Here is a 72,089-nt window from a genome sequence, read left to right on the forward strand (position 1 = left end):
CGACATCACAATCTGAGTCCGGAGAAGTGTTTCTGGGTTAACATTGCCCCCGGAATGGGTACAGTACTGGGTTAACAGTGTCCCCAGATGTACCGGTTAAAAGATTATATAAACAATAATTGTATAATAACGATCGTAGGGATCATATTACAGATTGGACGTGTTAATTGATAATGATTGTTGTTACCTGCTTGCATGTGCTAAGGTGAGTTTCACGAGCCCCTTTTTCTGAATTGTTTTCAAATATTTTCCCGGGGCGGAAGCATGTTACTACTGAAATGTTTAAGTACATACTGAACGCATGGATTTGCGTGGATTTATATATATTTTATTGTACGGGAATCGTACGGAAATGTACTAAGATGGTAATTGTCTGAGTTGCTAACATTCTAAGGCCCCGGAACACGAGTGATTAACTGAAAGCCGGTAGAGTGTGGATAGTACTATTGGTCCGACAAACCCAACTGGTCCGGCATGGATTTGCTGATGTTTCCCATCCAGTTGCACATGTCTATTTTGGGTGTTATATATATTTTGCTATGTAATGTTAGACATAGCGGTTTGGGGCAGGTTCGTGGGCGGAGTATGCCACGGGGTTGTGTGTGGATAGTCAGAGGTTTCACTTGTGGGCTCAGCATAATTACATCGAAAATATTATATTTTGATAATGATTTATCATGGTTTACTCGAATTGTGAAACTCACCAACTATTCGTAGTTGACCCGTTTTCTCACATGCTTTTCAGGTACAACTAAGATGAAGTGATTGCTTACGTGCTAAGTGCTTGATGTGTGTAAGATTTGCGTGCTGGATGTTAGGATACTTTATAATAAATAGAATTATGTATCGTATTGTATGATGTGTGTATCACCTAGACGGTAATGAAATACAAGAAAATGTAATTTGAAGTATATTAATGCATTCAGTTTTCTTTATAAACAATGTGGTTGATATCAGAGGTGTCTGTTGCATCCCGTTTACGTTTCCGCTGCGGTTACGGGGTGTTACAGAACTTGGTATCAGAGCCATTGGTTATAAAGATTTAGGATGTCTTTAAAAGATACATAAAATATAACCAGTAGCTCAAGTATTATAGGATCTGAATATCAACTAATAATTTATAGTGACGAGATCTGGATGAACTTGGATGGACAAGTGAGTTATTATGGTCCGGAACATAATAACAGACTTGTCCGCACGAGGGAATTCAGGGGAAGTCACGGGGTACATTAATAGGTAAAAATGGCAACATATGTGTAAAGTATATAATATTATTTATACGTGCAATGTGTATATATATATATGTACGTATCTTGTGGGTACATATATTGAGAAATAGGACCCGGATAAGGAACCGGGGGATGAAATAATAAAAGTACCAAGGATGCTGAAAGTTCTAGAGCATCGGTTGATGATAAGTCTGACTTATCGGGCCATAGTTATGATAGTACCAAGTTAGATCTCCCGTTTGACATTAACCAGAAATATCGAGTAACCGTCACTCCCAACCGAAGTTTATAAATCCCTTACCCTACCAGTACCGGTACCGTATATCCTAATAACCCCCAATGTTCACCCGAGCCGCCGACCCTCACGTACGGACGGATCTGTACCTGAACCCATTCCTATTCCATTAAGGTAAAATAAATAAATAAATAAATAAAATAAAATAAAATAATAATAATAATAATAATAAATTTGATAATAAATGAGCAGATAAAAATAATATATATAGAAATATATATGTGTATTTCTCACTCTCAAACCTATGAGACATACCACCTCCAGATCGAGAATTACCGATTTTAGCAAACCTAGAACACCTGAGGACATTGACTGAGCAAGTGATAGAGTTCCCCATAATAGTAATTGATAATATTTGAAGGCAACCCATGTTGCGCGATTACCTTGAACCTTGCAATTCCCTATGCTATCCTTACATCCGTTAGATGCCCATACCCATGTATACTCGAATAGAATGATTACCCATACACAAAGAGGTGTTGGAATCATTATAGCCTAGTTGGTTGTTCGTTCGTAGGTGGTATACCGTGTATGCCGGATATACGAATAGACACGGATATTATAACTCCGTGGTACGTAATCGTTTGGTGCTCACGGTGAGCATGTATTGGTTATGCTGACATGCAGAAGGATATTGAAATCAAGCATATTAAACATTAATCTTTGTTGAGAAAGATCTATATGTCAGTTAGTGACAAGGGTTATGAAACATATTTAAACGTTAACCGACGTCAGGTTAAGTCCATATGTTATTATATTTATGGGACACATATACTAGATACTGGTATGTGTAATTTGTATGATAATATTTGGTGTGTATGTGTACCTGCTGTTATGATTGAGCTGGTAACGAGTTATACGGTGAGATTAGTATTGATTACTGCGTACGGGATGAGTACGGCAGAATGACATAAAAAGAGAAAATCCAATGATGGAGATTGATATGATTCAGTCGATTGCTCAAAGATAGCAGATGATGATACCGAATGTCGTATCACAGATCACTGCTAGTGTTGATGCAAATGTGATCGCTGAATTATAGATCGAGCAATCACATGATTATGATTATTTCAATTCTTCGTGGTATTACTAAGAGTGATAATGTCCCATCGAATACTATTATGACTACAAGTATTAGTTATAAACTAAACATGAATAGTAGTCGTAATGAATTAGATCCGGTATGAAGGATATGTTTGTTGGTGGTATTGAGGAAATTATTAATAGTTTACTGGTGGTAAAGGGAGGAATAGAATAGCGAGTGGATAGAAAAGATCGAAATGGTTAAGGATTTTGGTAAGAGTCTAGAACATTGTGTAGTGAAATATGCTACAAATATGTTGGTAGATTATGTTGTATCGTGATGGAACACGATGGTACAAATTATAGTTAGAAAATTTTTACTCAGATGATATGGTCAGAACTTAAAATTCTTGTGCTAGAGCACTTTTATTCGAGTAATTAAGTCCAGAGATTGGAAACTGAGCTATGGAAGATAGAAATGTTGTGTGCTGATCACTTAGAACACGCTAATCGTTTGAAGAAATTGTCATGTTTGGTAACATGGCTAATTACTCCTGAAACTAAGCGAAGTAAGCGCTATATTGGGGACTAACTCCATCGATAAGGAGTATAGTCAATCCTGTAAAATATACAACCTTTGGAAGGGTTGTGACACAAGCCAGCATCGATATATTTGACTCTGTGGGAAGCGGAATGGACGGACGTTAGGTGAGACGTCGAGTGTTAAAGAAGAGAAATGATAAAGGTATAGGGCAAGATGGGTTATTGAATAAGTAGGTATGTCCTACCACCCAGAATTATACTAAGACTAGTTCTGGTGTGAAAACATGAACCGCATGAAGGGTCCTTCCCTAAATGTGGAATATATGGTTATCGGCAGGAAGAAGAATGTCGAGTGATAGTAGACCACAGGTGTGGTAAAGATGGACGTAATGCCCTAATTGTGGAACCAATTGAAGCCATGTGAACCGGCAATCCCAACCCATTCGTGTACAACCACTCCGAACCCAACAACTTCAATAACAATCCATCCAAAGAAACCAAATTATGCCAAACAGTTGTACTTGCTATGAATGTGGCAATACAGAACGTTTCAAGAGAAATTGCCCAAAGCTGAACCAAGGTGTCGTTGGAAGACGAACCTCATGACAAGCATCAACCTTTGATCAAGCAAGGAGCCGTGCTTTTGTGAGTAATTCGAATAAAGCACGTCATGATCCAAAGGTGGTATTAAGTATGTTGTAGTTTTAAATCAATAGGCTTCAGTGATATTTGTACGGTCGTCGATAGAGGTTAGTTCCTGTTAACCTCCTATCATTTGGAAAGATACCGATTAGTGAAACTATAGAACCCTATACTGTAGAATCGCTAACGGTAAATCCCTAATGGTTAACTAATTGTTCGGAATTGTCCTATTAATCTGAACGATTAACCTTTCCTTATTGACCTACGACCAGTAAAGTTAAGAAGTTTTGACGTAGTAGTTAACGTGGATTGGTTAACTCGACATGAAGCTGAAATCAAATATGAAAAGAAGATGATTAGAAGCTCTCGTTCGGACGATGAAGCAATTAGATACAGAGAAAAGTGTACGGTATTATGTTACCACTCTAATCTCATCTTGAGATGTTATAATATTTACGACAAGAAGACGTGGTGTATTTAACGAACGCGATTGCCAAAGTATTTAAAAGAAAACATATAGAAGATATCCTGATGGTACGCGAATTTTCAGAAGTTTTCCCAGAAGAACTTCCTGGATTACCGCCAACCCGACATGTCGGATTCAGAATTGATTTAATACCTCAAGCTGGCCCTGTTGCTAAAGCATCTTACCGACTTGCACTAACTGAAATGCAAGAATTATTGGATAAAGGTTTTATACGATCTAGTTAGTCACCATGGGGTGCACCAGTGTTAATTGGGAAATGAAGGACATAAGTGTTAGGATATGTATTGATTAGAGAGAATTGCATAAAGTGACGATCAAGAATAGGTATTCACTTCTTCGAAGTGAATGATCTGTTTAACCAACTGCAAGGGGCGATTTATTTTTAGAAAATTGATCTTAGATATAGTTATCACCAAATGAAGAAAATCCAAGATGAGGACGTTGCAACAACAGCGTTTCGGACTCGTTACGGCCATTATGAATTCTTATTTATGCCGTTCGGGCTAACAAATGCGCCGGCAGTGTTCATGGACCTCATGAACCGAGTCTGTAAACTTTATTTTGACAAATTTGTCATAACATTCATTGATGATATTTTGATATATTCGCAATGTAAAGAAGAGCACGAACGACGGTTAAGGAAAATTGTGGAAGTGTTAAAGCAAGAGGAGTTGTACGCGAAGTTTTCGAAATGTGATTTTGAATAAAGAAGGCATAATCCCTTGGTCATGTTGTAAAGCAACAAGGATTTCACATAGATCCAAATAAGATAGAAACCATTAAAATTGTGCCAAGCGCCGATTTTAAGTCTCCTCGATGGAGACGATGGTTTTGTCGCGTACTGTGACGCATCGCGAAGCGGGTTAGGATGCGTGTTGATGCAGAATAATAAGGTTATAGCCTATGCTTCCCGACAGTTAAAAGTACACGAGAAAAATTACACTACTCACGACTTAGAACTGGGAGCGGTTATCTTCGCACTTAAAATCTGGAGACTTTATCTCTACGGTACGAAGTGCACCATCTTCACCGATCATAAAAGTTTGCATCACATATTCGATCAGAAAGAACTGAATATGAGGCAACGAAGATGGGTCGAGTTGTTAAGTGATTATGACTGTGACATCCGTTATCACCCCGGCAAGGCTAACGTCGTAGCCGATGCCTTGAGTAGGAAAGATCGGATTAAGCCATTGCGAGTGCGAGCGCTGGGGATGATAGTCCAGTCGAACCTTTCGGACCTGATTCGAGTCGCTCAAAGTGAGGCGTTAAAAGAGGAACAATTGGAAAAGGAGGGACTTTACGGCAATGAGAAGAATGTCGAACAGCGCGTGGACGAAATTCTCTACTTCAAAAATCGGGTTTGGATCCCGACCCTCCATGAACTTCGTGAATTAATCATGGACGAAGCGCATAGATCGAAATATTCCATACATCCGGGATCGGATTAGACTATTGATGATACGAATATCTGAAAGGATTTTATTAATGGCCGAGTTTGGAGAAAGATATGGTTACGTATGTTGGTGAATATTTAAGTTATGCAAGAGATAAGGCTGCATACCAAAAACCCTTGGGAACGCCACAACGACAGAAAATTCGCCAATGATAGTCGGAATAAATTACAATGGATTTCGGGACGCAAATTCCCAAGATATATCAAAGGCATGAGGCAAATTGGGTAATCGCGGATCGATTAATCAATCCTCGCATTTCATCCCAATCCATGACGATTACCACAATGAATTCTCGCCCAAATTCATGATGGTGAAATGGTATCTCGTCGTGGAGTACCAGTTTCAATTATCTCAGATCGAAATAGTCATCCTACTTCCATTATTGGAAGGCGGGGAAGGAAGCATCGAGAGCTTGAAGCTTTCTATGGGTGAAGTAATTATCACCAATTTGTTGAATTGAAAATGGGCGCCAATCAAGCCATAAGATTTGAATTGATTCGAAAAACAACCAATCGGATTTATAATATTTAAGATAAGCTGAAAGAAGCGCGAGATTGGCAAAGGATTTATGCCAACATTCAAAGGAAACCATTGTCACCGGAAAGAGGTGACAAGGCATTTTTAAGGCATCACCTTAGAGAGGTGATATGAGGCTTGGCAAAACCGAAAATAGCTCCTTAATATATTGGACCTCATGAGACTATCTCCATGATTGGTCATTTAGTTTATCGATTAAAGTACTCCAGGGGCTAAGTACTATACATGATGTTTTGCCATGTATACGGATTGAAAAGTACCTAAGCGATGAGGCAACGAAAGTACTAGTAATGGAGGTGCTCATAGAAGTCATACTTGATATCATAAATAATTCCGTAGAGATAGTAGACGGGAAAACTAAACAGTTTGGACATACCAAGCTTTACTGATTAAGATTAAGTGGAATTCACAGCGAGGACCAGATTATACCTGGTAACGCGAGGGTGAATTCTGAAGAAAAACCCCCACCTTCCTCTCAGAAGGGGATAGTGGGCGTGTGAAATTTCGAGGACGAAATTTCTTAACGGGGGGAGAATGTAACGATTCCGACGAAACCCGGTATACCCTAACCGGTAGACAATAGTTACGTCATATTTAATGTCGGGTACTTGAGTTACCATAGTAATTATACGAGAATACATGGTTCACTGTATTGATTGTACGTGAATATATAATTCATCGTATTGAATATGCGATCAATCGATCGATAGTTATTGAAACCCGAACGAATCGAGGGTTCAATTATAGACGATATCTATAATATCTAGTGATTTTACGAAGCATTAATGCTTCGGGATAAGTAGAGTACGGCACAGAAAAAGAATTTCGATTTAATGGTACGTCGGTACATTAAACGAAATCTTTAATACCAAACCGAGCAAGAGACGATCGATCAAGCCGAAAAAGATGCGCAATAATTAATAATATGGTGTTTTAAGTTAATAAATGTCATGGTTTAAGTTTTTAAAGTTTTTTAAATCGGTTTTATATAAATTTCATTTTTAAGCCTAAAAACGACCGTTTTAGCCTCGTTTTAAGTTAAATTAAACATTTAACCGAAAAACGAACTGAACCAGATTATCCAAAACATTATCCGGATATCCGAAATCCAAACATGTGGCCTAGAATGGAGAGGTGGGTCCCACCCCACCCCCCTAAGAGTTCCGATCGGATTGGGTAAACCCCATTCATTTCATTTCTTTTTTTTTTCATCCAACAATTCAACAATCTTCACTCTCTCTCAAGATCATGAACTAAAAACCGAGTTTTGTAGCAAGAACAACGAGGTAAAGATCGAGTTATATTCGTTTTCATCTTCGTTTCTTGAGTTTGTTTGCAAGAAAATGAGGTTTCAAAGATGAAAACCGATTCTTGCATGATCAAGTGATGTATACGGGTTATACAAAGGATCTTGGTCCAAGAAAGGAGTTAAACGAACCAAAAACGAATTTTTACGGTTAAAACTTTAGTTTTGAAACAATAACCGAAACTATAGTGTAAGAGGCTTGATCGTGAGTGTAACTTGCTTGGTATTGTGGTATGTTGGTTGTAGGTTCTGTATTTAGTGGTAGATAAGGCGGAAAAACGAGTTTGTAGCTTGTAGTGGCCGAGATCGAAAGGTATATTCGGTTTATGTTCGGTTTTGGAGTTTTTGGACAGATTGTTGATGGTTTAAAGTTGGGTCATGAAATTTTACAGGGATGTTCTACACATGAAAATAAGAGTTCTGTGAAATTTTGGTAATTTTTGGACAAAGGATGAATATTTGGTGAATTTAATGCTCGGTTTTGGCCAAAAATGGTGAAAAATAGTTAAATATCATGAAAAATTCTGGAAAATTGCAGATAAGCTTTTTATAATATTTATAAGTCACACACAAAATTTGAGGTCAGTTGGAGAAGTCTAAGTAGGCTTTTCAGTTAAACGAGTTATAGGGTTTTCTAGCTCGGTTTTAGTGAAAATGGCATGTAAAAAGAGATTTTGGTTCTGGAAAAATTACAGGGGACTATGTGGATGGTAGGGGACATGCAGGAAAAATTTGGGATTTTTCTAAGATTGTTTGGTATTTACGACATATTTAGTGTTTAAATGGTGTTTAAAAATAGATAAATAAATTTTTAATATAAAAATTAATTCTGGAAATATTTTTATAAAATTCCCCACTGTCAAAAAGTGATTTGTGCAAAATTTCAAGATCCGAGACTAAACGGATAATTATTTGTGCTAAAAAGAAGATAAAAACAAACTTTTAAAGTCTAAAACGCATAAACCGGTAAAGTTCGTCTAAACGATCTGACTGGTGCATAAAAACCCTAAAAATGAACTATTTTCATATAATAGAGTTAATCAAGTAAAAATGAATAATCCGAAAATAATTCGGATGATTTGGGTATTTTTAACCGATTTAACAGTTTCCGGTACGCTAAAGACGGAAACGGGTCCCGCGGCCAATCGGGGCGTCTAAACCGAGCTATAATTTCACACCTTTAATTAAATTATCAGTCAACCACTATTTTCGGGTCGTGTGTGACCAAACTCATTTTTGAAACATAAAAACGGATAACCGTGCTAGGCACGCAAAACGGGGAAAACAAGCTATTAGAAAATTGACTGTTGAACTCTAAACGACATCACAATCTGAGTCCGGAGAAGTGTTTCTGGGTTAACATTGCCCCCGGAATGGGTACAGTACTGGGTTAACAGTGTCCCCAGATGTACCGGTTAAAAGATTATATAAACAATAATTGTATAATAACGATCGTAGGGATCATATTACAGATTGGACGTGTTAATTGATAATGATTGTTGTTACCTGCTTGCATGTGCTAAGGTGAGTTTCACGAGCCCCTTTTTCTGAATTGTTTTCAAATATTTTCCCGGGGCGGAAGCATGTTACTACTGAAATGTTTAAGTACATACTGAACGCATGGATTTGCGTGGATTTATATATATTTTATTGTACGGGAATCGTACGAAAATGTACTAAGATGGTAATTGTCTGAGTTGCTAACATTCTAAGGCCCCGGAACACGAGTGATTAACTGAAAGCCGGTAGAGTGTGGATAGTACTATTGGTCCGACAAACCCAACTGGTCCGGCATGGATTTGCTGATGTTTCCCATCCAGTTGCACATGTCTATTTTGGGTGTTATATATATTTTGCTATGTAATGTTAGACATAGCGGTTTGGGGCAGGTTCGTGGGCGGAGTATGCCACGGGGTTGTGTGTGGATAGTCAGAGGTTTCACTTGTGGGCTCAGCATAATTACATCGATAATATTATATTTTGATAATGATTTATCATGGTTTACTCGAATTGTGAAACTCACCAACTATTCGTAGTTGACCCGTTTTCTCACATGCTTTTCAGGTACAACTAAGATGAAGTGATTGCTTACGTGCTAAGTGCTTGATGTGTGTAAGATTTGCGTGCTGGATGTTAGGATACTTTATAATAAATAGAATTATGTATCGTATTGTATGATGTGTGTATCACCTAGACGGTAATGAAATACAAGATAATGTAATTTGAAGTATATTAATGTATTCAGTTTTCTTTATAAACAATGTGGTTGATATCAGAGGTGTCTGTTGCATCCCGTTTACGTTTCCGCTGCGGTTACGGGGTGTTACACGTAGTCACAATACACGGTTATGGCAAGTAATATCCTTATTGACTTAATCATAGCAACGGGCAAGAAAGTTTCATCATAGTAAATACCATGAGTTTGAGTGAAACCTTTTGCGACTAGCCATGCTTTATAGGTTTTGTACATTTCCCTGCATGTTGGTTTTTCTTTTGAAAATCCACTTGCTTCCTACTGCCCGACTTTCGGGGGGTAGCTCAACCAATTTCCAAACTTGATTGTCATGCATAATTGCATCTCGATGTTCATGGCTTCTTGCCATTTCTCAGATTCTGGATCTAAGACAACAGATGTGTAGTTAGTAGGTTCGTCATTTGACTCAGCTACTAATAGGACTCTGGGACCATCTAGATGCCATAGGTACTTAGAATTTGATACACGAGTCCTACTAATTCTGCGAACGCTCGTGTTTATGTCTAATGTATCAGCAACAACATCTTGTTGATCAGACACTCCAACTTCCTCAACGGTTGTTTGTGGTTTCAATATCGACAATATTATTTCCATTATTTTCAGTTCCTTGATCGATAATTTCTTTCTCGAGTAATTGGCCATTCCTTTTGATAGAAATCAAATTTGTATCATGGTTGAAGAAATAATATCCGCTTTGGTTATATTACCTAACAAAAACAACTTTTACGCTGCAGGGATCGAGTTTTTCATCTGAATCACTTGTGATATATGCATCGCATCCCCATACTCTAAGGAAAGACAAATTGGGTTTATGCCCACGCCATATCTCATATGGGGTTTTGTTTACCATTTTGGTTGGAGCCAGATTAACAATGCAGGCGGCAGTCATAAGGGCAAAGCTCCAAAGTAGTGAGGCAAGTTAGTTCTACATATCATTGATCAGACCATGTTTAGCAAGGTTCTATTTCTCCTCTCACTCACGCCGTTATGTTGGGTTGTGCAGGGTGGAGTGAGTTGTGAAACAATTCCTCGCTCTTTTAGATGATTGATAAACTTTGAGCTAAGATACTCTCCACCTCGATTTGATCAAAACATTTTAGTAGTTTTTCCGAGTTGGTTTTCCACTTCATTTTGAAACTCTTTGAACTTTTCAAAAGTTTCATGTTTGTGTTTCAAAAGATACACATAAGCATATCGACTATAATCGTCAATAAAATAAACGAAGTATCTTTCATGATTTCTAGACATAGTTTTGAAAGGGCCGCATACATCAATATGTATAAGTCCTAACAAATCCCTTACTCGTTCACTTTTACGAGTAAAGGAGTCCTTGGCGAGTTTGCCAGCTAAACAAGACTCACAATCGTCAAAAGAGTCTGGTCCTGTGGATTCAAGAATCCATTTGGATTGGAGTCTTTTAACCCGTGCCTTGCTTATGTGACCAAGTCGGCAATGCCATAGAAGCGTATCATTGATGCCAGATCTGATACGTTTAGAAAGATTAAAAACATTATTGTTAATTTGAACATCAATCTCATAAATACCGTTTCGAGGTTTAGCCTCAAAATAAAAGACATCATTCAAGTAGGCAGAAACAGTAATATAATAAAAAGCGTAATTAAATCCTTATTGAAAAAGTAAAGAAACTGAAATAATGTTTCTGGTCAAACTAGGTGCAATCAAACAGTTATTCTAAGTAACTACAAGGCCATACGGATAAGCAAAATATATGCCAGTTGCAAGAACTACGACTCTCTTCCCATCACAAACGATGAGTTTCATCCTGCCTTGTTTTAGTTTATTCTAGTTTTCAGGCTCCTGCAAGACATTAACGACGTGGTAACCACATCTGGTATAAAATACCCATGTGTTGTTATAAGCAGTAAAAGTTCAATAACGTAGATGGAAATACCTTTAGAGGATCCTTCACCATTGGCCCTCTTCTTTGGTAGCTCGGCTAGATGCTCAGGGCAGTTACGCATCCAGTGCCCCATCCGATTGCATTTGTAGCACTGGCGCTCCTCAGGAGGCGGCGGTGGTACCTTTGCAACACGTTTGTTAGTGTTGGTGGCATGCATGGCAGCAACGGTAACCTTCTTCTTGCATTTACTGTTATAACCCTGGTTCTTGGGTTTATGCTTCTTGACACCGGCCGTCTTGAGCATACCATGAACCTCCGTATTTGCTACGAATGTGGTAGTACGGAACATTTTCGGAAATACTGCCCCAAGATGAACTAGGGTGCAGTGAGAAGGCAGAACCAAGCACAAGCATCAACCTCCAATGCAGCTAGGGGATGCGCGTTTGTAATAGGATCGGGTGAAATGCGTCATGATCCGAACGTGGTAACAGGTACATTCCTAGTTTCCGGTCAGTATGCTTCAGTTTTGTTTGATACGGGCGCCGATAGAAGCTTTGTATCTGTTAACTTTTGACCTTTTGAAAATATGCTTGTTAGTGAGCTACCAAAACCGTACACCATAGAACTCGCTGACGGCAAGTCTATACTTGTTAACCGAATAGTCCAAAACTGTTCCCTTATCCTAAACGACCACCCGTTCCTTATTGATTTACTTCCCGTGGAATTAGGAAGTTTAAATGTTATAGTCGGTATAAACTGGCTGTCTAAGTTTAAAGCTGAAATTTTTTATAAGGATAAGACTGTTAGGATACCTCTTTCGAATGATGAGGCGATGATTGTTCAAGGTGAGAAATCTGGTACGGTACTGCCTCTCGTATCCCAACTTAAGGCTTTAAAGTATTTGCGCCAAGGTTGTACATTATACTTGGCGAGCGTAACAGTCAAAGACCCCGATGAAAAGCGAATAGAAGACATCCCAGTGGTACACGAGTATTCAGATGTATTTCCCGACGAGTTGCCTGGTTTAACACCGACCCGACAAGTTGAATTCCGTATTGACTTGATACCGGGAGCAGCACCCATTGCTAAGGCACCTCATCGACTTGCACCATCTGAAATGCAAGAACTGTCCAACCAGTTACAAGAATTACTGGACAAGGGTTTTATCCAACCTAGTTACTCGCCGTGGGGAGCACCAGTGTTATTTGTAAAGAAGAAAGATGGGAGTTTTCGAATGTGTATTGATTACCGGGAATTGAATAAAGTGACTATAAAGAATAGATACCCCTTACCTCGAATTGATGACTTGTTTGATCAGCTCCAGGGTGCGAAGTATTTTTCAAAAATTGATCTTAGATCTGGTTATCATCAAGTAAGAATTCAGGAAGAAGACGTACCAAAAACAGCTTTCCGAACTCGGTATGGTCACTATGAATTTTTGGTTATGCCGTTTGGGTTGACAAATGCACCTGAAGTGTTTATGGACCTCATGAACCGAGTTTGCAAACCTTACCTTGACAAGTTCGTGATAGTGTTTATCGATGACATTTTGATATATTCGAGAAGTAAGGAGGAACACGAACAACATTTGCGGGAAATCTTAGAATTATTGAGGCAAGAGAAGTTATACGCAAAGTTGTCCAAATGTGAATTTTGGCTACAAGAAGTACAGTTTTTGGGGCACATTGTGAACCATCAAGGGATCCAAGTAGACCCAAGTAAAATTGAGGCCATTAAAAATTGGCAAGTGCCTAAGTCACCAAGAGAAATTCGCCATTCTTAGGACTAGCCGGGTATTATAGAAGATTCATTGAAAACTTTTCAAGTATTGCCCAACCTCTAACCCTCCTAACTCAAAAAGATCGAGCGTATGAATGGGGAGAAGAACAAGAAATGGCCTTCCAAACGTTAAAACAGAAGTTATGTGAGGCTCCAATATTAAGCCTTCCAGATGGAACTAATGAATTGGTGGTATATTGTGACGCGTCTCGTAAAGGTTTAGGATGCGTACTGATGCAAGGAAAGAAAGTAATAGCATATGCCTCCCGACAATTAAAGATACACGAGAAGAACTATACAACCCACGATTTGGAATTGGGAGCGGTTATTTTTGCATTGAAGATCTGGAGACACTACTTGTACAACACAAAATGTACTATCTATACTGATTACAAAAGCCTACAACACATATTTGATCAGAAAGAGCTAAACATGAGACAAAGGAGATGGGTAGAACTGTTAAATGATTATGATTGTGAGATTAAATACCATCCGGGTAAGGCCAACGTAGTAGCTGACGCTTTAAGCCGAAAAGACAGAGTCAAACCATTAAGGGTACGAGCACTCGGAATGATTGTTCAAAGTAGCCTAACCGAACAAGTTCGTGTTGCACAAGATGAGGCTTTGAAGGCAGATCAGCTAGAAAAAGAAGAACTACATGGGAATGAAAGGAATTTTGTGAAGAAAATTGATGAAGTATATTATTACAAAAACCGGGTCTGGATTCCAACACTTCATAAACTTCGAAAGTTGATTCTTGATGAAGCACATAAGTCCAAATATTCTATTCATCCAGGTACTGATAAGATGTATAAGGATGTTAAAGAATTTTACTGGTGGCCTGGCATGAAAAAGGATATAGCCGTGTATGTAAGTAAATGTGCAACGTGTGCAAGAGTTAAAACCAAATATCAAAAACCTTCGGGAATGTTACAACAACCAGAAATCCCACAATGGAAATGGGAACAAATTACCATGGATTTTGTAACACATCTACCCAAAACCTCCCAAGGACATAATGCAATTTGGGTAATTGTGGATCGATTAACCAAATCCGCACACTTTATCCCAATCCGTAACAATTACTCTACCGAAAAACTCGCCCAAATTTACATCGATGAAATTGTATCTCGACACGGAGTACCTCTTTCGATTATTTCCGATCGAGATAGTCACTTTACTTCACATTTCTGGCAAGCAGTACAAGAATCTTTGGGAACTCAAATAGATTTGAGTACCGCCTATCATCCCCAAACCGACGGCCAATCTGAGCGAACCATTCAAATCTTAGAAGATCTACTTCGTGCTTGTGTACTTGATTTCAAAGGAAACTGGGATCAACATCTCTCGCTTATTGAGTTTTCCTATAATAATAGCTACCACAGTAGTATAAAAGCTGCACCTTATGAAGCTCTATACGGGCGAAAATGTAGATCACCACTATGTTGGACGGAAGTGGGTGATACCCAAATTTCAAGGTCAGATTTAATTCAGGAAACCACCGATAAGATTCACCAGATTAAGCAAAAATTGAAAGCTGCCCGCGACCGACAAAAGAGTTATGCCGATGTTCGCAGAAAACCGTTATCTTTTGAAATAGGTGATAAGGTGTTTTTAAAAGTATCGCCGTGGAAAGGTGTTATAAGATTTGGAAAGACTGGTAAACTAGCCCCGAGATACATCGGACCTTTCGAGATTCTTGCAAAAATTGGTTCCGTAGCTTACCGATTAAAACTACCCTTAGAACTGAGCACTATTCACGACGTGTTTCATGTATCGAATCTGAAAAAGTGTTTGACTGATGAAACGACAATAGTACCACTGGAAGATGTTCAGATCAACGAAAAGCTCAACTTCGTAGAGGAACCGGTAGAAATTGTGGACGGGAAAACTAAACAGTTACGACACAACAAAGTTTAATTGATAAAAGTTCGGTGGAATTCAAAACAAGGACCCGAATATACTTGGGAACGAAAGGACGAATTCCGAAAGAAATACCCACACCTGTTCCCTAAAAAGAAAACCGATGACACATTAAATTTCGAGGACGAAATTTCTTAACGGGGGGAGAATGTGACATTCGTGACAAAACGAGGTATACCTTATTTAATACGTAGCGAGTAAACGATAAATCGGTTAATTCGTAGTGCTTAAACGAGAAACCGACTGATTCTGATTATGGCCTGTATATATACTGAGGGGTCATATACGAGTTATATATATATTATAGAGGCAATCATATTGATATTTAGGCCCCAATACATTTAAAACCATTTAAACGAAAAAGGTTTCGTTTATTGATACGCTATGAGTTTAAACGCAATCGTTAACATCAAAACGAGCATTTTAGCATCCGTTAAACTGAAAAAGATTTATAAAACAGTTATATGACATGTTCTAAGCAATTCGTGAAAATATTGTGGATTTTTACAACGAGTCAGTACGTTTTTCTTATTTTACAAAAATATGCTGAAAAACACTCGTTTTCGCGCTGTTTTTCGCACTCGAACTAGTTTTCTTGAGAAAAACCGATTCTGAATTAAATTTTGGATCGATATTTATGCATGGCACGGAAACCGAGGCATTAATGAGCCAAAAGGAGGCCCAATGGGCCCCTTTATGGGCCGACCACAAAAAATGGGGTGGGACCCCTTGTATAAGGCTTGTTATACAAGCTTGTTACTTGATATTTTCACACAAACTTCAACCTAGATAAGAAATCACAGCTGAGTTCTTCATTATCCAGCCAAAACCCTAAAGGTAATCTTTAAATTTTCATCCATTTCATGCTTGATTAACAAAGTTTAAGCATGAAAAATTAAGTCTTGTTTAGTTTTAAACATGTTTAACCATTCAAAAATCATAAAAATCAAGTAAAATTATATTTTGATGTTAAACATCTTTACAAACCAGGAACATATACTTTTTTGGTCAAAAACGCGGATTAGAACATGAATACAACGTTTTTCCGGTTTGAAAGTTCGGTTTGAACCGAAAACCGAAACCCTAATTATCAAGGCTGTTACATGGATGATTTATGCTTGGTTTGATGTTATATGATATGTAGATACACTGAGTTTGCAACCCGAGACCCGGAAAGTCGTTTAAGCAAGCAAAACTCATCGAAAACTGACAAGGTAAACCCGTAACACTCGTTTAGGGGCTGTTTAGTATTAGGCAGTGACGTTCTTGTTGTTAGCTTGTGAAAATTTACAGGGACATTAGGGATCATTTAAATGAGTCCCTTTTCAAATTTGGTAATTTTTTGATAAACGGAGAATATTTGGCGAATTTATTACCTTTTATTGGCGTTTATTCGGGAAAAATAGGTAAACTTCATGAAAAATTATGAAATTTGGCTTGGAACCCATAAATGATATATTAAGATCACTGGTAAAGTTTTAGAACATTTGGAGATGTCTAGGTATTATTTGTGCAATTGTGTTTTAACCGAGTTTTAATAGCCGAAAAACGCGCAAAAAGGCATTTTGTCCAAAGAGTTAGATTCTGGAGATTTTTCAGGGGATATGTACTGATATTGAGACCACTTTGAAAAATTATTGGATTTTTCGGATGTCATTTGGTATAAACAGGCTATTTATTACTCAATTATAGCACATTAAATGAATTTTTATTAATAGATAATTAATCATAAAATTTCTGAAAATATTTTTATTAAATTCTCCATATTTTAATTTATTTTTATAAAAATTTCCATAATTTATGTATGAGTACATAATTAGTTATGATTAATCAAAGATTTAAACTATATTTGTTTTAACGAAACCGGCAGTTTCGTGTTTAACGGACTGACTGGTATGTCAAAATGTCAAAAGTAGTCAAATATCATAGTTTCGAATGAATTTGATAAAAACAAACCTTTTACGAGAATTCCGGAAAAATTGGGTGGATTGTACGTGTTTTGTATAATCAAACCCGTATGAAAACGGAAACGGACCCTGCGATCAATCCAGATACCGAAACCTTAAAATTCTTTTATAAATTAAATCATTTTATCAATAAATATGTTTACTTAAGTTTTTATGATCTTACCTATTCCCGAAACGCGTAAACGATCAACTTGGCTAGGCTCGGAAAACGGTGAAACTGAGCCAAACCTGATTTTAAGTATTTCACAGTATACAACGTCACAATCTAAGACTATGGTCATGTTTTGGGCCTAACAGCTATAACCAGACTAGTTATACAGCCTAATTTGGTTTAAACACTGTACTAGTATTAAAAGTACGATACCGATTATAGGATACGAGTTATAATCGAGGCATAACACTTATTGATGTATATTACCTGCTCGAGCTACAATAAGGTGAGTTTCACGACCCCACTTCCTAAACTGTTTTACGAACTTTTGGGGTGGAAAGCATGTTTACATATACTTATATACTTGAAAACGTGTGGTGATGTGAATTATCTAAGTACTAACAGTTGAAAGTCCCCACAAACACAAGTGATTAACTTCGTGCCGGTGACGTGTGGATAGTACTATCGGTTTGACAAACCCAACTGACAGAGCCGGTGGGGTATGCCGGAACATGTTAACCCAGTTGCACATTGTCATTTAAACTTATTACATACTGCTATGTGGTGTTAGACATAGTACATACTTGGGGCAAAGTGGCTGTTAAATGCCAACGGGAGTGCATGGGCAGGGGTGGCCATGTGTTTTAGCTCGTTTCGGTTTCACTTGTGGCTTAGTATAATACATCATACACATACATGTATACATACACACTGTAAACTTTACGAACTCGTATACTGATTTCGTTGATACTCGTGAAACTTGAAACTCACCAACTAGACGTAGTTGACCCATTTTAACATGCTTTTCAGGTAAAGCAAAGGTGGAATGATTTGCTTACGTTCTTGGTGTTAGGAATGAAGTTGAATAGCTGTGAATAGACGCGGATATATAATATTGAATAAGAAGCTCGTAAACCGGTTATGTGATTCTCATCTAGTTTGTAAACATAGTACCAACCCATGTAATATGATGTAAATTAGTTTGTGAATTTCTTTATAAACAATGTTGTTGATACCAGTATTATCTGTTACATTCCCGTTTTACGCTTCCGCAACTACCTAGTCGGGGTGTGACATACTAAGATCTTCCAAGCCCTTTGCAAGCTAAGAGGACATGATGGCTATCATAATGCAAGCGACTTCAGTAGAGTCACCCTTATGCTTTTCAAGAACCTTTCTGGCAGTAGATTGTTTTCAGGCTCGGTTGGAACTGGTTCATCGAGAACATAGTGCTTCTTTGCTATCTTGAGAACAAGTCTCAAATTGCGGTGCTAGTCAAGAAAGTTTATGCCATTCAGCTTTTCTTACTCAAGAATAGTCTTGAGGGTGAACGAGGATTTATTATTAGTTGACATCTGTTAAATAAGCAAAAGTAATTTAATTTGCATATTCATTGTTATAATCTTATAATTAATGACACAATTAACATTAATAAAATATGGATTTGAAAATCTGGCTTCCAGTTAGTAATGGCAGCTGTAGCACACAATATTAGTAAGGTTAGGCAGACTGACAACGATTGCCAATTGTGAATAAAGCTCAACTCTCGGTTATGAGGCCTACGTTTAGTCTCATCAATGGCAACTTTAGTCTTCAGACAACTGTAGCACGTAATAGATAAGTAAAGTAATAGTCGCCCTAGTACAATCACACGTGAAAGGGCCGGATGTGTCAACAAAACCTTTCAACATGAATGGATAGGCTAGAAAACAAGTGCGGTGTTGTAGCTTCAAACACTTGAAATTTCGCAGTATGCCTCAAGTGTGGCTTATAGTAGGATGGCATAGAATATTGATTTTAAAATTGGGATTAAGTTTTAGAATTTATCGAAGAGAGTAAAAGTCCAGCTTTACTGTATTAATCGGGACAACTTGATGAACCCTTTCATCTCTCAGGACACTTAGTTTTAAATAACCTATTAAAACAATGTTTTTCACTATATCTCTAACCAATTTTAAGTTAATAGATAAACTATCAAGTCATTAGTTTTGGAAAATCAAATCTAGTTTAATTTTGCAAAAACAATAATTGGTTAATTAAAATTTATTTTAATATATTTGGTATTAGGTTGGTGGTATTATAACCTATTTTAGTAAAGCAAGCAACTACAACATCAAACAAGAATATGTAAATCTTAAATGGCCAAGAAAATGTGATTGGTCTTGCTAGAGCCTATTAGCAAGATCAATCGAGTCAAGGGGTCACAACACAAAACGACCACAAGGATAAACTCTTGGTGCATCCCGTCATCTTTTGGCAACTCCCACTAACTTCAAGAACTCCATGAGCTTGTCCTCGGTTTTCCTTCGGGTCTTCTTCATTACAATATTATAAAATACATATAATTAAAAACCAAACCCTATCTATTACAAATTTGAACCATCAAAGTGGCCAAAAACCATAAAATAAAACCAAAAAATAAAATACAACTTTGAACCATCCCTATGGACAAAATCAAAAACCAAACATTGAAACACACAATGGTCGGGCCAGATTTACAAATTTAATAAAAAATAAAATCGGGCAATATTTTGGTCAAATAAAATAAACAAAAACTTTGACCAAACAAAGATTGCCCAAGAAAATTATCTAGATCAAAAACTTCAAGTTGCTTGAAATTTATGATGTAGATCCGGTGAAAAAACTGGATTCGACTCGTATGTTAATCAAGGCTCTGATACCAATGTTGGGTTCCAGTGGTAATCAATCAATGGTTTAACATTTAAACTCGGTTCACTAAAAAATTGTTTCATATTTATTAATAAATTAATAATACGAATACACAGCGGAATACAAAAATGAGTAATCATCACTTTTAGTTTTGAATAAATTCTGAAAGCAAGAATTTTTGTGGTGACAATCCTGTATTTGAGATATAGGATTCCTGAGGTTGTGACACGTGTCCAAGTGGTAAAAAAGTGGAGTTTGTGTAGTCAAATAGCGGATTCCACGTGTCACACCCCGTTGACTAGGACGAGACTTGTCTTCAACTGGATGAAGTGTCTCTCACATGTGGAAATTAGGTCTACGTGTACTGGAAATCCTCCATCTCATTGAGCAAACCACCTAAAACCACTTAAGTTTTAGTCAATCACCTAAAACCACTTTTTTTTCTTTAAATCACCTAATGCACCAAAAAAATTCCAAAAACTCCTTTGGGAAGTTCATAATACAACGACAAAAGGTGAGCTCTAAATGAAAAAAAGGGTAAACTCCAAAGCTCATGTACCATATCCAACAAATGGTAAACTTCAACTGTTCTACTTCTGGTCTTCAACCTTTGTGTGTGAATGTTGGTTTGTTTAAAATCCTAAGAGCAACTCCAATACCATGTTTAGTTTTGATTAAGAAATTCTAAACTGAACAAATGCCAATTGGAGGTAATCTTTAGTTTAAAACATATCCACAAAACTGAATGAAAACAAACATGATAAGTGTGCATAATATAATTAATTTTCAGTTTTCATTTAAATTTTGAAACCAATTTCAACCCCCACTTTAATTATCTTTCTTTTTGAATTAAAAATATATTTGTTTGTTTGTTTATACTTTCAACGATAAAAATATTATTTGTTTCTAAGCTTACATACCAATGGAAACCATCTTAATTTTTTATTTGGAAGGCAGTTGTGACATTCGTGACAAAACGAGGTATACCTTATTCACCATGTAGTGAGTAAACGATAAATCGGTTAATTCGTAGCGATTAAACGAATAACCGACCGATACTGATTATGATTGTATATATACTGAGGGGTCATATACAAGTTATATATTTATTTTAGTGACTAACATATTTATATTTAGGCCCCAGTACGTTTAAAACCATTTAAACGAAAAAGGTTTCGTTTATTGATACACTATGAATTTAAACGCAATCGTTAACATCAAGCCGAAAAAGATTTATAAAACACTTGTATGAAATTTTCTAATCAATCCGTGAAAATATTTTGGATTTTTGCAACGAGTTAGTACGTTTTTCTTATTTTACAAAAATGGGCTGAAAAACACTCGTTTTCGTGCTGTTTTTCGCACCCGAACTAGTTTTTTTGCGAAAAATTGAACCCGAATTAAATTTTGGACTGAGATTTACGAGTGGAATGGAAACCAAGGCATTATTGGGCCAAAGGGAGGACCAATGGGCCTCCCTTAATCCCGGCCGCAAGGGGTGGACCCCCCTTCATTTCTAGTTTGTTGTATAAGTTAAAATAATGAGATATTTTCACACAGAAATCAACCAAGATCAAGTTATGCTGAATTCCTTCATGTTGCAGCCCAAATCCTTGAGGTAACAATCAAATTTCATGAGATTTTACTTGATTAACAAAGTTTAAACATGGAAATTTAAGTCTTGATTAGTTTTAAACATGATTAACCATCTAAAAATCATAAAAATCACCTAAAATCATGTTTTGATTTTAAACATATTTACAAAGAAGAAACATATAAATTTTTGACCAAAAACACGGATTAGGACATGAATACAACGTATTTACGGTTCGAAAATTCTGTTTGAAGCCAAACCCGAAACCCTAATTAACAAGGCACTATGGATGATTTATGGTTGTTATTGTCTTATATGATATTTAGATACACTGACTTTGTGACCCAGGACCCGGAGAGTCGTTAAAACCACCGAAAACTATCGAAAACGGACAAGGTAATTACTGTATTACTCGTTTAGGGCTGTTTGTGCTTAGATTGTGACATTCTTGGTTTTAGGATGTGAAAATTATCAGGAACACTAGGGATTATGTAAGTGACCCCCTGTTAAAATTTGGTAATTTTTCGATAAACGGAGAATATTTGGCGAATTTATTACCGTTTATTTGCGTTTATTTGGGAAAAATAGCTAAACTTCCTGAAGAATTATGTAATTTGTCTTGGAAACCATAAATTTTATGGTAAGATCACTAGGAAAATTTGGGTTTATTTGGAGATGTCTAGGTATGGTTGGTGCATTTGCGTTTTTATCGAGTCTTAATAGCCGAAAAATGAACAAAAGGGTATTTTTATCAAAGAATTAAATTCTGGGAATTTTACAGGGGCTGTTTTATGGTATTGTGACCACTTAGAAAAATTATCGGATTTTTCAGGATCCGTTTGGTCTAAACGGGGTATTTATCGGTTAGTTATAACACATAAAATGAATTTTTATAAATAAATAACTGAGTATAAAAATTCTGAAAATATTTTTGTAAGTTTCTACAGATTTTAATTTATTTTTAAAAAATTATCATAATTTATATATAATTACATAAATATTTATGATTATTTGAAGATTTAAATTATATATGTTTTAACAAAACCGACAGTTTTGTATTTAACGAACTAACTGGTATGTCAAAACGTCAAAAGTACTCAAATATCACAGTTTTGGATGAATTTGTTAAAAACGAACTTTTTACGAGATTTCCGCTTAATTCGGGTGGATTATACGCGTTTCATATCCGTATGAAAACGGAAACGAACCCTGCGATCAATCCAGATACCAAAAATTTAGAATTCTTTCATAAATCAAATCATTTTTCCAATCACTCATTCAGTATGTTTACTTAAGTTTACATGATCTTACCTATTTCTGAAACGTGTAAACGATCAACTTGGCTAGGCTCGGAAAACGGTGAAATTGAGCCAAGTCTGGTTTTAAACATTTCATAGTGTACAACGTCACAATCTAAGACTACGGTCATGTTCTGGGCCTAACAGCTATACCCATACTAGTTATGCAGCCCGATTTAGCTTAAACATTGTAATAGTGTTAACCATACTATACCGATTATAGAGTACGAGCTATAGTCGAGAAACTATGCATACTACTCCTGTAACCGATCAAGACTACTCTAAGGTGAATTTCATGACCCCACTTTTAAACTGTTTTACGAACTTTTGGGGTGAAAAGCGTGTTTACATATACGTTTATACTTGAAAACTTGTGATGATGTGAATTATCTAAGTACTAACTGTCGGTCCCCGTATTGATCGCTCACACACACAATAAATGTCACAACCCACACAATAAATGTGTTGACAAGAAGGTTGATGACTATTGCTATTTTGGGTACGAACAGAGATTTGTTAACTGCGGAATCACTAACAAATATTATGTGTTGCTATGATCATTAAATGTAACAAACACAAAAAATAATTCAAAATATTTCCATTTATAGAAAGGTTTCATACAAATGTAAATCGATTAGGGTTTCTAGTAAGGAATGTATTATCCGTACTAATCTAGGACAGCCGTCACACTCAATATCAGAAATATTCTCTTAGGTATGAAAAGTGTAAAGTGGCAAATCCGTGGTAGGCGTGCCCTAAATTATTCTATTTATAGGCCTGCCACCACTAGACAGCTGTCCGTCCTTCTAGAAACCCTAATGATTGATATATAATCATATTACATATTCAAAAACATTCTAAGTGTAAATACAGGTCTTCGGGCACACTTTGTGCCATTTGTCTTCTTCGAGCAGACCTGGTAACCTTGAAGTGTGCTGTTGAACAGTTCTCCGGGTACACTTTATTTAGAGTATTATCTTAGAAAATACTCACTTAGCAGACTTCAATCTTCTTGACCATAGCAAACTTTGCTCGGTATGGTCCTGCGAGCAAACTGTTCTTCATAAATCCCTTCAACCCTTTGTTAAAAGATAACTTGTTAAGCAAACTCAAGTGTGCTGGTAACACTGTTTGAACTATGCTGGTAGCACTGTAGCTTGCCCGGGGTTGAACCTTGCTAGTGAAAGTACTTAGAATATTTCTTGATCACTTTCAACAAGCATGCTCGGACTATTGTTTATTAATCAAACATTGCTAGATCTTCCAAATACTTGGCTTCAAAAGCTTGGTTTAGTCAAGGGTTTGCTAGTAAGCAAACAATGCTTGACTTGAAGAACACCTTTGCTAGACAAAGTGAACCCTGCTTGGATCATCACTTAAGAAGACTTCAAGAAGATAACCTTGCTAGGATAAGTAAAACCTTGCTCGGATGTCAAAGTGTGCTCGGTATCCATACTTAGCCATTTCCAAGGAGTGTTGAGAAGATTCCAATCTCTCTTAAATTTCCTTAAGTCATTTCATGTCAAATCTTTGACTCAACAATCTCCCCTAGATTGGAACACCTCAGCTGTCCCAAAACACCTCTAAAGTTACTTACACTTAGTTAAAAGTACACATCAAATCAAAAGTCAAATTTACATATCAAAACAAAAGATTACATAGTTGAGAATTCTGTCCGTAGACATTACAAAGCAAACCCTATACTAAAAATCTTCATCTTCTTGCATTGTGGGCTGCTTGTCTTCTTCTAACTATCACTGCTCCTGCTCTTTGCTTGAAAATGGACAGTAGGTGATTCTCAGGAATTATCATTTCCAATATGTCCCTCAAATCTTCATTATGCAAAAAGGTCAAGTCTTCATCATTTCTGATAATGCCCAATATAAGACCATCTGAGTTACAAAGAATGTAATGGCCTTCATTTTCTTTGTAGTCTATCTCAACAATACATCCATTTATCTGCACTTCATGATTTGGACGAGTCATTCACCTTCTCATACTTATACAAGTGTTCATATTAGACAAGGGATTTTTGTTTCTGACTTTTAAAACATAATAGTATTCAGCATCCCTTATGCTCCTTATACGTTTTGCTCGTCTGTACTTCTCATGCTTTGTCAACTCCCACTTCCTTTGATTCAGCAGAGGAAATCCCTGTTCAGCTTCATTTTTTAAATATTTTGACAACTCATTCTGTTGTCTCCCGACCATCTTGTTCCTATCATGATAGTCATACAAGTCAAGATTGACCATTATTTCCCGCTGCTCTCTTTTGAATTCAACAAAGTCATCTTTAAAAATAATCTCTCTTAACTGTCTGCTTTGCATGATCACTTTTAAAGTTTGAGAGACAGACTCATAGTAGAGTGTCATTAGTAAGTCTATATCAGTTTGGGGCCTTTCTACCCTTTGAGTTCCAGCTCTACTTGGCTCACTTCTACTAGTTTTGAAGTATATCTCCTTGAAGTTGAGGGCCTTGTTGGAACAGACTTCATGGGTTTAGTGGCCTCCTTTACTCCAAATTTCTTCTTATACATTTCCACAATCAACTCAGCAGGCATATTCAACATATCAATCAGGTTTTCTCCTCCATCCCTGAATAATCGCCCAATCATTTCCGTAATCTTCTCATCATGAAGTTGACTTGCTGGTACAAATCTTCCATCTATAAAGCTCCTTGGGTTCACACCTTCTTTAAACACTTTCTCCCATTCTGCCTTCTGTTCTTAAAACAATTGTTTCAGCTGTGCTTTGCCCAACATATCAAACACATTTTCATTCATTCCTTTACGCTTCACTATTACTTTTTTCAAGATCTTTATCATTTTCCCATTTTCCCATGGGTCTGTTCGTTCAATTGGCTTAGGTTTTATTTCCACAGGAACATCTTGGGCTTTTGCTCTTTCCAGCTCTTCCTTTTCATTTTCAGCCCTTTTCTTTTCTCTCAGGGTCATTATCCATCGCTTCGTTGTAGGTGACTCGGGTTGATCTTTCTTTGATTGTTCTTTCTTCAATAGTCTGTTGTAGTGAGATTCAACCGCAGCCTTTGACAAACTATCCTCCATTTCAGGTGCCATACCTCTATCAATAAGGTAACCACATTTTCTTGCATACTTCTTTCTCACTACCTCTACTCTTTCTTTCAACCTTGATTCTCTCACAAACCTTTCCTTCTCCTCTCTTTCAATTGTTTCCCATGTTGTATTATACTGTCTTTATAAATCATGGAAATTCATTCTGCTTAAGTCTTTCTCATTCAGCCCATGTTTTCTCAGATAATACCTAAACTTCAAAGAATCAGTATTTTTCTTTTCAATGCTCTTCTTTATCTCATAATCCTCTCTGTCAATCACCTTTTGCAACTCCTCATCAGAGAGAGTAGCCATTCTTTCAAACCCATATCCAAATTTTATCAGTTTGATGACTAAAGGATTATTTCTTTTAGCTTCATCCAAACTTTGTTGAATATTTGCCCTTTGTTCATCTGTCATTTCAACATGAGGGGACACAATATCAACTTTTTCAGCCTCAGCATGCTTATCACCTTGTTCATTATCATCATTATCATCTTTAGAGTCATCTTCTTTAGATGTATCTTCCTTTTCAGTAGACTTATTCACAACATCAAGTTTTGCTTCTTCAGGATTGAGTAAATCTTCAGGCCTAACTATCCGAATTGGAGTAGGCCTTATTGGACTTTCCTGCTCCTCTGGGCTTTCAACAAAATACTCATTTTTATCATCCCATCTGGCTTCTTTTAGATTGGGTAAATCTTCAGGCCTTAATATCTTAATTGGAACATGCCTCAAAGTGCTTTCCTTCACTTCAGGACTTTCAACATAATATTCATTTTCATTATCCCAGTTCGCCCTTTTTACTGACTTGTTTTTATGAGCTTGTTCATCCGCATTCCTTTTTCTTGTATACATCTTTGCAAATCTATTCACTTTTGCTGTGAACTCCTCATGCAACTTGGAGACTTTTTCCCGCAATGATTCTATTGTTTCTTCAGTTTTCCCTTTCTTTGAAGGTACTTCCTGTTCAGCTTTCTCAGTCTCCTTCTCAGGTTCCTTGTCAGGTTGATTTTGAGATTGACTGAACAAACTTGCAACCATGGCTAAGTAATTATCAACCTCTTCAGCTCTTTTCATCTTTATCAAAGTTCAATCACCTCTTGATACTCAACACCTTCTTCATCAAAAACTTTTGCAATGTTAGCTTGCTCAATCAAAGTTTCTTGCTCTGCCAGCTCTTCAGCAGTTAGGGTTTAAGTAATGAATTCCCTCTCCCTAGTTTCATTTATAACTTGTTCAAGCCTTCTGGCAGTAGAAGCATTCTCATCCTCTTCCTCTTCATCAACATTTTCCTTAACAGGCTCTTCTTCCTCATCATCATCAGCAATAGCTTTCCCCTTTTCTAATCTTCTTTTCTTTTCCTCTTCTGTTTCAGGGGGAAAGTTATCAATATCATCACTTAAGTCGCTCATCTCTTTGTCATGCACAACCCTCTTGGAACTTTCTTGATTGGTTTCTTGTTCAGTTAAGATTAGTTCCTCAGTTTCAGCTCCTTCCTCCATCTCAATATCAGTATGTACATTAGTAGCAGTCATAACATCTGTCATAACATTAATAACCAATGTATCAATTTCCAGTGTTTCAGTTGTTATTGTATCTTCAATGGCTTGATTTCTCATTTCAGCATCACTTTTTTCTTTTTTCTTATCAACTCATTATCAACATCTCTAGGAATAGTATTCAATACTTCATTAGTCACATTATAGTTTTGTTCATCATCCTCAGATCTATCACCTTCATAATCCTCATCAGGGATAATTCTTTCTCCACTATCCTCAATGTCACTCTCATCATATGTATTCAATATCCTTGTCAAACCATCAGTATCAACAGCCTTCACTCCTGTATCCACAATCTTCTCATCAGTTCCAGTTGCCACATCAGTTGGAATATTCTCCCCCTGTTTTGGGGCAGCTGAGGTCTTCTCAACCTCCTGCTCCAGGGTTTGAATCTTTGAAAGGGCTTGGGCCAACTGAGCTCTTAATTCATCATTCTCCTTTTTCAATTAAGCGTTTTCTCCTTTCAAATCAATGTTCTGACATATTAAATCAAAATTTCTTTGTAGCAAAAAGATATTAGAGGGAGGGGTGTGTGATGGTGAAGTAGAGAGAGGTTCAGGTTTAGGTTGGATTGGTGGTTCTGTGGTTTGGGTCTGGGGTGGAAGGATTGGGTTAGTGGGAGGGCTTGGTTCTTCAAAAATGTTTTCACTTGTTGAAGGTTAAGGGTTGATGTTTGGTATTAAAAGGTTTTTGGTATGGATAATTGTGAATGTTGGTTGGATGAGTTGGTATGAGGTTTGGGAATGGGTTGGGGATGTAATTGGTGTGAATGGGAATGGTTGTAAGTGTGTGGGTAGCGTTTCTGGTATATATGGTTCATGGGTAGGCTGGGTTTGTTCTATGTTGAAAGTTTGGGTAATGGTGTGAGGTGGGCTTAGGTTTAAGGTAGGTGGTTTTGAGGTGGGGATTGGTCATGTGGTGGTGATGAGTAAGGTGGTGTGGCTTAGGGTGTGGTTGGTAGTGTTGGTATAGGTTGGTTCTCCCCCTGAACAAGTACATCTTCCACAAAAGCTCCTCCAACTCATCCATCTTCATTTCCATCATCACTTGATTCCTCAGAATCCTCATCCTCCTCCTCCTCCTCTGAGGTTAACTCAGGCACATGCATAATCTCCAAGTCGTGGTCGACTAACCACGACAATATTTCAAATTCAGCCTTAGGATTGAATCTGCTCGTGCTACCCAGATTAGCAATCCGCTTGTAATTTTTTGGATTCTGCAGTAAATGTGTTGTACCCAATGTGGGTAAATCTTGTAGCTCATGATTGAAGATAATCTGCAGAAACCTGGGATAAGCCAAAAATTTGTCTTTGACTTTTTTAGAATGCTCACCATTCCTTCGAAGATAATCTTAGAGAAGTAGAATGGAAGATCATAGACAATAGCAACTGTGGCATTGGCCAAATCCCGACTCATAAGAGTCTAAGAACCCTTCCTAGGGACAAAGCCCTGGACAAGATGGTGAATCAAGAATCTATAGAAATTTGGGAACATTCCTTTTTGGAATTGTCCTTCTTTCATGTTTCCCTGAAATCCCATTGTTTATGTATAGATTTTCAACAGATGAGAAGTGTTGAAATTGATTGGATTGTGGCCATCATCATGAAATTGGAAACATCTTCTGATCATTCTTTTGGTTATCCGTATATCCTGCATTGCCACGATAGCTTCTATCTGCCTACCATTTATATCATCGATCGATAGAGCTGAGTGCCAGAAATCTAGTGAATGATTTCTATATATCACTGGGCACTCTGTCAAGGCAAAGCTTATGTTTGATCGTTGTAGCCGTCTAATCATCAAAGCTACATCCTCATTATCAGGAGTAATTTGCAACAAGGCACACATGTTGTGCTTGTGTTCAAATGGATATCTCGACTCATCTTCATCAGCCATATCTGAACACACAGAAAAAAGCAACATATTCAAAGTAGACATTAGTCATAAAGCGCATAACTTTGAATGATTTAGGTTAATAATTTTAAGACAGAGTAATGAAATGTCTTTTGAACCTGATCTTCGACAAATTGATAACCTACACAAGAAACAGAGAGTTAATAAAAAAGAATAATCAAAGCCCAATATTATTCAATCGTGGTCGGAAAAAACTTAATTGATGCTTACCGAGTCGGATTGTGTGGGCTAATAAACTAGGGTTAGGAAATTTGAGATTAAGTCGCTTGATATTCTGAAACGAGAGCAAGTGTGGAAGGAGAGAGAAGTGAGAGTGTTGAGAATTTCACTAACTCCCTCTTTTATAACTTTTTGAAAGGGGGTTTTAAATGCATTTTGTCATGTAGTGAGTTAATAGCTGTCATACAGTAACATTATCCATTAAATATATTCACATTTTAAACCTTGCTCGATAAAGTTCATTTAGCAAACCCTGCTCGGAAAAATCAGTTTTTACAAAGCTTGTTAGGTATATTCCACTTTCTCTAAGCTTGCTCGTTCCAGAGTTATTTCAGAAAATTAAGTATTTTAGAAATAAATCTAAGTAAAATGAAGGAAGCTTACTCGAAATTCAAGATTGCTCGAGAAATAAATTACAAGACAAATAATCAAGTATAAAACATCAAATAGTCAACCATGCTAGGAATCAATTAAGAATACCAAAATAATATCTTAGACATATTTCTAATTGTCAACCTTGCTCGAATGTCTGACTAACTCAAACCTTACCCGAAAATGTATAAACAGTTAGCACATAATCATTCAAATAAACTGTTATACATAGTGTGCTCGAGACACTGTTGAATAAGCAAAGTGTGCTAGAGATGAGTTCTAGACACAAAGTGTACCCGAAGAGAGAAAATTTGACTAATTACCCAGTATGTTGAGAGAACACTTGAGAATTTCAAAGTGCGCTCGAAACATAAAGTGTGCTCGGGAAACTAGGTTTGCCCGAAAACACTTGTATTTTTAAAGAAACATATTCAAATTCACATAATCATCAAGTGTGCTTGAATTTAAGTTTGCTTGAACACACTCATAGGAACAAAGCTTGCTAGAATGAACTCAAACAGTTAAACAAACACCTAAGTGTGCTAGACAGTCTAAAAATATTGAAGCTTGCTTGAAAAACAAAGTATGCTTGAAACAATCTGAAATTACCAAGTATGCTGGAAAACACTTGGAATATTAAATGAATATTATCAAGTGTGCCCGAAGCATAAAGTGTACTAGATAAACAAAGTTTACTCGATAACACTTTGTAAATAGTATCAAAGTGTACCCGATAGTGCATAAATAATTCATTTAAGCATTTAAGGATTGCAAAGCTTGCTAGACATAATCAAAAATACAAAATCTTGCTAGACATGATCAAAAATATAAAAGGTTGCTAAACATGATTCAAATCATCAAGGCTTGCTCGAAAACCATTGGAGACTTAAAAGCTTGCTAGAATTGATCAGAAATAACAAAGCTTGCTAGTATAACTTTAAGAAACTTAAAGTGTGCTAGAATTGATAAAAGAACATAGCTTGCTAGAAACAGTCAGACTTCTAAGCAAAACAACAAAGTATGCTAGAAAGTAGAAATTGTTAAAGCTTGCTAGTAATACCATATTCAGACATAATCACTTATCAAGCTTGCTCGAAATAGATTAAACTATGGATAAACAGTAAGTCTACCCGAAAGTTTATGAAACTTCAAAGCATGCTCAAAATTAGTAAAATTAGATAAAAACATCTAAGTATGCTCGAAAAGGTTGAAAATCTTCAAAACTTTCCCGAGAAGGTTAAAATAATTAAACCCTACTCGTAAATACATATTCAAACATATTCAAGTAAAATACAACTCTTTTTGACTTAAACCGTCAAATATGTTTATCCTTGAAGATCATTGTTTAAGAGTAAATGGTGCCTTAAGAGATCAAATTTCAGTTATATTTCCTTTCAAAACAGTTTTCTTCCTTTTATGAAAAGATTTCAATCATGGGATCATATTGACTAAGTAGCTTCCCAGTACTTCATTCTCAGCATTATTATGACATAATAGACAGGTTAGCAGCAGGTCTAGACTTAGCATGATTTTCATTGCATTGGTGATATGCTTAAGGTTCAGTTTATAGCATAAGACATAAATGGATAACACTTATTGTGCTATGATGCTCCATATCTCTTCTCAAAGCTTATTTGGCTTTCTCCAGATTACCCCAATTTGACTTCAACCCCCTGATATTTGGTTAAAATTTTGTTTTATTACAGAACTTATTTAAATATTTTTGGATTTTCTTTTCAAACTTATAGAGTTTGAACGTTGGACTTACATGCCATCCGAACTTACAAGCCTTTCATTCGAGACATGACAGGACTTATTTGTATGCCCCCATCTCTGTAGTTCTAGTATGAACCCTCTTTGTTTGATAAAATTTAAAACTTAAAATATTTATCAACTTTTGGTTGAGTTATTTTTCTTTTTGACAATTTTCTCAAATTTTTCATACCTGTTCTTTGTTATAGATAATAGGTATTTCATTTTGGTGACCAAATACCAACGGGATTGTGTATGACTGGATAATCACTTTTTTGCCTATTATTTGGAGAGATGTATGTTGGAACATACATATTCAACAATGTATCTCCACATTAAGTTTAGCATATTCATTATGTTTATATCACCATAGCTTTTACAACATCATGGAAAGCAACCATACATGCTAATGACTGTGCTAAAAGCCTTTTTAGCCTATTAAATCCATATGATCAGCTTAAGTAGTCAATGTACTATCATTTCCCAAAATTTCAGTCACCCCAATTACTCTTAGCTTCCAGGTGAATGGTTATCCTGTTTGTCTACATGTAGGCAGCATGACCAAACATATAAGTAAATACATGTCCTTTTGGGTTAGAGTCATTGGCATAATTTTAAGTGAAAGAACAAATTACAATTGCCCCGAATGCTTTCAGACTTTAGGTTAATGGCTATCCTTGGATGTAAAAATAGATAAAAGGACTAAACATATGCAAGTATATGTCATTCTGACTTTAGCAAACGATATAATTTTAAGCAAAAGTAACTCTTTTGAGTCATTTCATTGAAAATCCTTTTAAGTTTCTATAAAGCTTTGAACTGAATAGTATTATCATATCTCCACACCATAAACAACTTGCTCTGTTTTATCAAAATGGTTTTGAACAAAGCTTTTGTTGAAAATTTTCATTTAAGCATATAATTTTGAAAACACATGTTGACACAAAAACAATTAACATATTCAAATCTTGATCACTCATGACATTATAAAAAATAATCAGACATCACACAATGCATAGTCTGAACACGTCCTAATAATAGTAGCAGATCAGATTACAAACATAATCAGAATATCAGATAAGCAGATAACCACATAAATCAAAAACTCTTATCATGATATCTAAAACATAATCAAGTATTTTTTTAACCTAAGCATCAATGATTCAATTAAGCACATAACAATCGTCAAACAGTAACATATTCAAACACACAATAATCACTCGGATCCTCTATCAAAATAGTCAATTAGCACATAGAGGCACACAACATTCATTGAGATTTTTTTTTAAAAAGATAGTCAGTTTGCACAACAAGCACACATCATGACTCAGACTTCATTAGAGTTGATCATTCCCAGGGCTTTCAGAAGAAAGTTGAACCTGGTTCTATCAAGTGGTTTTGTGAATAGGTCAGCCAAATTATCACTTGTATCAACTCTTTTTACCTCATTTAAACCTTTTTCACTATAATCCCTTATAAAATGATGTCTGATTTCAATGTGCTTAGCCTTAGAATGTTGTAAAGGATTCTTAACAATAAAAGATGCATCAGTGTAATCAATGTAAATAGGGGTGTTCAAGAAATTCAGACCATAATCCAGCATCTGATTCTAAATCCAGAGGACTTGTGCACAGCAAACAGATGCAACAATATATTCAGCTTCTGCAGTTGAGATTGACACCGTTGTCTGCTTCTTGCAATGCCATGACACCAATCTGTCCCCCAAAAATTGACAACCTCCAGATGTAGACTTCCTGCTCATATTGCACCCATCATAGTCACTATCTGCGTAGGTAGTCAGATCCATGGATTGGTTCTTTGGTACCAAATTCCCAGATCTGGTATTCCCTTCAAATATCTAAAGATCCTCTTTACTGCATTCATGTGAGAAACTTTAGGACTTGATTGAAATCTTGCACAGACACACAAAGCAAACATGATATCTAGCCTTGAAGCTGTCAGATACATCAGAGATTCAATTTTTTCTCTTTGTTCATGTTCATCCACTGGCTCCCCCTTTTTATCTGCTGTCATCTTTTCTTTTGAATCCATAGGAGCTGATGCAGTTTTAAGATCATTGCACTTGAATTTGTCTAGTATGTCCTGTGCATACTTAGACTAGTATATGAATATCCCATCAGCCTTTTGTTGAACTTACAATCCAAGGAAGAAGTTCATTTCTCCCATTGAGCTAAAACTGTATTTGGATTTCATTACCTTTTCAAACTCTATATACATCTGTTCATTGGTTGACCCAAATTTAATGTCATCCACATAAACTTGCAACAAGAGCAAATCTCTTCCTTTTTTTTTTTGTGTAAAAGAGGGTCTTGTCAATAGCTCCCCTTTGGAAACCATTTTCAAGTAGATGATTTGATAACTCATCATACCAAGCTCTTGGAGCTTGATGCAGTCCATACTAGGCTTTGTTTAACTTATACACCTTGTTAGGATACACAGGGTCCTCAAAACCTGGTGGTTGAGATACATACACCCCCTCTTCTATTTTTCCATTAAGGAATGCAGATTTGACATCAAGTTGGAATACCCTTATATTCATTGAGGCAGCATAAGCTAAGAAAATTCTTATTACTTCAAGTCTTGCAACTGGTGCAAAGAATTCCTCAAAGTCAATCCCTTCTTCTTGTAGGCATCCCAATGCAACAAGTATAGCTTTGTTCTTAATCACAATGCCTCTTTCATCCCTTTTATTCCTAAAAAACCATTTGGTTCCAACTGCATATATGTTTCTTGGCCTATCTGCATAGCCTCTACCCAACTGTTATCTTTCAATGCTTGAACAATCATCTTAGGTTCAATTTGGGCTAGAAAGCAGGAGTACAAACAAATGTTTGCAGATTCAGAATGACTTCTTGTAACTCCTTCATTTATATACCCAATGATTTTTTTAGAGGGATGATTCTTTTCAACATAAGAGGATGGAACTATCATATCAGTAGATATAGTAGAGTCCAAATTTGTATCATTGAGATCAGGTTCATCATTGAACAAATACGTTGTTGTAGTTTTAGACTCTGATGCTTCTTGATTATTCTGTTGTGAGGTAGATGCATCATTGTTGCCCATAATTAGTCTTTCAAACAAATCTTCATATCTAGCTCTTCTGGTAGCTTCCTCTTCACTGTTTTGGTTGCTTGGATCTTTTCCATTTAGAACTTGATCATCTTGCACTACTTGATTGTCTTGATCATCATTTGCTTGATCTTCTTCTGGATTCTGATTTTGTTCTTGATCATTATCTTGAACTTGTTCAACATTTGCACTTGAGGAATCCTTTATGAAAGTATATTCACTTTCTTTACTAGCAACCTTGTTCCATAACTTTTCCAAATCTAATTTTTTCTGATTTGTCTCTTCAATTACACTGGTCTTATAAAATGATTCATTAAAATCATCAGGATAAATCTTGAAAGACTTGATCAATTTTTCAAGATCAAACATCCATGCTGCACCATCAACTATGTTGGTAAACCTGGGTATCAGCCGATCGTTTACTTCGACACCCCTCTCGGGATCAACGAGCGTGTTGCTTATTACAGTATAGCCGAATGCGTTGTCGTGAAAACGGTTCGTGATGGTTTGAATTTAACTCCTTACGAGTATATCGTGTGCTGTGAGGGTGTTTCAGGCTCGGATTTAAACGAGCCTAAAAAAAGTATGTTGGTTGTGTCAGAGTTTATCGGGTTTTCACCGTATTTAAGCGGTGCGATTCGTGTGAACCCATGGAACGTTGAAGCGACAGCTAAGGGGATGAACTAGGCTATATCCATGAGTGAGCCTGAGAAGCAGTTAAGGCATGAGAAGCATTATCGTTACGTTAGTACGCATAATGCCGGTTATTGGTCTAAAAGCTTCTTGCAAGATATGGAACGAATGTGTGCAGATCATTTTAGGAAAAGATGCTGGGGAATCGGTTTGGGATTTGGGTTCCGGGTCGTGGCCTTAGATCCTAATTTTAGGAAGCTTTCGATTGATAATATTGTTTCGGCTTCTGAGGCCCGTGCTCGGCCATGACGTCTCGAAGCTTCTTGGACAAGCGGAGCACGCGGACGGTGGACTGTCATAAATGAAGGGTGAGGTGTAGGTTGGAGAGCTGGATCGTTTTGGATCGGATTTGGTGGTTGGGGTCAGCGATCTCGGATCTGACCCTCTGGACGGAGGACTGGAGGGTGGAGACGGCTGAGCGGATGGCGGAGAGAGAGGCATCGGCGTCCTTGACGGAGGAGAGTTGCGACAGGAGGTTGTCGTGGTGGGAGAGGACCTCAGAGCTGAGTTGCTTATGGAGGAGGCGGATTCCGTCATGGATCTTCTTTGCGCGGGATACTGCGGTGCCGGAGGAGAACTGGGTGGAGTTGAAGTCTGGGGAGAGGAATTTAGAGAAGATGGGGTCGGAGGAGAAGGACTCTAGGAGGCTGCTGCTGCTGCTGTGGTGGGTTTGAAGGTGGGGAGGCATTGGACAGAGGTGCGTTGGACCGCCAGAGACGATGACATTGTTGCTTGCTTGGTTCTCCGGCTATTGTTGTTGCCGGAGAGAAATTATTAATAAAAAGACAAGGAAATGGTAGCTACTAGTTACTGACGGGAATGTGTTTACTTTACTGCTTGTGTGGAAACAAAATAAAGTATTTAATGGTATTGTTGCGGTTTGGTGTGATTTTGAACTAAAAACAAACTAAAATCAAAACTTCGGTTTTTAGATTATCTAAACCGTTCAGTTTTGATTTTTCGGTTTCGGTTTTTGCCATTTGAGATAGAAAATTTTAGGCCAAAAAGAAAGTTGGCATAAAATACTATAAATAATTTAGTTAATGGTTAACTAGTAGACTATTATGAATTTCACCAAAAGTAATTGAGTATATATTTATTAAATATTTTTAAATTATTTAAAATAAAAAACAAATAATAAAAATCTACAAATTCGGTACGGTTCGGTTTTTGTTACATGCAAACATAAAGCAAAACCGTCGGTATTTTTCTTGGTTTGATTTTTTCGGTTTGAAGTTTTTGGTTTCTTGCATACCTGCTAAATGCTACTTTGTTGTTGGTTACATTCATTACGGTACCCTCAGTTGAACATTAAGGCACTCTAGTTAGTAAATCCAAGCGTTACGCACCGAGTTGGCATGAAGTAGTTTGGTATTAGTTATGTTAGTTACAGTATCAGAACTAAAACAAGAGAATTACATATTTAAAGATAAACAGAACATATAAATAATCAAAAGTACCTTTGTAGCGCGGGGTTCTGATACTTATCTTACGTTATAATTTGTAATTGCATCTTGGATCTTCTCTGCGCGGGATGCTGCGGTGCCGGAGGAGAACTTAGTGGACTTTAAGTCTGGGGAGAGGAATTTAGAGAAGATGGGGTCGGAGGAGAAGGACTCTAGGAGGCTGCTGCTCCTGCTGCTTGTGGTTGTGGTGGGTTTGAAGGTGGGGAGGCGTTGGACGGAGGTGCGTTGGACCGCCGGAGACGATGAAATTGTTGCTTGCTTGGTTCTCCGGCTATTGTTGTTGCCGGAGAGAAATTATTGATAAAAAGACAAGGAAATGGTAGCTACTAGCTACCGACGGGAATGTGTTTACTTTACTGCCTGTGTGGAAACAAAATAAAGTATTTAATGGTATTGCTGCGGTTTGGTGCGATTTTAAACTAAAAACAAACTAAAAATCAAAACTTCGTTTTTTAGATTTTTAAACCGTTCAGTTTTAATTTTTTCGGTTTCGATTTTTGCCATTTGATATAGAAAATTTTAGGCCAAAAAGAAAGTTGGCATAAAATACTATAAATAATTTTGTTAATGGTTAACTAGTAGACTATTATGCATTTCGCCAAAAGTATTTGAGTACATATTTATTAAATTTTTTTAAATTATTTAAATAAAAAGCAAAAAATAAAAATCTACAAATTCGGTTCGGTTCGGTTTTTGTTACATGGAAACATAAAGCAAAACCGTCGGTATTTGTCTTGGTTTGGTTTTTTTGGTTTGAAGTTTTCGGTTTCTTGCATACCTACTAAATGGTACTTTGTGGTCGGTTACATTCATTACGGTACCCTTAGTTGGTAACTCTAAACATTAAGGCACTCTAGTTAGAAAAACCGAGCGTCACGCACCGAGTTGACTCGAAGTAGTTTGGTATTTGTTATGTTATTTACAGTATACTAACTAAAACAAGAGAATTACATATTTAAAGATAAAAGGGGCGTATAAATAATCAAAAGTACCTTTGTCGCGCGGGGCTCTAATATTTATTCTACGTTATAATTTGTAATTGAAAAAAAATGAAATATAAAATAAATATTACATATAGGGTGACTAAGAGCATGTTTGGGATTGAATTTGAAAGATGCTTATTGGTTTATTGGTGTTTTTAAAAAGCAACAAGTTAAAATGTGTTTCGCAAACACAAAAAAAATATATATTTTAACTTTTTGAAAAAGTTAAAAAACAGTTTTCAAAAGCCTCAAATCCTGGGTTTTCAAATGGTTTTTTGAAAAAGTCAGTAAGCATTTTTCAAACTCAATCCCAAACAGGCTCTAAACTTTGCCAACAAGTACGCTTACGAGTTACGATTTGTGTAGAAAACGAATCTCTGGAAACACATTGTTTATCTGCTTTAAGACGAAGGTGTCTCCAAACTAAACCACTACCATTTTTTACAGCTAACTAGAACTAGTTGTCTGGTGATATTAAAAGGCTTATTACTCCCCAAACACAAACCTCACATGAGCGAATAAACCTTACCACCTCCAACGAGTTAGCGGGTGTTTGAGTGAGCTTTTAAAACTTGTTTATTTCATATTTGTTTTCTGAAAAGCAAAAGATGTTTGGTAAAGCAAAGAAAAAGCTTCAAAATAAAGCTTTTCAAAAGTTATTTTTCTTTTACAAAAAGCAAATAAGCAAAAAAGTAAAAGTGATTCGCTTTCCATAACCTACTTCTACTTATGATCATCTGAGACACACAATCTTCTAACTAGCCTAATGTTTAGCTACAAGAATTTAATAAGATCTACTCATCAAAGAAACAAACAACTCACCTGCATGACCTCATCAAGCAACATCACATGCTTAAGCGGATCCATTTTCCTCGACAACACCCTCTGCAAATGCCAAACCGCTACCACAACCGAATGCAGCTGGTCCATACAACTCCCAATCCTCTGCCACAATGCCTCCTTCTCCTTACCTCCACTCCCAATCTGCGGCGTCCCGCTCCTCTGTATCCCCACGGGACCCCAAGCCCCCCACCCCCCCGATGCCGAAATCACCTTCATATCCAACGCCACGTTAACGCTCTTCACACCTGTATTCTTATACTTATTAATCAAGCCATCAACCATCGGCCGCAACTTCCCTAAATAATAAAAGAACTGCAACCCCGCACCGACCTCGGCCTGATTAATGCCTTGGAGCCCACGCTCCAGGGCCGTCATTCCTTGGGAGCGCAACCTCTGCCCGTCTTCCAACATGAGCTTCAGCTCCTTGTTAACCGACAGGATTCCGCCTCGACTCACATATGGCGGTTTGGCCTCTGTCCGAAGCCCAAGAACGCCTCCTAAATAAAGTTTTTGGGCCTTTTTATGTTTTTTCAGCACTTTTTATGTTTTTGTTTTTGGGTTTGTGTTAGTCCCATGGCCCATTTTAGGCCCATTTCGTATTAGACTCTTTATTTATATGCTGGTTATGTAATTGCAAAAGCCAGACTTGAATTTTATAATAATTACGTTTTCTCTTCATTTTCCCTGACCTATGGGTGGGATTTTTAGGGTCCGGAAGTTCATCTCGGGTATTCATTGAATCAACGTAATTCGATCTTCATTTTTGTTTTACCACCGCATCAGTTTGTCCTGTAATGGGGGAGGCTTATGTTGCAGTTAATAAGTTGTTCTCCCAAAAGGTTATTGAAGTAATGAATCCTGAGGACGACTTCGTCTGGATACACGAATACCATCTAATGGTGTTGCCTACCTTTTTAAGAAGACGGTTTAACCGTCTAAGAATGGGCTTTTTTCTCCACAGCCCCTTTTAATCTTTCGAGATCTATCGAACACTTTCGGTTCGCGAGGAAATCCTCAAAGCGCTACTAAACTCTGAGCTTATCGCTTTCCACACGTTCGATTACGCGCGTCATTTTCTTTCGTGCTACAGTCGGATGTTCGGTAATCCAAATGAGGGTATATCGGGATGGATTATTACGGAAGAATGGTTGGGATCAAGATAATGCCAGTTGGAATCCACATGGGTCAAATCGAGTCGGTTATGAAACTTGCTGATATAGCGTGGCGAGTCGAGGAACTTACGCGAGAATTTGATGGGAAAACCGTGTTTCTTGGAGTTGATGACATGGACATGTTTAAAGCCATCAATTTTCCCATCAATTTGATGGGAAAACCGTGTTTGGGATTGAATTTGAAAAATGCTTATTGGTTTATTGGTGTTTTTAAAAAGCAACAAGTTAAAATATATATTTTAACTTTTTGAAAAAGTTAAAAAGCAGTTTTTCAAAAGACTCAGATCCTGGTTTTTCAAATGGTTTTTTGAAAAAGTCAGTAAGCCTTTTTCAAACTCAATCCCAAACATGCTCTAAACTTTGCCAACAAGTACGCTTACGATTTACGATTTGTGTTGAAAACGAATCTCTGGAAACACATTGTATATATGTTTTAAGACGAAGGTGTCTCCAAACTAAACAACTACCATTTCAATGGCTAACTAGAACTAGTTGTCAGGTGATATTAAACGGATTATTACTCCCCAAACAAAAACCTCACATGAGCAAATAAACCTTACCACCTCCAACGAGTTAGGGAATGTTTGGGTGAGCTTTTAAAACTTGTTTATTTCATATTTGTTCTTTGAAAAGTAAAAGATGTTTGGTAAAGCAAATCAAAAAGCTTCAAAATAAAGCTTTTCAAAAGTTATTTTTGTGTTACAAAAAGCAAATAAGCAAAAAAGTAAAACTGATTCGCATTTCCATAACCTACTTCTACATATGTTCATCTAAGACACACAATCTTCTAACTAGACAAATGCTTACCTACAAGTATTTAATAAGATCTACTCATCAAAGAAACAAACAACTCACCTGCATGACCTCGTCAAGCATCAGCACAAGCGTATACAGATTCCTTTTCTTCGACAACACCCTCTGCAAATGCCAAACCGCCACCACAACCGAATGCAGCTGTCCATACAACTCCACATCCTCTGCCACAACTCCTCCTTCGCCTTACCTCCACTCCCAATCTGCGATGTCCCGCTCCTCTGTATCCCCCGGGATCCTAAACCCCCCATCACCGACGCCGAAATCGCCTTCATATCCAACGCCACGCACACGCTCTTCACACATGTTTTCTTATACATATTAATCAAGCCATCACCGTCGGCCGCAACTCCCCTAAATTATAAAAGACCTGCAACCCCGTACCGACCTCGGCCTGATTAAAGCCCTAGAGCCCCCGCTCCAAGGCCGTCATTCCTTGGGTGCGCAGCCTCTGCCCGGCTTCGAACACGAGCTTCATCTCCTAGTCAACCGACATGATTCCTTGGGTGCGCACCCTCTGCCTGGCTCCGCCGGCCTACGGCGGCTTGTCCCCTTTCCGAAGCCCAAAAACGCCAACTAAATAATGTTTTGGGCCTTTTTATGTTTTTTCAGCACTTTTTATGTTTTTGTATTTGGGTTTGCGTTCAGCCCATGGCCCATTTTAGGCCCGTTTCGTATTAGACTCTTTATTTATATACTGATTATGTAATTGCAAAAGATAGACTTTAATTTTATAATAACTACTTTTTCTCTTCATTTTGCCTGACCTTTGGGTGGGATTTTTAGGGTTTGGAAGTTCATCTTGGGTATTCGTTGAATCAACGTGATTCGATCTTCATTTTCGTTTTACCACCGCATCAGTTTGCCCTGTCAATGGGGGAGGCTTATGTTGCAGTTAATAAGTTGTTCTCCCAAAAGGTTATTGAAGTAATGAATCCTGAGGACGACTTCGTCTGGATACACGAATACCATCTAATGGTGTTGCCTACCTTTTTAAGAAGACGGTTTAACCGTCTAAGAATGGGCTTTTTTCTCCAAAGCCCCTTTTAATCTTTCGAGATCTATCGAACACTTTCGGTTCGCGAGGAAATCCTCAAAGCGCTACTAAACTCTGAGCTTATCGCTTTCCACACGTTCGATTACGCGCGTCATTTTCTTTCGTGCTACAGTCGGATGTTCGGTAATCGAAATGAGGGTATATCGGGATGGATTATTACGGAAGAAAGGTTGGGATCAAGATAATGCCAGTTGGAATCCACATGGGTCAAATCGAGTCGGTTATGAAACTTGCTGATATAGCGTGGCGAGTCGAGGAACTTACGCGAGAATTTGATGGGAAAACCGTGTTTCTTGGAGTTGATGACATGGACATGTTTAAAGCCATCAATTTAAAACTTCTAGCGATTGAACAGTTGTTGAAAACGCATCCATCATGGCAGGGTCGTGCGGTTCTTTTGCAAATTGAAAATCCCGTCAGGGGTAAAGGTGGAATTTACTTGGACGAAATAAAAGACGAGATACAAGAAAGCTGTAAGCGTATCAATAATCAGTTCGGTAAACCTGGGTATCAACCGATCGTTTACATCGACACCCATCTTGGGATCAACGAGCGTGTTGCTTATTACAGTATAGCCGAATGCGTTGTCGTGAAAGCGATTCGTGATGGTTTGAATTTAACTCCTTACGAGTATATCGTGTGTCGTGAGGGTGTTTCAGGCTCGGATTCAAACGAACCTAAAAAGAGTATGTTGGTTGTGTCGGAGTTTATCGGGTGTTCGCCGTCTTTAAGCGGTGCGATTCGTGTGAACCCATGGAACGTTGAAGCGACAGCTGAGGGGATGAATGAGGCTATATCCATGAGTGAGCCTGAGAAGCAGTTAAGGCATGAGAAGCATTATCGTTACGTTAGTACGCATAATGTCGGTTATTGGTCTAAAAGCTTCTTGCAAGATATGGAACGAACGTATGCAGATCATTTTAGGAAAATATACTGGGGAATCGGTTTGGGATTCGGGTTCCAAGCCGTGTCCTTAGATCCTAATTTTAGTAAGCTTTCGATTGATAATATTGTTTCGGCTTCTGAGGCTCGGGCTCGGCCATGACGTCACGAAGCATTTTGGACAAGCGGAGCACGCGGACGGTGGACTGGCATAAATGAAGGGTGAGGTGTAGGTTGGAGAGCTGGATTGTTTTGGACCAGATCTGGCGGTTGGGGTCAGCGATCTTGGAACTGACCCTGTGGACGGAGGACCGGAGGTTGGAGACGGTTGAGCGGATGGTGGAGAGAGAGGTGTCGGCGTCCTTGACGGAGGAGAGCTGTGAGAGGAGGTCATCGTGGCGGGAGGGGACCTCGGAGCGGAGTTGCTTATGGAGGAGGCAGATGCTGTCTTGAATCTTCTCTGCGTGGGATGCTGCGGTGCCGGAGGAGAGTGCGTCAGAGGAGAACTAGGTGGAGTTGAAATCTGGGGAGAGGAATTTAGAGAAGATGGGGTCGGAGGAGAAGGACTCCAGGAGGCTGCTGCTGCTGCCGCTTTTTGTTGTTGTGGGTTTGAAGATGGGAGGCGTTGGACGGAGGTGCGTTGGACCGCCGGAGACGATGACATTGTTGCTTGCTTGGTTCTCCGGCTATTGTTGTTGCCGGAGAGAAATTATTGATAAAAAGACAAGGAAATTGTAGCTACTAGCTACCGACGGGAATATGTTTACTTTACTGCCTGTGTGGAAACAAAATAAAGTATTTAATGGTATTGCTGAGGTTTGGTGCGATTTTAAACTAAAATCAAACTAAAAATCAAAACTTTGATTTTTAGATTATTTAAACCGTTCAGTTTTGATTTTTTCGGTTTCGGTTTTTGCCATTTGAGATAGAAAATTTTAGGTCAAAAAGAAAGTTGGCATAAAATACTATAAATAATTTTGTTAATGGTTAACTATTGCATTTTGCCAAAAGTATTTGAGTATATATTTATTAAATTTTTTTAAATAATTTAAAATAAAAAACAAAAAATAAAAATCTACAAATTCGGTTCAGTTCGGTTATTGTTACATGCAAATATAAAGCAAAATCGTCGGTATTTGTCTTGGTTTGGTTTTTTCAGTTTGAAGTTTTCGGTTTCTTGCATACCTACTAAATGGTACTTTGGTGTCGGTTACATTCATTACGGTACCCTCAGTTGGTAACTCCGAACATTAAGGCACGCAGACGGTGGACTGGCATAAATGCAGGGTGAGGTGTAGGTTGGAGAGCTGGATCGTTTTGGATCGGATTTTTTGGTTGGGGTCAGCGATCTCGGATCTGACCCTGTGGACGGAGGACTGGAGGGTGGAGACGGCTGAGCGGATGGCGGAGAGAGAGGCGTCGACGTCCTTTACGGAGGAGAGATGTGGGAGGAGGTCGTTGTGGCGGGAGAAGACCTCGGAGCGGAGTTGCTTATGGCGGAGGCGGATGCCATCTTGGATATTCTCTGCGCGGGATGCTGCGGTGCCGGAGGAGAGTGCGTCGGATGAGAACTAGGTGGAGTTGAAGTCTGGGGAGAGGAATTTAGAGAAGATGGGGTCGGAGGAGAAGGACTCTTGGAGGATGTTGCTGCTGCTGCTTGTGGTTGTGGTGGGTTTGAAGGTGGGGAGGCGTTGGAGGGAGGTGCATTTGACTGCCGGAGACGATGACATTGTTGCTTGCTTGGTTCTCCGGCTATTGTTGTTGCCGGAGAGAAATTATTGATAAAAAGACAAGGAAATGGTAGCTACTAGCTACCGACGGGAATGTGTTTACCGCCTGTGTGGAAACAAAATAAAGTATTTAATGGTATAACTGCGGTTTGGTGCGATTTTAAACTAAAAACAAACTAAAAATCAAGACTTCGGTTTTTAGATTATTTGACAGTTTTGATTTTTTCTGTTTCCGTTTTTGCCATTTGAGATAGAAAATTTTAGGCCAAAAAGAATGTTGGCATAAAATACTATAAATAATTTTGTTAATGGTTAACTAGTAGACTATTATGCATTTCGCCAAAAGTAATTGCAAAAAAAAATAAAATATAAAGTAAATATTACATATAGGGTGACTAAGAGCATGTTTGGGATTGAATTTGAAAAATGCTTATTGGTTTATTGGTGTTTTTAAAAAGCAACAAGTTAAAATATATATTTTAACTTTTTGAAAAAGTTAAAAAGCAGTTTTTCAAAAGACTCAGATCCTGGTTTTTCAAATGGTTTTTTGAAAAAGTCAGTAAGCCTTTTTCAAACTCAATCCCAAACATGCTCTAAACTTTGCCAACAAGTACGCTTACGATTTACGATTTGTGTTGAAAACGAATCTCTGGAAACACATTGTATATATGTTTTAAGACGAAGGTGTCTCCAAACTAAACAACTACCATTTTAATGGCTAACTAGAACTAGTTGTCAGGTGATATTAAACGGATTATTACTCCCCAAACACAAACCTCACATGAGCAAATAAACCTTACCACCTCCAACGAGTTAGGGAATGTTTGGGTGAGCTTTTAAAACTTGTTTATTTCATATTTGTTCTTTGAAAAGTAAAAGATGTTTGGTAAAGCAAATCAAAAAGCTTCAAAATAAAGCTTTTCAAAAGTTATTTTTGTGTTACAAAAAGCAAATAAGCAAAAAAGTAAAACTGATTCGCATTTCCATAACCTACTTCTACATATGTTCATCTAAGACACACAATCTTCTAACTAGACAAATGCTTACCTACAAGTATTTAATAAGATCTACTCATCAAAGAAACAAACAACTCACCTGCATGACCTCGTCAAGCATCAGCACAAGCGTATACAGATTCCTTTTCTTCGACAACACCCTCTGCAAATGCCAAACCGCCACCACAACCGAATGCAGCTGTCCATACAACTCCACATCCTCTGCCACAACTCCTCTTTCGCCTTACCTCCAATCCCAATCTGCGATGTCCCGCTCCTCTGTATCCCCCGGGATCCTAAACCCCCCATCCCCGAAGCCGAAATCGCCTTCATATCCAACGCCACGCACACGCTCTTCACACATGTTTTCTTATACATATTAATCAAGCCATCAACCGTCGGCCGCAACTCCCCTAAATTATAAAAGACCTGCAACCCCGTACCGACCTCGGCCTGATTAAAGCCCTAGAGCCCCCGCTCCAAGGCCGTCATTCCTTGGGTGCGCAGCCTCTGCCCGGCTTCGAACACGAGCTTCATCTCCTAGTCAACCGACATGATTCCTTGGGTGCGCACCCTCTGCCTGGCTCCGCCGGCCTACGGCGGCTTGGCCCCTTTCCGAAGCCCAAAAGCGCCAACTAAATAAAGTTTTGGGCCTTTTTATGTTTTTTCAGCACTTTTTAAGTTTTTGTATTTGGGTTTGCGTTCAGCCCATGGCCCATTTTAGGCCCGTTTCGTATTAGACTCTTTATTTATATACTGATTATGTAATTGCAAAAGATAGACTTTAATTTTATAATAACTACTTTTTCTCTTCATTTTGCCTGACCTTTGGGTGGGATTTTTAGGGTTTGGAAGTTCATCTTGGGTATTCGTTGAATCAACGTGATTCGATCTTCATTTTCGTTTTACCACCGCATCAGTTTGTCCTGTCAATGGGGGAGGCTTATGTTGCAGTTAATAAGTTGTTCTCCCAAAAGGTTATTGAAGTAATGAATCCTGAGGACGACTTCGTCTGGATACACGAATACCATCTAATGGTGTTGCCTACCTTTTTAAGAAGACGGTTTAACCGTCTAAGAATGGGCTTTTTTCTCCACAGCCCCTTTTAATCTTTCGAGATCTATCGAACACTTTCGGTTCGCGAGGAAATCCTCAAAGCGCTACTAAACTCTGAGCTTATCGGTTTCCACACGTTTGATTACGCGCGTCATTTTCTTTCGTGTTGTAATCGGATGTACGGTTTGGAGTACCAATCGAAACGGGGGTATATTGGGTTAGATTATTACGGAAGAACGGTTGGGATCAAGATAATGCCATTTGGAATCCACATGGGTCAAATCGAGTCGGTTATGAAACTTGTTGATATAGAGTGGCGAGTCGAGGAACTTAAGCGAGAATTTGATGGGAAAACCGTGTTTCTTGGAGTTGATGACATGGACGTGTTTAAAGCCATCAATTTAAAACTTCTTGCGACGGAACAGTTGTTGAAAACGCATCCATCGTGGCAGGGTCGTGCGGTTCTTGTGAAAATTGCAAATCCCGTCAGGGGTAAAGGCGGAATTTACTTGGATGAAATACAAGCCGAGATACAAGAAAGCTGTAAGCGTATCAATAATCATTTCTGTAAACCTAGGTATCAGCCGATCGTTTACATCGACACCCCTCTAGGGATCAACGAGCGTGTTGCTTATTACAGTATAGCCGAATGCGTTGTCGTGACAGCGATTCATGATGGTTTGAATTTAACTCCTTACGAGTATATCGTGTGTCGTGAGGGTGTTTCAAGCTCGGATTCAAACGAGCATAAAAAGATTATGTTGGTTGTGTCAGAGTTTATCGGGTGTTTACCGTCTTTAAGCGGTGCGATTCGTGTGAACCCATGGAACGTTGAAGCGACAGCTGAGGGGATGAACGAGGCTATATCCATGAGTGAGCTTGAGAAGCAGTTAAGGCACGAGAAGCATTATCGTTACGTTAGTACGCATAATGTCGGTTATTGGTCTAAAAGCTTCTTCCAAGATATGGAACTAACGTGTGCAGATCATTTTAGGAAAAGATGCCGGGGAACCGGTTTGGGATTCGGGTTCTGGGTCGTGGCCTTAGATCCTAATTTTAGGAATCGTTCGATTGTTAATATTCTTTTGGCTTCTGAGGCTCGGGCTCAGCCATGACGTCTCGAAGCTTCTTGGACAAGCGGAGCACGTGGACGGTGGACTGGCATAAATGAAGGGTGAGGTGTAGGTTGGTGAGCTGGATCGTTTTGGATCGGATCTGGCGGTTGGGGTCAGCGATCTCGGATCTGAACCTGTGGACGGAGGACTGGAGGGTGGAGACGGCTGAGCGGATGGCGGAGAGAGAGGCGTCGGCGTCCTTGACGGAGGAGAGCTGTGAGAGGAGGTCTTCATGGCGGAAGAGGACCTCAGAGCGGAGTTGCTTATAGAGGAGGCGGTTCAGTTCGGTTTTTGTTACATGCAAACATAAAGCAAAACCGTCGATATTTGTCTTGGTTATGTTTTTTCGGTTTCTTGCATACCTACTAAAAGGTACTTTGGTGTCGGTTACAATCATTACGGTACCCTCAGTTGGTAACTCCGAACATTAAGGCACTCTAGTTAGTTAATCTGAGCGTTACGCACCGAGTTCGCATGAAGTAGTTTGGTATTAGTTATGTTAGTTACAGTATCAGAACTAAAACAAGAGAATTACATATTTAAAGATAAAAAGGATATATAAATAATCAAAAGTTTCTTTGTAGCGCGGGGCTCTGATATTTATCTTACGTTATAATTTGTAATTGCAAATATAAACTAAATATTACATATAGGGTGACTAAGAGCATGTTTGGGATTGAATTTGAAAACTGCTTTTTGGTTTATTGGTGTTTTTAAAAAGCAACAAGTTAAAATGTGTTTGGCAAATACAAAAAAAATATATATATTTTAACTTTTTAAAAAAGATAAAAAGCAGTTTTTCAAAAGTCTCAAATCCTGGTTTTTCAAATGGTTTTTTGAAAAAGAAAGTAAGCCTTTTTCAAACTCAATCTCAAACATGCTCTAAACTTTGCCAACAAGTACGCTTACGAGTTACGATTTGTGTTGAAAACGAATCTCTGAAAACACATTGTATATCTTCTTTAAGACGAAGGTGTCTCCAAACTAAACCACTGCCATTTTTAACGGCTAATTAGAACTAGTTGTCAGGTGATATTAAAAGGCTTATTACTCACCAAACACAAACCTCACATGAGCGAATAAACCTTACCAACTCCAACGAGTTAGGGGGTGTTTGGGTGAGCTTTTAAAACTTGTTTATTTCATATTTGTTTTTTGAAAAGCAAAAGATGTTTGGTAAAGAAAATCAAAAAGCTTCAAAATAAAGTTTTTAAAAAGTTATTTTTGTTTTACTAAAACCAAATAAGCAAAAAAGTAAACGTGATTCACATTTCCATAACCTACTTCTACTTATGATCATCTGAGACACACAATATTCTAACTAGCCTAATGCTTACCCACAAGTATTTAATAAAATCTACTCATCAAAGAAACACACAACTCACCTGCATGACCTCATCAAGCAGCAGCACATGCGTAAACGGATCCCTTTTCTTCGACAACACCCTCTGCAAATGCCAAACCGCCACCACAACCGAATGCAGCTAGTCCATACAACTCCCCATCCTCTGCCACAACGCCTCCTTCACCTTACCTCCACTCCCAATCTGCGGCTTCTCGCTCCTCTGTATCCCCCCGGGAACCCCAAACCCCCCACCTCCCGACGCCGAAATCGCCTTCATATCCAACGCCATGCTCACACTCTTCATACATGTATTCTTATACTTATTAATCAAGCCATCAGACGTCGGCCGAAACTCCCCTGAATTATAAAAGACCTGCAACCCCGCACCGACCTCCGCTTGATTAAAGCCTTGGAGCCCCCGCTCCAATGCCGTCATTGCTTGGGTGCGTAGCGTCTGTCCGGCTTCGAACACGAGCTTCAGCTCCTCGTCAACCGACAGGATTCCTTGGGTGCGCAACCTCTGCCCGGCTCTGCCCGCCTACGGCGGTTTGGCCCCTGTCCGAAGCCTAAAAACGCCTCCTAAATAATGTTTTGGGCCTTTTTATGTTTTTTCAGCACTTTTTATGTTTTTGTATTTGGTTTTGTGTTCAGCCCATCGCCCATTTTAGGCCCATTTCGTATTAGACTCTTTATTTATATGCTGGTTATGTAATTGCAAATGACAGACTTGAATTTTATAATAATTACTTTTTCTCTTCATTTTCCCTGACCTTTGGGTGGGATTTTTACGGTTTGGAAATTCATCTCGGGTATTCGTTGAATCAACGTGATTCGATCTTCATTTTCGTTTTACCGCTGCATCAGTTTGACCGGTCAATGTGGGAGGCTTATGTTGTGGCTAATAAGTTATTCTTCCCAAAGGTAATTGAAGTAATCAACCTTGAGGAAGACTTCATCTGGATACACGATTACCATCTAATGCTGTTGCCTACCTTTTTAAGAAGACAGTTTAACCGTCTAAGAATGGGCTTTTTTCTCCAGAGCCCTTTTCCATCTTCTCAGATCTACCGAACACTTCCGGTTCTCGAGGAAATCCTCAAAGCCATACTGAACTCCGACCATATCGGTTTCCACACGTTTGATTACGTGCGTCATTTTCTTTCGTGTTGCATTTGGATGTTCGGTTTGGAGTACCAATCGAAACGAGGGTATATCGGGTTGGATTATTACGGAAGAACGGTTAGGATCAAGATAATGCCAGCTGGAATCCACATGGGTTAAATCGAGTCGGTTATGAAACTTGCTGATATAGAGTGGCGAGTCGAAGAACTTAAGCGAGAATTTGATGGGAAAACCGTGTTTCTTGGAGTTGATGACATGGACGTGTTTGAAGCCATCAATTTAAAACTTCTAGCGATGGAACAGTTGTTGAAAACACATCCATCGTGGCAGGGTCGTGCGGTTCTTGTGAAAATTGCAAATCCCGTCAGGCGGAATTTACTTGGATGAAATACAAGCCGAGTTAAAAGAAAGTTGTAAGCGTATCAATAATCAGTTCGGTAAACCTGGGTATCAGCCGATCGTTTACATCAACACCCCTCTCATGATCAACGAGCATGCTGCTTATTACAATATACCCATGGTTGTGTCAGAGTTTATCGGGTGTTATTCGTCTTTAAGCGGTGCGATTCATATGAACCCACGGAACGTTGAAGCGACAGCTGAGGGGATGAACGAGGCTATATCCATGAGTGAGCCTGAGAAGCAGTTAAGGCACAAGAAGCATTATCGTTACGTTAGTACCCATAATGTCGGTTATTGGTCTAAAATATTCTTGCAAGATATGGAACGAACATGTGTAGATCATTTTAGGAAAAGATGCTGGAGAATCGGTTTTGGATTCGGGTTCTGTGTGGTGGCCTTAGATTCTAATTTTAGGAAGCTTTCGATTGATAATATTGTTTTGGCTTCTGAGGCTCGGGCTCGGCCATGACGTCTCGAAGCTTCTTGGACAAGCGGAGTACGCAGACGGTGGGCTGGCATAAATGAAAGGTGAGGTGTAGGTTGGAGAGCTGGATCGTTTTGGATCGGATCTGGTGGTTGGGTCAGCGATCTCGGATCTGACCCTGTGGACGGAGGACTGGATGTTGGAGACGGCTGAGCGAATGGCGGAGAGAGAGTGAGAGGAGGTCGTTGTGGCGGGAGAGGACCTCGGAACGGAGTTGCTTATGGAGGAGAATGATGACGTCTTGGATCTTCTCTGCGCAGGATGATGCGGGGCCATAGGAGTGTGCGTCGGAGGAAAGCTGGGTGGAGTTGAAGTCTGGAGAGAAGAATTTAGAGAAGATGGGGTCGTTGGAGAAGGACTCTAGGCGGTTGCTGATGCTTGTGGTTGTGGTGGGTCTAAAGGTGGGGAGGCATTGGACGGAGGTGCGTTGGACCGCCGGAGACGATGACATTGTTGCTTGCTTAGTTCTTTGGCTATTGTTGTTGCCGGAGAGAAATTACTGATAAAAAGACAAGGAAATGGTAGCTACTAGCTACCGATGGGAATGTTTACTTTATTGCCTGTGTGGAAACAAAATAAATAATTTAATGGTATTGTTGCGGTTTGGTGCGATTGTAAACTAAAAATCAATATTTCGGTTTTTAGATTATTTAAACCGTTCAATTTTTATTTATTCTGTTTCGGTTTTTGCCATTTGAGATAAAAAATTTTAGGCCAAAAAGAAAGTTGGCATAAAATACTATAAATAATTTTGTTAATGGTTAACTAGTAGACTATTATGTATTTCGCTAAAAGTATTTGAGTATATATTTATTAAATTTTTTTAAATTATTTATAATAAAAAACAAGATATAAAAATCTACAAATTCGGTCCGGTTCGGTTTTTGTTACATGCAAACATAAAGCAAAACCTTCGGTATTTGTCTTGGTTTGGTTTTTTCGGTTTGAAGTTTTCGGTTTCTTGCATACCTACTAAATGGTACTTTGGTGTCGGTTACATTCATTACGGTACCCTCAGTTGGTAACTCCGAACATTAAGGCACTATAGTTAGTAAATCCGAGCGTTACGCACCGAGTTGGCATGAAGTAGTTTGGCATTTGTTATGTTAGTTACAGTATCAGAACTAAAACAAAAGAATTACATATTTAAAGATGAAAAGGACATATAAATAATCAAAAGTACCTTTGTAGAGCGGGGCTCTGATATTTATCTTACGTTATAATTTGTAATTGCAAAAAAATGAAATATAAAATAAATATTACATATAGGGTGACTAAGAGCATGTTTGGGATTGAATTTGAAAAAATGCTTATTGGTTTATTGGTGTTTTAAGAAAGAAACAAGTTAAAATGTGTTTGGCAAAAACAAAAAAAAATATTTTAACTTTTTGAAAAAGTTACAAAAAACAGTTTTTCTAAAGCCTCAAATCCTGGTATCAAATGGTTTTTTGAAAAAGTCAGTAAGCCTTTTTCAAACTCAATCCCAAACATGCTCTAAACTTTGCAAACAAGTACGCTTACGAGTTACGATTTGTGTTGAAAACGAATATCTGGAAACACATTGTATATCTGCTGTAAGATGAAGGTGTCTCTAAAATAAACCACAAGCATTTTTAATGGCTAACTAGAACTAGTTGCAGGTGATATTAAAAGGCTTATTACTCCCCAAACACAAACCTCACATGAGCGAATAAACCTTACCACCTCCAACGAGTTGGGGGTGTTTGGGTGAGTTTTTAAAACTTGTTTATGTCATATTTGTTTTTGAAAAGAAAAAGATGTTTGGTAAAGCAAATCAAAAAGCTTCAAAATAAAGCTTTTCAAAAGTTATTTTTGTTTTACAAAAAGCAAATAAGCAAAAAAGGAAAAGTTATTCGCATTTCCATAACCTACTTCTACTTATGATCATCTGAGACACACAATATTCTAACTAGCCTAATCTTACCTACAAGTATTTAATAAGATCTACTCATTAAAGAAACAAACAACTCACCTGCATAACCTCATCAAGCAGCAGCACATGCGTAAACGGATCCCTTTTCTTCGACAACACCCTCTGCAAATGCCAAACCGCCACCACAACCGAATGCAACTGGTCCATACAACTCCCCATCCTCTGCCACAACGCCTCCTTCGCCTTACCTCCACTCCCAATCTGCGGCGTCCCGCTCCTCTATATCCCCCCGGCACCCGAAACCCCCCACCCCCCGGCGCCGAAATCGCCTTCATATTCAATGCCATGCTCTGGATCTTCACACCTGTATTCTTATACTTATTAATCAAGCCATCAACCGTCGGCTGCAACTCCCATAAATTATAAAAGACCTGCAACCCCGCACCGACCTCGCCCTGCTTATAGCCTTGGAGCCCCCGCTCCAAGGCCGTCATTCCTTGGGTGCGCAGCCTCTGCCCGGCTTCGAACACGAGTTTCAGATCCTCTTCAACCGACAGGATTCCTTCGGTGCGCAGCCTCTGTCCTCCTAAGGCGGTTTGGCCCCTGTCTGAAGCCCCAAAACCCCTCCTAAATAAAGTTTTGGGCCTTTTTTTGTTTTTTCAGCACTTTTTATGTTTTTGTTTTTGGGTTTGTGTTCGGCCCATGGCCTATTTTAGGCCCATTTCATATTAGACTCTTTATTTATATGTTGGTTATGTAACCGCAAGAGACAGACTTGAATTTAATAATAATTACTTTTTCTCTTCATTTTCCCTGACCTTTGGGTGAGAATTTTAGGGTTTGGAAGTTCATCTCGGGTATTCATTGAATCAACGTGATTCGATCTTCATTTTCGTTTTACCGCTGCATCAGTTTGACCGTCAATGTGGGAGGCTTATGTTGCGGCTAATAAGTTATTCTCCCCAAAGGTAATTGAAGTAATCAACCCTGAGGACGACTTCATTTGGATACACGATTACCATCTAATGGTGTTGCCTACCTTTTTAAGAAGACAGTTTAACCGTCTAAGAATGGGCTTTTTTCTCTAGAGCCATTTTCCATCTTCTGAGATCTACCGAACACTTCCGGTTCTCGAGGAAATCCTCAAAGCGCTACTGAACTCTGACCATATCGGTTTCCACACGTTTGATTACACGCGTTATTTTCTTTCGTGTTGCATTCGGATGTTTGGTTTGGAGTACCAATCGAAACAAGGGTATATCGGGTTGGATTATTACGGAAGAACGGTTGGGATCAAGATAATGCCAGTTGGAATCCACATGGGTCAAATCGAGTCGGTTATGAAACTTGCTGATATAGAGTGGCGAGTCGAGGAACTTAAGCAAGAATTTGATGGGAAAAACGTGTTTCTTGGAGTTGATGACATGGACATGTTTAAAGCCATCAATTTAAAACTTCTAGCGATGGAACAGTTGTTGAAAACGCATCTATCGTGGCAGGGGCGTGCGGTTCTTGTGCAAATTGCATATCCCGTCAGGGGTAAAGGCGGAATTTACTTGGATGAAATACAAGCCGAGATACATGAAAGCTGTAAGCGTATCAATAACTAGTTCGGTAAACCTGCGTATCAGCCGATCGTTTACATCGACACCCCTCTCGGGATCAACGAGCGTGTTGCTTATTACAGTATAGCCGAATGCGTTGTCGTGACAGCGGCTCGTGATGGTTTGAATTTAACTCCTTACAAGTATATCGTGTGTCGTGAGGGTGTTTCAGGCTCGGATTCAAACGAGCCTAAAAAGAGTATGTTGGTTGTGTCAGAGTTTATTGGGTGTTCACCGTCTTTAAGTGGTGTGATTCGTGTGAACCTATTGAATGTTGAAGCGACAGCTGAGGGGATGAACGAGGGTATATCCATGAGTGATCCTGAGAAGCAGTTAAGGCACGAGAAGCATTATTGTTTCGTTAGTACGCATAATGTCGGTTATTGGTCTAAAATATTCTTGCAAGATATGGAACTAACGTGTGCAGATCATTTTAGGAAAAGATGCTGGGAAATCGGTTTGGGATTCGGGTTTCGGGCCGTGGCCATAGATCCTAATTTTAGGAAGCTTTCGATTGATAATATTGTTTCGGCTTCTGAGGCTCGGGCTCGGCCATGACGTCTCGAAGCTTCTTGGACAAGCGGAGCACGCAGACGGTGGACTGGCATAAATGAAGGGTGAGGTGTAGGTTGAAGTCTGGGGAGGGGAATTTAGAGAAGATGGGGTCGGAGTATAAGGACTCTAGGAGGCGGCTGCTGCGGCTGCTTGTGGTTGTGGTGGGTTTGAAAGTGGGTAGGCGTTGAACGGAGGTGCGTTGGACCGCCAGAGACGATGACATTGTTGCTTGCTTGGTTCTCCGGCTATTGTTGTTGCCGGAGAGAAATTATTGATAAAAAGACAAGGAAATGGTAGCTACTAGCTACCAACGGGAATGTGTTTACTTTACTGCCTGTGTGAAAACAATATAAAGTATTTAACGGTATTGTTGCGGTTTGGTGCGATTTTAAACTAAAAACAAACTAAATCAAAACTTCAGTTTTTAGATTATTTAAACCGTTCAGTTTTGATTTTTTCGGTTTCGGGTTTTGCCATTTGAGATAGAAAATTTTAGGCCAAAAAAAAGTAGGCATAATATACTATAAATAATTTTGTTTATGGTTAACTAGCACTACGTGAAAATTGACCTTCGACCACACGAAAAAAGTGTGGCCGTAGGCCTTTAGCCACACACATTTGGTTCGGGTCATATGTGGCCAAAGGTCGCGACACCGTGGGTATAATATGGCCACACACAGTTTTTAGTGGCCTTATGTGGTAATAAGTGTGGCTAAAGGGTACATGCATTAGTTGCTGGCCATTAAGAAGCCTCTCCAATAGGTGTGGCTAAATGGTAGAAAATGGGCACATGACAATTTACTATGAGTGACCATTGCACGTATATAGCCACATGAATTCATGTTTCAGCCACATGAATTTTATATTATTGTGGCGAATAGGGTTGTGTTAAGCTTGCGTTGTGACCTATATCGTGTGGATATAGCAAAGAAATGACCACTTAAATTTAATAATAAAGTGGCTAATTGTATGGTATAGACACTGGATATTACATTAAAAGTGGCTAAATATGTTTACTTGCCACTCAAACATTCCTTTGTAGATTATAGTGTGGCCATTGTCTTACCGTTTGTCACACATAATGCTTTTCATAATTTAAAGTGTGGCTATTGTCAAACTTTTCGTCACACATAGTGAGGTACTGTGTGGCTAATCATATCTTATAGACACTGGAGGTTATTTTGAATGTGGCCAAAAATGTCAACTTGCTAGTCAAAAACTCTTTTGTAGTTTGTGGTGTGGCCATTGTCTTACCGTTTGTCACACATAATGCTTTTCGTAATTTAAAGTGTGGTTATTATCATACTTTTCGTCACACAAAAATGTTTATGTTGTGGCTAATGGTCATTTATCGACTCTAATTTTTGTAATTTAAGGTGTGGCTATTGTCTTACTTTTGGCCTCACATATTTAATGTGTTCTATGTGGCCAAATTGTGTGTAATTAGGCAATATATAATTATTTTTATTTTTGTGCAGTAATATAAAACAGCTATTATAAGCAAGCATGATAAAACAAAATTAGAAACAAATTATGATAACAATAATATTCACTTAAGCAAATGTATATGCAAAATATCTTACAAAATACAAAAATAACGACTACCTATATACTAGCTAAGACGTCGGTTTTCTTGGCACTGCTCCTTGTCTTCTGTTTGGCCACCCGGTCTATCGCTGTGTACTTTTCCTTTGCCTTCTTGCCAGCTCTGTCTGGTTCTTTTGAGGATGGGAGTGGTGGTGGCTGGAACAACAGAATATGAAAAACAAATGTGTATAATTAATGTCGTATTTTGTAATTGAATATAACAAAATAGTAGGCCTGCAGACGAACCGAACGTTCGTTTAACTGTTCGTGAACCTTTCGGCTGGAAGTTCATTTATGTTCGTTTATCTTTGTTCAATTACGTTAGTTTAGATTATAAACAAACGAACACAAGTGTACATTTTTTAAACTAAATGAAAATGAAAATAGATATTTGTTCGGTTAAGTTAAAAGGGAACAAACCTCCTGGTCACATAAGATTAGGTGTTCTGGCCAAAAAACAAAAGTACCAATTGCGTCGCCAACAGTCGTAATTTCACCTGCCTCACATGGAATAATTGCTTGTTCCTTTATGACTCCATCAATACTAACTTTATAGCAACCCTCCGGGATTGCTTTTCCATGCAACTGTTGTGGAACCGGTGACCAATGAACTTTACCATTTGCCACCTTGTTACGCTTGTGATGCATACACAAACGACACTCATACACCTATAATCAAGCATGTGAAATTAAGATAGCTTAGTTGAAGTCAATATATAAGTACATACCCATGTTGGTGGGAAATTAACAATGTTTCGCGCGGTACATACCTTTATTTCAGCAGGTGGGGAAGCTTCATCCGTAGATACATCAACTTTTATTTTGCGGCTTCTCCATTTTACCTAAAAACCATTCAATGAATCAATCAACAATTAAAGGAAAAACTGAAATTGCCAAATACTTACTGATGGTTTTTTCGAGCCGTTACTATCCGGAGTGTGGCGTAGTTGTGTTGATGCTTGGTCAACATTGTTCTCTACAGGCTTCATTGGTAATATAAAAGAAGTTGGAATTGTTAGACTTATTAGGTTATAAAATATAAAAACTGAAATTGCCAAATACTTACTGATGTCGCGCTTTGGGGATCGACTACCGTTTGGTCAACACTTTTTTCCACAGACTTGGCTTGCAATTTGGTAATAGAAAATGAGCACACTCACATTGGAAACGAATTATAACAAGTACTGAAATTGTCAAATACTTACTGATGTCACGATATGGGGAGCGGGTACCGTTTCGACAACTATTTTATCCGCAGACTTGGCCTACAATTAACTTATGCAAAATCAGCACACTCACATGTAAAGTTAATTATTAAAACAAATCAATCAAACTGTCAAATGCTTACCTGAGAAGCGGATTCTTGTTGCACAGCCCCACTTGAGGTTAAGATGTTTCCCACATAACTGGCCTACAAATCAATTTATTAGGTTATGGAAAACGAAAAATCACATGGAAAGTTGTAATAAACAAAGAAACTGTCAGATACTTACTGGTGCTGGCATTTTATTTTGTGCCACAACACTAGTACTTTAGTTAGAACCAACCTGGTTGAGAACAGGATTTACCTACGAATTATGACAAAAAACAGTGCCAATTATGTATGTCGAATGCATTAATTAATATGTAGCATACGTCACTTACTTGACATGCCGACATTTGCGGCAACAATCCTTCGAGATGTCTGAACCTGGCCTCAAATGCTAACTGTTCCTTCTCACAGATTGCTAGCATAGCATTCGTGGATTGAAGTAGAGTCGTCAACCTGTTCACCACTTCATCTCTCTGCACCGCCTCATACTCAAGTTGGGGAATCCGTTGCTAAAACTAGTCTTTTACCCGACTCACACCCCAATATTTACCTGTTGTCAATCCGTACCCAATCCCTTTTAAAAACCCACCTTTCTCTTTGCCAAGCACTAAGGTGACGGCATCTGTGCACGGTTCAAGTGCCAGGGCTCCGGAGGCGATATGCTCCTCATGCTGAACCTGCAAGAAAACAAATATTTTAATAAACTTGTAACACGCTTATGTATAAAAACAAATATAAATATTCTAATACGCTAGTAACACGCTTATGTATCCACATCAAGTGTTGAGATAAGTTATACAGACTCAAGTTTTTTTGACACCAATATAAGGCAATGAATTGACTTTAATATGATTTAAAAAGTTTAATACTAAAACATACTAATTTGGCTGCCACGCCTTCGACAACAGCAATCTTGTATGCGCCATCTTTGTCCTCCCTTCCTTTCATCCACATTAATGCACGGCCGGGGATCTCATCCGGTTCAATTTCCTTCTTTTTGACCTTGTAAAATATTCAAGAGAAAGCAGCTGACGGTCATGCATTAGACACATAACCAACAAATCATTGAACTAAAGAGAAAGCAGCTGACGGTGATTACCAGTTTCTCTCGAAGGTAGGTATAACCCCCTCGTCCCATGTGATGATCAAAAACATTCTTTGCTTGAGCTCCCTTTGATGAAGTCGATTTTTTCTTCAACCACACATTATAATCATTTCATTATATTTAAACAAAAAACATAAACCATATATAGTCGATCAATCTACGTTTGCAGAGTAGAGGATTTATACCTGAAACTACTCTGATTGTGTGTACCCAACGAAGCGATTCCAGTCTTCTTGCCTGATCATCGTCCTGTGTCCCTTGGAAATCTCCTTCAGCTTCAGAAGTTTACCGATGTTCGGCATAATTTATTTGTCGTACATTTTTCTTCTGAAATCCCGAAGTAGGTGTCCGAGCCGATTCATCACAGAAGGCCTATGAGACGCCTCAATCTCAAAATATTTCTGCATAATATAATACAATAAAGGTAAATTACTTCTCAAAATATAAAATGCACAAATAAAAATTAAGAATAACGGTTATTTGTTCCCACAGTTTATCTCTAAGCTCCTTTGTGACCTCCCTCTAACTTAAATGTCTCAAGCCAACTATTTCCTTTACAACATCCCCTAAAAACCTTGAAAACTTTGATCTATTTTGGACAGTGAACCTACCCAGATTATCAAACTCCACTACCAGTCTGACAACTCCAGAGTTTGCATAATCGGTACGTAGCTTAGGTAACCTCATCAACCCCCTTGTAGGTTTTTGAGTAGTATCAAAACTGTTGAAGGGTTCGATAGCCATCGTCGCTATAGCATCGTCTGCTTGACCGTCGTCGTCGTTGGCTTCCTCGCTAGAGTAGCCTTCAGTGCGTCTGATTGAGCGTCGTCGTCGTCGTTGGCTTCCTCATCGGAGTATAAAACATGTTCTTCTTCGATTGTTTCATCTATAAGATTCATCGTCGATTGTTTTTTAATAATTTGGAGTGTAATTTAGAGTATAAATCACTGTCGTGCTGATTTGTGGAGTGAAAATTTTTTTTATAATTTAGAGTGTAATTTGATTTTTGGAGTGTTAAATGTAATTTGGAGTTTTGAATATTGGGAGTCAATATTTTGGAGCTTTTTGAGTTTTGCCTCCCTTTTAATTAAGAACCAATAGATTATTGGCATAGTTTTAACGGAAGAGAACCTGTGGCTGAAAATAGACACTTTGACAGAATATGGTTGGATAAGCGTGTTACTTGCGTATTAGGATATTTATATATATTTTTGTATATTAGCGTGTTACAAGCGTAATAGTGTTTTTTAACAAAATGTTTTTTGTTTTATTTTTAGATTTAACCAAGTGTTTTTAGTTTTTTCGATTTGTTTTAAGATACTCCATAATTACCATTCATTAAAAGTTTTCATACAAAAGGCACCATTGCAATACATTCAATGAAACAAAATAAGAGTGAATAACCAAATAGATGGTACATTAAAAGTTTTCATACAAAAGGAACCATTACAATACATTCAATGAAACAAAATAAGAGTGAATAACAAAATAGATGGTACAAGAAACTATAAAAGTAAAACATTTAAAAGCTAACCAACCAACATTCAACACAATAAAGTAATAAGTGTATCAATACAACCATACAAATATTACCCAGAGTGACCAAATCACAAATGCTCCAAAATTCACCAAACACATCACCAAATATTTCCCAAATGTTCCAAACATCACCAAATCACTAATCAACTTTTGAAACTAACAAAATACCTTCATTGAAGTCATATTCAAATCTGCACTTATCACCAATCTGTAATTCATTTTCCTCCTTGAAAATTTTCCACTTTTGTAAAGAATATCTGAATTTCAGCTTCGACACTTCACCATGGAGTTTCAGTTTTTTTACGAACTTCGGGATTGAACAAAGTGATTAGCATTCCATCATAGGCATCAATCTTGGTAGCAATGTGACCCGGAAGACGCTATGAAGAGTAAATTTCAAATATACTTGTAAATAAAAAAGAAATTTAAAAATTCAATTTACCAATTTATTGGTGACGTTCATGTGGAAGACGATTTTTGAGTCATCATTTTGCTCATTAAGATGAATTGGGTTTTGGGAGGAACTACCTTGATTGTTTAATTGGTAGTTGAGAAACAGCTGATTTGGACCAGGAAGGATAAATTCTATGCCATCTTCATGAAAGACATTAATATGAAATGTCTTATCTGATATGATTTCAAACACAACAAACGAACCACCTTTCAAGTTGGTTTGTTTAAAAACCTCAATCCATCCATCCTCTAGCCTACAACCCATTCCATCCCAAAGACATGAAACTTTAAACATATATATATCTGGAGCAATAAGCTCGAAAAAAAATTCATGTAATTGTCACCAAATTCTTGAATCACGTACCACTTAGGGAAATCCTATTAAACATGTTAATTAAAAGACATTTGAATTTGGAAACAATCCTTAAAAACAGAAATTAAAACTTACTAAGTAATGGACGTGTCGGTTTCTGACTGGAATACATATCGTAGTACCGGATTGATCATTTACATTTCTTTTGAAAGTAAACATATTCAACATAGATCTTGATTTAAGCTCAAGAACAACATATGTTCCAGCTTCTATACAACATTCTCTGATTAATTCAGTCCAACCGGTTCTAAAATAAAAGTCATTAAGTACTTTGATTATAACAACAGAAAACATTCTACCACTTTGATCATAAATCAAATAACAGCCGGTATTCGATTTCATGTCAGCAAACATTGGTTGAACAGCTTTAGGAATGAACTATAAGTAACACAAAAAAATGTTCTTAGAATGTATATGTTCCAAAACTGTAAAATGTTTCATAAAAAAAATTAACCAGATAACATTAACATACCATCCTACTCATGGAATCGCTGTCGATATCTACCAGGAACTTAACTCCATTATTGAGACGTGGCATTTTTATGTTCTTACCAGGATACGAATTACAGTAAAGCGAAGTAGAAGTCGATTAGGGTTTTGAAGTTAAAAGGGGTTTGAATTTTGGTTTTATTTATTTCTACACATTTAATTATATATATATATTTTGGTTTTTGTTTTATAACTTTTTAAAAATAGTATAAAAACATTTACTTTTAGTTTTTTTTACTAACATTCCAGTATTAAATTTCGTTAAAAGTTGAGTTCGTTTAATAAATCGTATTTTTTAAATAAAATTACAATTTTTTCCATTATTGAAGTATTATCTTAACCATTAGTAAGATTTTCTGGATAAGATTTACAACTTCGTATTAGAGAGGCTCATAAAATTATAGTGTTATCATTATCATATGTAGTTTTGTGTCATTATCACCTTCTAGGCTATCATCATCACCATATGTGTTATGATGATGATTAAGATCATAAAGTTATCATGGTTATCATGTATTATAGTGGTTATCATCATCATAATCATCGATCACCGTCACCATGAAACGGCATCATCATCAGACGTGCGGGTAATCAACGTGGTCATTGTATAGGCTATCGTTGTCGGAGTTGATCATACGGGTAACATATATCTCTCTATCAGTGTCGTCATCATCGTCACACACACATCATCATCATCATCATCAACATCATCATCATCATCCGATTGCCATGTAAGGGATGTAGTCAGCATCGTATGGGTTATCGTAAACAAAACGCCCAATATTAGCGATCACTGTCGGCACCATCTTATGAATTGTTGTCGTCATCAAACGACATCATCAGTCGTACATGTTACCATCAGTATGACCATCGTATACGTTATCATGGTCGTCGTAGATCATACGGGTTACATGTCATTAAACATCGGAGTCACCATCATCATCAACATATATATATATATATATATATATGTGTGTGTGTGTGCGCGCGCGCCTGTGTGGCGTATTATCATATAGGTACATATAATTGGTCATCATCATATATATGTGTGATCATCATCATAGACGGCATGCTCGTCGTACGAGCTACAGTCGCCATCGTATGGGTTGACGTAAGCAAACCGTACCATATAGGTTAGCAGCATCAATATGATAACCACCAACAACCCAGGTTGTTATATTAGCATCGTTTCTTCATAATTGGGCTAGTCATCATACGGGATAGCACCGTCATCGTCTCATGTATTACATATCCGCAATCATACTACACACCACCTATTACCACCATCCACCGCCCACATTCGCCACAACGACCTCCAGCACCCACCACCAACCACACTCCACCACCACCCACCACACCACCACCACCCACTAATATTATGTATAAATATATATACATTTATTTATACCCATCCACCACCACCCACCACCCACTACCCACCACCACCACCTCCAACCTCCGCCGCCACCACCCACCCACCACCGACCTCCGCCACCACCACCCACCACCACACATCCGCCACCACGAACCACCACACCTCCACCACCGTCCACCACCATCTAATATTATATATATATATATATATATATATATATATATATATATATATTTACTACTATACAATACAAACCGTACGATTAATAGTTAAAAGCACGTGCCTTTTTGCTACTATACAATACAAACCGTACGATTAACCGTCAATAATTATTCCCAAAATTCAACCTCGTAAGTCAATATTCCTAAAACCCGTCGACGATTCATTTATACTGTGAAGCACAAGCACAAGCACAAGCCCGAGTGGTTTAATTATTCTGGAACTGAACCAAAATGAAGAACCCTAACTCATCTACTTTTGGAACGGAACCAAGGACGAAGCAAAAGCACGATATGTCTCAGAATAAAGATGAAACGGGTGTTAATTTATGATTTTTTTAGCGTTTTAGGTTTACTTAATCTTAAAATGTAAGCATTTGTTCGAATCTTCTTATGTATTAAAGCATTTGATAAGCGTGTTGTTGTTGTAATACATATCTTTATTTTTTTTTAAATCTATGTATAATATTAAAGCATGTTATAAGTGTATGATTAGCGTGTTATGGCTTTGGTATGAGAATTTATCATTGTGATGTTTGATAAGAGTTTTCTTTTTCCTTGTGATTCGTTTTGTTATCCCCTACCCCCGTGTTTTATTGTATGTATTAAAGCGTTTGATAAGCGTGTTGTTGTTGTAATACATATCTTTATTTTTTTAAATCTATGTATAATATCAAAGCATGTTATAAGTGTATGATTAGCGTGTTATGGCTTTGGTATGAGAATTAATCATTGTGATGTTTGATAAGAGTTTTCTGTTTCCTTTTGATTCGTGTTGTTATCCCCTACCCCCGTGTTTTATTGTATGTATGTGATTCAGTTGTCGAAAAAACAAGGCTGATAAAAGGAAGACAAAAAAAGTTGCTCCGGTGGGGAAAACAAAACATGTTGTGGAAGCAGACTCTGATTCAGACCTTCACACAAAAATGGACAGGTTGTTGTCAAAGCGGAAACAGGTGGAACACAGCACCTCTGGCCCGGACTTTCAGCGTCCGAAAAAGAGAGCCATTAAAGAAAAGAAGCCAGCCGAGAGGGGAAAACCTTTTGTTGAATTTGTAGACAAAAAATTAAAGAATAGGTGTGCACCTATTAATATTGTTGATGCAGTGAAGGAAATGACCACTGCCCAAAAAACTTGTGTAGAAGAAATGGGTTTCGGGTCAATGTTAAGACTTCAAGTAACCCAAACACCAACAACTTTGGGATATTGGTTGCTCATGATCTATAATAACCGTTTAAATGAATTGAACATTGGGAGCGGTGTTATTAAGATAACACCACAAAAAGTACATGAAGTGTTGGGGATACCAATGGGTAAGATTCCTGTTTTAGACAAGAGTAGACCAAGATTGGGGGAAGATGTTACTACAAATTCAAGAATAAGTATAAAGCATGTGAAATACTAACTGGCCGCGGATCAAAGAGTTGGTGAACTGTTTAAGATTAATTTCTTTGTGTTGTTCAACGCCTGTATAGGATTTGTGACAAAATCAACAACAGTCAATCAATGATTCATCTCTGCAATTGATAAAACCTCGGATATTCCAAATATGGACTGGTGCAGCTATTTTATTGAAAACTTGAAAATGACAAAGGAAGAATGGAGAGGTATCAACGCTCAATACAACGGTCCGATCACCTTCCTTGTGATGCTTTACACGCATGAATACCAGAAAAAATATGGTCCATTTGGGACTCCCGTCACAACGCCTGCAGTCAACTACATAACAACAACTACTCTTAATAAGATGGAAAAATACTTGGAGAATAATGGTCCTCCCTTAGAAGAAGATGCTACTAAGTTTGCTGCTGTGACGTTTAGTGTTGACGGGAAAGGGATTGATGCGGCTGCTGCTGCTATGACCGTTAGTGCTGCCGGGAAGGGACTTGATGAGACTGTTGATGCTGCTGTTGCTGATACTGCTGATGTGACAGTTAGTTCTGCCGGGAAGAAACTTGATGAGACTGCTGTTGTGACGGTTAGTGCTGCCGGTAAGCCTGCAGTTGAAGAAAACACTGCAGCTGAGGAGAAACAAGAACATGGTATTAAACTTGTTATTTTCTTCTAAAAACTCTCATATCTCTTATGTCTACATGCATTTTATGTAATACAACATTATATGTAATTAAAAAACAGATGGTCAAAGTGCATCTGAAACAGATAATGCCTATCAAACAGCTGAACAAGATTTGGATGATTATGTAAGCGATTATTCACCTTTTTGTTTGAAAATGCCTATCTTGCTTGTTGACTATTATTTAACTCCATACAACTGGCTGGGATAAATTGAAAATGTTTTTGAATTAACAATAACTATATTTTCTTTTTACAATCTTGGAATAAAGAAATGGATAACAAGTTGAAGAAATTTGATAAAATTTGCTCCGAGATCAACGAGTTGGTCTGTCAAGGAAAGGATAGACATCCATCAAATGAGAATATCTTTGCTAGATGTTGTGAATGGGAAAACAGATTCACTAATAATGTGGTCCCTAAAACACAAGATTCAGATGTTGGTGTTGGTGGTCCGGTGGCTGCTCTAAAAGGTATTTGGGCTAAATTAATTATTAGTATAATTAAAACGCTCTTAAAACACTTATGTTGTTATTTTAAACTTATTACATCTATGTGATGCAGTTGATTCAGATGTTGGTGTTGGTGGTCTAGTGGCTGCTCAAAAAGGTATATCATATATGTACCAGCTTAATTATAATCACAGTTGCACATATTACATCTTTGGCTGTCGTAAAAAATGATGCAGGTGATGCAGGTCAAGAAAACAATGTCTCGTGCGCAGATATTGATGAAGTTGTTAATACAGTGGTTGCGTGTGCAAAAGAAGGTATTTAATTATAAATAAAAACCAAAAGGGGATGAAGGTATTTAATTATAGTTACAATTATTTTCAGTCAAATTTAATGTGAGTTGTTTTATGTTTAACAGTTGACACCGGATTGTCAACAAGTGATAGACTCATTACACTGAACTCTCCATATCTTCTGAGAGAGGTTGACGTATCCGCTAGTGTCACAGTAGATGAAGAAATAATTTCAGAGTATATATTTTTTTGTCTTGAAGACATTTGGGAGGAGGTCTACAAGTCCACTCACACAGACTCGTTCAAGGTGGTCTTTGAAAGCTTCTGTCCTGGAATTTATATAGCCACCAATGCAATGGATGCATTCAGTGAAGTAATGAACTATGAAGAAAAGAAAAAATATGCAGCATCACCGTTCAGATTCTTTGCTTCAAGCACTGTGCTGGTACAAATTAATCTATTTTGTTTGTACTATTAGAAAACGCACAATAAACGCTTTAATCGTCTGCATTTTAATTACAATACAGACAAGTGACCATTATGCTGAGTCAAGGGGTTACATAGACAAAGAAAGAATGGATGTGTTTTCAGACAACATCGAAACAGAGATGGCAAGGAGTGGAATTCTATCACTCCAGGAGGTTGCTAAAGTACTCGTGCCAATTCTACAACGCGATCATTTTTTGTGGTTACCTTCAATCTTCAAACAGGAGTGATAGAATTACTTGACAACAGTGCAAATCAAGAAATACCAGCTGATGCAAAGTTTATATGCTTAGAAGACAAATCAAAAGCAATTAGAGAGAATTTTGTGCAAAGATACGGAAAGACTCCTGATATACTGGTAAACATATATACCTTTAACCCAAAAAACATACATACCTGTTATAAAAATTTTCAAAATACTTAAATTCCTTTCTATTTTGTTTAGAGAAACGTCTTTTGCATGTATCTTAAAACAATCAAACACCCCATTACTCAGTAAATCCAAATAGCAACAATCTATAGATTAAAGATGACATGGAGAACAAGAAATAATGGAATAGATTGTGGTATTTTTGCTATGAGACACATGGAGACATATGATGGGAAGAGACCATGGGGTGTAATTTCAAAAAGGAAGGCCATAAACAACAAAGACAGCTAAAATGGTTGAGGTCAAAGTATTTGTGAAAAATCCTCCTCTCGGATATAAACCAACACAGAAATACTCATATCAAGAAAGAACTGCTATTCCATGAAAATGATGACACTCGTTTAACCGGAGAAGAGTTGATTGCTAAACTTAAGAAACTGCAACAAAAAATTTGAATGATTTCAAAACTGACTGCTATGTACTTTAAGATACTTGTTATGGAGATCTCTAGTCTTCTGTTATCATTTTGTAATGCACTTTAAGATAATAGTAACTTGTTGAATCAATGTTTTAACACAAACATAAAAATTTTATTATTACCAAAACACACATATAAACACACCATCACAAACATACACATTTTATTACTACTAATCTCTGGGTGACACACATAAAAACACACCATCACTACACCATAAACACTCATGAAACACCATCACATACTAATCTCTGAGTGACATAAGAAACTTCAACTTCAATTCCATTGAGCAATTCAGTTCAAGAATTGCCTTGCCCAAAAGTTTTAACTCGTCAAGCTCTCTCTATGCTACATCAACCATAAACAAAACAGCAAGATCTCGGATAGTACTAGCGGGCATTCGAGTAAGAACTTTTGCAATGACATCCCTGGCATCCAAGCTGTTGCTAGTCTTTACAAATTCTTCAATAAGAGTTTCCCGACAAGCTTTATCTATCTCGATTTGAGCCTCAATATGCCTTCTGAGGGTAGCCTTGTAGGATCTGGATGATGATGATGATGATGATGATGATGATGACGAGCAATCCATTATTAAGTAAAAAAAGTAATTTAAAATTATGTAGGTATATGAGTTTCACAAATGTGGTGTAGGTATATATAACCAAAAGGCTCACAGACAAAACAAAAGGGTGTCCCACGCTTGAGAAACGCAACCGGACGAATAGTAACTCTGTAATAAAAAAACAAAAGGGTGTCCCACGCTTGGGAAACGCAAAAACTTGTCTCATGTGTTTTTGTTTAATCTAGAGATTACTTGCATTTATATCACCTGTCAGAATTAATTGATCACAATTATACTCACCTGTCAAAAATGTCGGGAAAAATATTATGGTAATGATAGCCTACATTAAAGTTAAGCTATATCTTACTACAAATCAAACTTACTAACTTACTGGTTACTCAATCACACTAACAGTTTCAGAAAGATAATAAAAATGTATTCTTCTGACAAAACCGTGAAGAACATGGTGAAAACAATGTTGAATCTTGAGAAAGAGAAAGACGACACTTTGTTGAAGACAGTCGAAGCGATTAGGGCAAGACTCGCATTCGAAAAAACAAAGACCTTCGACTCCTGTAAAATCATGTTGTTTGAAGACGACAATGTGTTTCGAGAAATGGTTGCTGATTATCAGAAACAACAGTCTGAATGCTACGACTCAGTGTGTGAGACCCTGGTTGACACAATAACTACGGTGTCAACCAAGATGAGTTTTAAGGAGATGGGGGGAGACTGTGGACAAGGCGGAGTGATAGTGATGTTAGCTTTGCTGGTCTTGGTTCTTTTGTGATGTATTGTAATTAATAGTACTTTTTGTGGTGCATCTTTTGATGAATGGTAAATATAGATTAATGGTTCTCATCTTTCTTTGTTAAAAATACGTGTAATCAATTAGCTTAAAATATGTTATATATTTGTTCAAAAGAGTCTATTACGCTTGCAACACGCTACTGTACAAAGACATATATAAATATCCTAAAACGCTTGTAACACGCATGTGTACAACAACTCCTTTCTAAACCCTCCTATATATATATATATACTTATATATCTAGTTTTGTTTTCAATAAAAACTCCTTTTTCACCATGGAAGAAATCTCATCGCGGACCACAACATCCAGTAACAATTGATCTCATGTTTATTGTTTTTGTGGTCAAGAAGCCATTCTAAGAACATCAAGGACCACCAAAAATCCAGGTCGGAGGTTCTGCAATTGTGTATCTCAGGTTAGTGAAATTGCAAATAAAGTTGGAATTCATCTACAATTGTTGACCCTAAACTCTATATTTTTTAACTTAGGGCAATAAATGTGATTTCTTTACATGGTCTGATTGTGTTTCGTCCACAAGATCTAATGTGTGCACAAGATGTACAGACATAATTCCTATCTTGATAAGGGAAAATAAGTCATTAGAGGATCAACTTGCAAGGAGTGTAGCTTCACTGATTGAATCAGAAAAAAAAGTGAAGATATTATATTTTATTTGCTTCTTGTTGTTTTTAGGGCTTTTAATTAGTTTTGTAATTAAAATCTAAGAAACTTTGTTATGATTTTAGACCAGCTATTATGATGTATTTTTATGTTTCTGGATGGATTTAAAGGACTTTTAATGAGTAGTTTAGTTTGAGTGTTTTCAAAATCACAGTGTATTATTTCATTAAAAAGAGGTTACTATAAAAAATTAATAAAAATATGTTCCCTCCTGATTTTCGAACCCGCGGTATTTGCAATCTATGTTTAATCACAAGCGCACCTTTTGAGCTACACCCTGAGAACGTAATAGAACCTCTTCTAATATTTATATAACGAAATTTAGAAGTTTAAAATTTTCATTTTTACCCGCCAATTAATCGAGTTATCTTCTGGAAGCCACCTACATCAATTAGTATTGACCAAATAAAATCTCACAGTCTCACCAAACCCTAATAAATGATCTGCTAGTGTATTTATTGAACTCTCATCAATCTCAATACTATCAAACAGCTTCATTAATCTCAGGTAAGTACCAAATATTTTTGCATTTAATTAGTAGGTTACATTTATTAGCGTTAATTAGTATATATATATATATATATATATATATATATATATATCGTTGATGACACAGTTAATAAAAAAATTATTGGAAGATGGATAAGTCTTAGATATCAGTAGGCGACAGGTGCAGTAAAGCATATAAAGATGGTGTTAAGGCATTTCTACATTTTGCAGTTCGTAATTGCAAGGAGACATCACCACAAATTTCTATTTCATGTCCATGTGTTCGGTGTGTAAACCACGTATCTCTTAGTGTAGACGATGTAGAACATGACTTGTACAGGTTTGGAATTGATAAGAGTTATACTACTTGGATAAAACATGGAGAATCCGACACCAACATTCCAACTAATGTTAATAATGCTGGGTTTGCCTACACCTGCGTTCCAACTAATTATGATAATAATACTGGGTTTGTTGACACCAACATTCCAACAGATGCCTGTGAAACTATATAAATGGTAAATGCTACAAAAGACAATTTCAAAGGCGACAAGAAGTGTCAACAGTTTCTACAACTACTTGTTGACGCTGAGAAGCCCCTATATAAAGGATGTCTTGACTTCACCAAGTTGTCTGCATTAGTACAACTACTCAACTTGAAGAGAAAGTACGGGGTATCTCATAAGTTCGTTGATGAACTTCTGAAATTGTTGAAAAAGATGCTACCTGCAGATAACGAAATGGTAAATAATATGTATGAGGGCAAAAGGATGATGAAGGCAATGGGCTCAGGATACGAAAAGATACATGTGTGTATCAATGACTACATTATTTACTATAAGGATTACAAGGATTTGGAAGCATGTCCAGTTTGTAAAAAGTCAAGGTGGAAGGTGGATGAGAAGACTAACAAAACTTACATAAACACGCCAGCTAAGGTACTGTGGTACTTTCCCATTATTCCACGATTCAAGCGCCTCTTTCAATCAAAGACCACAACAGAGAATTTAACATGGCACGCCACGAGTACCAATAAACCCGGTATTTTACGCCACCCATCAGATTCACCAGCATGGAAAGCTATAGATGACAGGTACTCCGATACCATCGGAAGCGATCCAAGAAATCTTCGTCTAGGGATTTGCACTAATGGGGTCGACGTACATAGAGGCAACAGAAACCACAGTGTCTGGCCTGTTTTAGTAGTCATTTACAACCTTCCACCATGGATGTGTATGAAAAGAAAATTCATCATGCTTTCCTTATTAATATCCGGAGTGCTAGGAAACAATATTGATGTGTTTTTACAGCCTTTAATTGACGATCTAGCATCTTTATTTGAGGTCGGGGAGCCAACATATGATGCATATAAACAAGAAATGTTTACACTACGTGCAGTTGTGTTATGGACGATTAATGATTATCCTGCTCTTGGTACACTATGTGGTTGCCCTTACAGTGGATTCAAAGGTTGTGTGGTGTGTCGGGGCGACACTCAGTGTGTTCGACTTTATCACACAAAGAAGCAGAGTTATGCTGCCCACAGAAGGTATTTATCAATGACCACCCTTTCAGAAAACAAACAAATACGTTCAACAGAAAAGAGGAGATGAGAACCGCTAAAGAGCCTGTGACTGGGGAAGAGATATACGACGAGGTCAAAAACATTAACAATGAATGGGGAAAGGGATCTGAATCCCTAAGTGGGAGTAAGAGGAAAAGGGATAACAC

At 37.8% G+C, this 72,089-nt stretch overlaps 5 pseudogenes; 4 read left to right on the forward strand and 1 right to left on the reverse strand.

Moving 5' to 3' along the window:
- The first annotated feature begins 39,778 nt into the window (after positions 1 to 39,778).
- LOC143595092 (putative alpha,alpha-trehalose-phosphate synthase [UDP-forming] 7 pseudogene) lies at positions 39,779 to 43,053 on the forward strand (annotated as a pseudogene).
- A 1-nt stretch (position 43,054) lies between these two features.
- On the reverse strand, positions 43,055 to 44,638 carry LOC143595093 (conserved oligomeric Golgi complex subunit 5 pseudogene; annotated as a pseudogene).
- A 1,927-nt stretch (positions 44,639 to 46,565) lies between these two features.
- On the forward strand, positions 46,566 to 47,804 carry LOC143595095 (putative alpha,alpha-trehalose-phosphate synthase [UDP-forming] 7 pseudogene; annotated as a pseudogene).
- Positions 47,805 to 49,846: 2,042 nt separating this feature from the next.
- LOC143595096 (putative alpha,alpha-trehalose-phosphate synthase [UDP-forming] 7 pseudogene) lies at positions 49,847 to 51,142 on the forward strand (annotated as a pseudogene).
- Positions 51,143 to 51,495: 353 nt separating this feature from the next.
- Positions 51,496 to 55,213, forward strand: LOC143595097 (putative alpha,alpha-trehalose-phosphate synthase [UDP-forming] 7 pseudogene; annotated as a pseudogene).
- Positions 55,214 to 72,089: the final 16,876 nt, after the last annotated feature.

Source organism: Bidens hawaiensis, unplaced genomic scaffold, assembly GCF_021521415.1.
Source record: "Bidens hawaiensis isolate Kalapana, Puna unplaced genomic scaffold, B.hawaiensis_p1.1 tig00044657_1, whole genome shotgun sequence".
Taxonomy (NCBI): domain Eukaryota; kingdom Viridiplantae; phylum Streptophyta; class Magnoliopsida; order Asterales; family Asteraceae; genus Bidens; species Bidens hawaiensis.